The sequence below is a fragment of the Oncorhynchus mykiss genome, chromosome 1 (genome assembly GCF_013265735.2).
Source record: "Oncorhynchus mykiss isolate Arlee chromosome 1, USDA_OmykA_1.1, whole genome shotgun sequence".
Taxonomy (NCBI): domain Eukaryota; kingdom Metazoa; phylum Chordata; class Actinopteri; order Salmoniformes; family Salmonidae; genus Oncorhynchus; species Oncorhynchus mykiss.
The window spans coordinates 8030101-8102189 of record NC_048565.1 but is presented as its reverse complement, the minus strand read 5'-3'; the positions used below and the strand labels follow the sequence as shown (position 1 = coordinate 8102189).

The window sequence follows — 72089 nt, the reverse complement described above, 5'->3', positions numbered from 1 at the left end:
CAATGTGATGAAACAAACGTATGTGTTGTTGATTTTTTTCTGCCACTGTGTGACTGTTGTCACGAGCCTTATTGTATATCACGGTGTATGAACGTGGTGCAGCGGTCTAAGGCACTACATCTCAGTGCTAGAGGTGTCACTACAGTCCCTGGTTTGATTCCAGGCTGTATCACAACCTGCCATGATTGGGAGTCCCATAAGGCGGCGCCCAGTATTATTATTTTTTTACCTTTATTTAACTTGGCAAGTCAGTTAAGAACAAATTCTTATTTTCAATAACGGCCTAGGAACAGTGGGTTAACTGCCTGTTCAGGGGCAGAACGACAGATTTGTACCTTGTCAGCTCGGGGATTCGAACTTGCAACCTTTCGGTTACTAGTCCAACGCTCTCACCACTAGGCTACCCTGCTAAATTAGTTGACAGATTAGTTATTTTGACTGAACAAGTCAAAGTAAATTCCCATCACGACTAGTTTTTCCAGTAATACAGTGGCCTGAAAGTCATAGTTTACAGGCCACATCGGGCCTGCAAAGCACATTCTGCTGATGTGTAATAGTTCCACTCCAACATTTCATATGTTTTATTCACCCGCAAGGTGCATTCATAATTACTGCCAGGATTGGGAAGATTACGATACAAGACTAATTTAAATCTAAACTGGACCAACCATTTCAGTAGCAGATGCAATAAGTCCAAGTAACTGATTGGAATAGTTTAGAAAAATATGTTATATATTTTTTGAGTTGCAGAAGATGAAGGAATCAATCAATGGTACACAGATATTGAAACAAGCAATTAAAAAAAAATCTACCTGCAATAGAGCATGCTGGGAAATATGATGGGCGTGGTTCTGGTTCAACTTTGGTTATTAACACCAACACTGGGGTTCTTTTACACCACTGGGTGTTCAACTCTTTACGGTGTTAATTTAACTCTTTACAGTGTTATTTTAACTCTTTACAGTGTTATATTAACTCTTTACAGTGTTAATTTAACTCTTTACAGTGTTATATTAACTCTTTACAGTGTTAATTTAACTCTTTACAGTGTTATTTTAACTCTTTACAGTGTTAATTTAACTCTTTACAGTGTTATTTTAACTCTTGAATCAATGCTAGAAATGTTACACTGAAAGATCGACGCTAGTTAATACTGGCCATTTTGCTGTGTGCTATGAAAGGGACACATCGGCAAACTTCCAGAACCTTTTAGAATTCTAAAGAACCATAGACGCCATGTCGAGAACTACACGCTTAGCTCAAAGGTTATTTATCAGGCAATAGTTATTTCTAGGAAGCTTAAGAGCTAACCTTTATTTTTTTTCCAGTCTAGCTTCTGGTACACACCTCAAGTCATTCTGATCATTTGCAACTCTTATTCCCAAACATCACCACCCGCTATCCTCCAAGCCTCTGCATTGGGATAGATTGCTGTCTCTTTATCACAGTTGGCCCCACATGTAACCTCCATGGTGTGATGATGAGGACAAATACACCCTGACAGGGGTGGACTGGGACCAGACACTTTTTTGTTTTGGTTTTTTGAGGCCCCCACATCAACCATTTTTTTTTCTCCCTTTGAGGCCTCCATTATGAGCCAGATAATTATCATTTGTTAGACAGGCCCACAGGGCTAAAAATGTATTAGCCCATCTGGCATTTTCCCAATATACCAGATGCCCAGTCCACCCTGCTGTCATCTTCCTATGGTTCCATAAGAGTTTATCCAAGCAGGCACTGGCAGTGTTTGAGTTAAAGCACTCAGAGACCTCTGTCCCTCTATATTTGTCTGCCATGTCGTTGTTAAACAGGGTGTGTCATTGCCAAGCAGGGTGCATTTTAATTTATATAGATGTGAGTCAACCTTTCTAGGAACAGAGACAAAGCATCGCTACACTGAACAATGTATCCCAATGTACTATGAATAGACCTCTTGGGGCCACAGAGGACTGCATTGTAGTGGCTCCTTAATAAATCACCATGGTGCCGAAGTACACAAGGCACAAGGTTTAATCAACTTGTTTGTTTCTGAAGCATGCCCCCCTTTGATGATGGACATTTTGGTGTTTCTTTTTGTCACGATGGCTGGTGCATGTGGCCTTTTGTGTCGCCAGATTCTTGAAGAAAATAAATAGCAGAGGTGCGCTTCAATCATTCCAAAACAACCACAGGTGCTCCTGGAGGCCAATCAGAATTGAAAAGCAGAAGGAAAAATTCTAACTACAAAAAGTGGCATAACAAATCCAAGTCCAGGTGCTCGTTTTGGGTTTGAAAGTGAAAAAAGTATTTAATGTATGGGCTAAGACATAATTAAAATACACCAGGCGTATGCCTTCATCAGGGTGTCTCAATTGTGTTGGAAGATTGTTAGCATTTTTTTTTGCTGGGCCTGAATCGGAAACCGTTCGTGTGGTGACCTCACCTGTGTCACTTTTTATTTTGTTGCCCTTTGGCCTCAACCAGCCCTCTGTTGGTAACTCAACCAGCCCTCTGTTGTAAAAATGTATGAATTGTTGCCTATAGCAAATACATTTTTCCCCCAGAGTAAGGTATTCTACAATATGTAAGTCGTCAGAGCTCAATGTAAACAATGTATTGGTATTTATTTGGAAAGTCAGTGGCCAATGTGTATATAAATAAACAGACAGCTGTGTGTAATTAGTTCATAAAACAGAACGTTTTTGGTACATTTCTAGACCACAGCGTTTTCCAGCAGGTAACCAAACACGGTTTGTATACTTTTGTAGTTGCACTCCGGAGATCTCTGGAAGATGGCTGTCGCTAGCGTCCCAAATCCTAATATTGTTACGTATTTATTATTATTTTATTTTTTTAACTGACGGATCCCATTCAGCTCTGTGTGTCTGCATTCAAGAGGTTATAGTTGCATACTATACAGTTTTCTCCAGCTAGGGGGCAGAAACCTTTAATACGTTCAGGGAGGTAAGGATAGATTCTGCAGTGACAGCAGAGAATGTTTGGTGAAGGTTGACCTGGCTGAAGCTCCTAGGTCTCTGTCAAAGGCTGTAGGTTGTCATCCCAGATGATCCTCTGAGCTGCTGATGATCGCCCTCGATATCAAATTGTATTCTGTCACTTGCGGTGAATACAACAGGTGTAGGTAGACCTTACAGTGAAATGCTTACTTACAAGCCCTTAACCAACAATACAGTTTTAAGAAAATACCAACAACAACAAAAAGGTAAAAGATAAGAATCACAAATGATTAAAGAGCAGCAGTAAATAACAATAGCTGGGCTATATACAGGGTATTACGGTACAGAGTCAATGTGGAGGCTATATACAGGGTATTACGGTACAGAGTCAATGTGGAGGCTATATACAGGGTGTTACGGTACAGAGTCAATGTGGAGGCTATATACAGGGTGTTACGGTACAGAGTCAATGTGGAGGCTATATACAGGGAGTACAGGTACAGAGTCAATGTGGAGGCTATATACAGGGAGTACAGGTACAGAGTCAATGTGGAGGCTATATACAGGGGGTACTGGTACAGAGTCAATGTGGAGGCTATATACAGGGGGTACCGGTACAGAGTCGATGTGGAGGCTATATACAGGAGGTACTGCTACAGAGTCAATGTGGAGGCTATATACAGGGGGTACCGGTACAGAGTCAATGTGCGGTTAGTCAAGGTAATTGGGTAATTGAGGTAATATTATAGATAATAACAGAGAGTAGCAGCAACGTTCCTGGGGGGGGGGGGGGGGTGCAAAGCAAATAGTTGATCAAAATAGTTTGATTAGCTGTTCAGGAGTCTTATGGCTTGGGGGTAGAAGCTGTTCAGGAGCATCTTAACCTAGACTTGGCACTCCGGTACCGCTTGCCATGCGGTACCAAAGAGAACAGTATGACTAGGGGGGCTGGAATCTGACAATTTTTAGGACCGTCCTTTGACACCACCTGGTATAGAGGTCCTGGTTGGCACCAAGCTTGTCCCCGGTGATGTACTGGGTCGTACACAGTACCCTCTGTAGTGCCTTGCGGTCGGAGGCTGAGCAGTTGTCATACCAGGCAGTGATGCAACAACTCAGGATGCTCACGATGGTGCAACTGTAAAACCTTTTGAGGATCTGAGGACCAAATGCCAAATCTTTTCAGTCTCCTGAGGGGGAATAGGTTTTGTCATGCCCTCTTTATTTTAGATTAAAAGCAATCTGGTGTGCTTGAACCATGTTAGTTTGTTGGTGTTGTGGAAACCAAGGAACTTGAAGCTCTCAACCTGCTCCACTATAGCCTCGTCGATGAGAATGGGGGCGTGCTCAGTCCTCCTTTTCCTGTAGTGCACAATCATCTCCTTTGTCTTGATCACGTTGAGGGAGAGGTTGTTGTCCTGTTGTTCACATGGCCAGGTATCTGACTTCCCCCCTATAGGATGTCTCGTCGTTGTCGGTGATCAGGCCTACCACTGTTGTGTCATCAGCAAATTTAATGATGGCGTTGGAGTCGTGCCTGGCCGTGCAGTCATGAGTGAACGATATGCTGTCACGGGGAGAGAAAGGCCCCTTAATCCCGGTCCTTGGAGAAAGTGTAGATGCCAACTTTGTATCTAATCCCTCACTGAGGCACGAACAGTTGACATGGTTGACATGGTTTTTTTTTGGTGGTGGGGGTGGGGGGGGTGAAGGTTGGGGCGGCTAGATAAAGAATTAAAGTAATCTGAAGTAATCCTCCAGATTAGAGCCTCAATTCTGCTCGGACAATCCTACCGATATCATATCTTAATTAGAGCAGTTTCTCACAGCCCGAAAATGAGTCTGCAGCAACAGGAAATGTGAATTATTATGTGGATCGTAATTAATGGATTTTTGTAGGGGTTGATAGATTTTTCATTAGGGAAAATAATGCCTGAAATATTAAAGTGCAAGCCTTTTTAAACCTCGAATACACTGCAGTTATCAAATTAAGATAGGAGATCTGTACGTCAGGACCTGCATAAGGACAGTTATTTGATTGAAGGGCAGCGTAATTAAGACAACTCTCACATGGGGAAGGCTGTCATTGTAATTTGTATTTTATTACGGATCCCCATTAACTGCTGCCAAGGCAGTTAAATACAATAAAACAGTACACGACTCATTATCACGACTCATTAACACAACTGATTAACACAACACATTAACACTAATCATTAACACAACTCATAGTAATGATGTGAATTTGAAGAATAATCTGTATTTTACGCTCCCGGCAGAAGACTGCCGTTATTATAAATTTGTCTGTGTCAAGGAGAAGATGTATTGGTGCCTGCACATAAAAAACCAGTGAAGATTATTATTTTATTCCTGGTCTTCATCTTTTAGTCCTTGTTTTGACCATTTTAACTCTTTGCCATTTTGAAACCTGCTTTTATTTATATACACGACTGGTCAAAAGTTTTAGAACACCTAATCATTCAAGGGTTTTTCTTAATTTTTTACTTTTTTCGACATCGTATAATAATAGTGAAGACATCTAAACTATGAAATAACACATGTCGTAGACTGTTGGAAAAGCATTCCTCATGAAGCTGGTTGAGAGAATGCCAAGAGTGTGCAAAGCTGTCATCAAGGCAAAGTGCGGCTACTTTGAAGAATCTAAAATCTAAAATATATTTTGATTTGTTTAACACTTTTTTTGATTCCATATGTGTTATTTCATAGTTTCAATGTCTTCACTAATATTCTGCTATGTAGAAAATAGTAAAAATAAAGAAAAACTGGGGACAGCAAGGAGTCATCATGTCAGGTAGTCTTGAAGCATGGTCCTTAGGGCTCAGGTCCTCCGAGAGAGAGAAAGAGAGAAAGAGAGAATTAGAGAGAGCACACTTAAATTCACACAGGACACCGAATAGGACAGGAGAAGTACTCCAGATATAACAAACTGACCCTAGCCCCCCGACACATAAACTACTGCAGCATAAATACTGGAGGCTGAGACAGGAGGGGTCAGGAGACACTGTGGCCCCATCCGAGGACACCCCCGGACAGGGCCAAACAGGAAGGATATAACCCCACCCACTTTGCCAAAGCACAGCCCCCACACCACTAGAGGGATATCTTCAACCACCAACTTACCATCCTGAGACAAGGCTGAGTATAGCCCACAAAGATCTCCGCCACGGCACAACCCAAGGGGGGGGGGGGCGCCAACCCAGACAGGATGACCACATCAGTGAATCAACCCACTCTCAGGTGACGCACCCCCTCCAGGGACGGTATGAGAGAGCCAGACTACACTCAATCATATGACCCACTGAAGAGATGAGTCTTCAGTAAGGACTTAAAGGTTGAGACCGAGTTTGCGTCTCTGACATGGGTAGGCAGACCGTTCCATAAAAATGGAGCTCTATAGGAGAAAGCCCTGCCTCCAGCTGTTTGCTTAGAAATTCTAGAGACAATTAGGAGGCCTGCGTCTTGTGACCGTAGCGTACGTGTAGGTATGTACGGCAGGACCAAATCAGAGAGATAGGTAGGAGCAAGCCCATGTAATGCTTTGTAGGTTAGCAGTAAAACCTTGAAATCAGCCCTTGCTTTGACAGGAAGCCAGTGTAGGGAGGCTAGCACTGGAGTAATATGATCCATTTTTTTTATTCTAGTCAGGATTCTAGCAGCCGTATTTAGCACTAACTGAAGTTAATTCTGCAGAGAGCGAGCTGGTGGGGCTGACGCTCGTCGTCTGGCTGTGAGGAGCTGTCTGCCGGGGGACAATGTAGTTGTTTTGCTCAACGTGCCTCGCGAGAGGTGCATGTCATCACTACCATATCATCAAATGGCAAGAGTTGTAATTGTGTGGCCTGTTTGTTACAGGCTAAGAGTGGGTTCACATCACTTTTGTCTAGCTAGGAAGAAGGGAATGATGTGTGATGCCAGTTTGTCTAGCTAGGAAGAAGGGAATGATGTGTGATGCCAGTTTGTCTAGCTAAGAAGAAGGGAATGATGTGTGATGCCAGTTTGTCTAGCTAAGAAGAAGGGAATGATGTGTGATGCCAGTTTGTCTAGCTAAGAAGAAGGGAATGATGTGTGATGCCAGTTTGTCTAGCTAGGAAGAAGGGAATGATGTGTGATGCCAGTTTGTCTAGCTAGGAAGAAGGGAATGATGTGTGATGCCAGTTTGTCTAGCTAGGAAGAAGGGAATGATGTGTGATGCCAGTTTGTCTAGCTAGGAAGAAGGGAATGATGTGTGATGCCAGTTTGTCTAGCTAGGAAGAAGGGAATGATGTGTGATGCCAGTTTGTCTAGCTAAGAAGAAGGGAATGATGTGTGATGCCAGTTTGTCTAGCTAAGAAGAAGGGAATGATGTGTGATGCCAGTTTGTCTAGCTAAGAAGAAGGGAATGATGTGTGATGCCAGTTTGTCTAGCTAAGAAGAAGGGAATGATGTGTGATGCCAGTTTGTCTAGCTAAGAAGAAGGGGATGATGTGTGATGCCAGTTTGTCTAGCTAGGAAGAAGGGAATGATGTGTGATGCCAGTTTGTCTAGCTAGGAAGAAGGGAATGATGTGTGATGCCAGTTTGTCTAGCTAAGAAGAAGGGAATGATGTGTGATGCCAGTTTGTCTAGCTAAGAAGAAGGGAATGATGTGTGATGCCAGTTTGTCTAGCTAGGAAGAAGGGAATGATGTGTGATGCCAGTTTGTCTAGCTAGGAAGAAGGGAATGATGTGTGATGCCAGTTTGTCTAGCTAAGAAGAAGGGAATGATGTGTGATGCCAGTTTGTCTAGCTAAGAAGAAGGGAATGATGTGTGATGCCAGTTTGTCTAGCTAGGAAGAAGGGAATGATGTGTGATGCCAGTTTGTCTAGCTAAGAAGAAGGGAATGATGTGTGATGCCAGTTTGTCTAGCTAGGAAGAAGGGAATGATGTGTGATGCCAGTTTGTCTAGCTAGGAAGAAGGGAATGATGTGTGATGCCAGTTTGTCTAGCTAAGAAGAAGGGAATGATGTGTGATGCCAGTTTGTCTAGCTAGGAAGAAGGGAATGATGTGTGATGCCAGTTTGTCTAGCTAAGAAGAAGGGAATGATGTGTGATGCCAACACAATCCTTTAAACCTACTTATTTATATTGTATTTGTGTTTGTCTTGTACTCCAGGTTCCTGTTTAACGTACGTTATTCCTATCATGCCATAGTTGTGATCACATTTCACCTGAACTAGTTATGTGTGTAGTAATTGAGCGTTTGTGTCTGAATTGGTATTGGCTAAAGAGGTAATTGTAGGCCCCTCTCCCTACTGTAAATGAGATAATGAGCTACACGTGTGTTTGTGGGAGAGTGCCAGTGGGAAGAGCTGCACGTGTGTTTGTGGGAGAGTGCCAGTGGGAAGAGCTGCACGTGTGTTTGTGGGAGAGTGCCAGTGGGAAGAGCTACACGTGTGTTTGTGGGAGAGTGCCAGTGGGAAGAGCTACACTTGTGTTTGTGGGAGAGTGCCAGTGGGAAGAGCTACACGTGTGTTTGTGGGAGAGTGCCAGTGGGAAGAGCTACACGTGTGTTTGTGGGAGAGTGCCAGTGGGAAGAGCTACACGTGTGTTTGTGGGACAGTGCCAGTGGGAAGAGCTACACGTGTGTTTGTGGGAGAGTGCCAGTGGGAAGAGCTACACGTGTGTTTGTGGGAGAGTGCCAGTGGGAAGAGCTACACGTGTGTTTGTGGGAGAGTGCCAGTGAGAAGAGCTACACGTGTGTTCGTGGGAGAGTGCCAGTGGGAAGAGCTACACGTGTGTTTGTGGGAGAGTGCCAGTGGGAAGAGCTACACGTGTGTTTGTGGGAGAGTGCCAGTGGGAAGAGCTACACGTGTGTTTGTGGGAGAGTGCCAGGGGGAAGAGCTACACTTGTGTTTGTGGGAGAGTGCCAGTGGGAAGAGCTACACGTGTGTTTGTGGGAGAGTGCCAGTGGGAAGAGCTACACGTGTGTTTGTGGGAGAGTGCCAGTGGGAAGAGCTACACGTGTGTTTGTGGGAGAGTGCCAGTGGGAAGAGCTACACGTGTGTTTGTGGGAGAGTGCCAGTGGGAAGAGCTACACGTGTGTTTGTGGGAGAGTGCCAGTGGGAAGAGCTACACGTGTGTTTGTGGGAGAGTGCCAGTGGGAAGAGCTACACGTGTGTTTGTGGGAGAGTGCCAGGGGGAAGAGCTACACTTGTGTTTGTGGGAGAGTGCCAGTGGGAAGAGCTACACGTGTGTTTGTGGGAGAGTGCCAGTGGGAAGAGCTACACGTGTGTTTGTGGGAGAGTGCCAGTGGGAAGAGCTACACGTGTGTTTGTGGGAGAGTGCCAGTGGGAAGAGCTACACGTGTGTTTGTGGGAGAGTGCCAGTGGGAAGAGCTACACGTGTGTTTGTGGGAGAGTGCCAGTGGGAAGAGCTACACGTGTGTTTGTGGGAGAGTGCCAGTGGGAAGAGCTACACGTGTGTTTGTGGGAGAGTGCCAGGGGGAAGAGCTACACTTGTGTTTGTGGGAGAGTGCCAGTGGGAAGAGCTACATGTGTGTTTGTGGGAGAGTGCCAGTGGGAAGAGCTACACGTGTGTTTGTGGGAGAGCGCCAGTGGGAAGAGCTACACGTGTGTTTGTGGGAGAGCGCCAGTGGGAAGAGCTACACGTGTGTTTGTGGGAGAGTGTCAGTGGGAAGAGCTACACGTGTGTTTGTGGGAGAGCGCCAGTGGGAAGAGCTACACGTGTGTTTGTGGGAGAGTGCCAGTGGGAAGAGCTACACGTGTGTTTGTGGGAGAGTGCCAGTGGGAAGAGCTACACGTGTGTTTGTGGGAGAGTGCCAGTGGGAAGAGCTACACGTGTGTTTGTGGGAGAGTGCCAGGGGGAAGAGCTACACTTGTGTTTGTGGGAGAGTGCCAGTGGGAAGAGCTACACGTGTGTTTGTGGGAGAGTGCCAGTGGGAAGAGCTACACGTGTGTTTGTGGGAGAGTGCCAGTGGGAAGAGCTACACGTGTGTTTGTGGGAGAATGCCAGTGGGAAGAGCTACACTTGTGTTTGTGGGAGAGTGCCAGTGGGAAGAGAGGTAAGCAGGGACAGACCGGCAAAAATGATTCTTGGTCTTGTTTTTAACTTTTTGCCATCCCGAAACCTGTTTTTGTATTTCAATATTATTGAATATCTCCAAATTTGGAAGAAACTGGTCCAATTGCTTTATGTGAAGGGCATTGGCCTGCCCTCTCACACATTGCCATTACCATTGATGTTACACAAAGGGGGGGGGGGGGGGGGGGGGGGAAAGCCCCATTAGTTTGGTCTGGGAAGAATCGTTGCGTGAAAAAGCAGATAAATTAATGGCATACTGTGTTCACTTCTCATATGGAATCAAGTATTATTTATCCCTAGAATATCAAGTCACTAAGGTCGCTATGTACAATGTACCATTATAAAACGTGTTATGGAAAATTAGGAAACAACGAGTGGTCCTTATCACACATCATTAATTCACTTCACACACTGCATGCAACCCATGTTTTTTTGTTGTCCATCACAAGAGGTTGTTTTTAATGGTGTAGCCAGGAGGGGGGGGGGGCTATCAATGGTGGACTAATCTTCACTCATATGCCGCAAATATCACAGAAAATGTTGGCAAAGCACTTGACTGACCCCTTAATCTTTAACAGCTTACAATATTCAGTATCTATCACAGTGACAACGTGATTGTTCCTCCATGAATAATTTCTCAAATAGAAATCAGAATATCTAAACACTGTAGATGATTATTGTAATACATAATATATGCCATTTAGCAGACACTTCTATCCAAAGTCACTTAGTCATGTGTGCATACGTTTTACATATGGGTGGGTCCCGGGAATCGAATTCACTAGCCTGGCGTTTACAAGTAGCCATGCTACATGCGCCTTGCTCTACCAACTGAGCTTACAAAGGACTACTCTGAGACAAAAATCTGTATCTGCATTGTTCATCAAATTAGAAGTGGAATTGTAATTAGACACAAGAGAAAAGGTTATTCGTAACTGCAAATATTAATGTCATTAGCTAGCTTTCCAGCCAACTGCTGACAGAAAATATGCACATTTTCCATCCAGTGGTGTGTTTTCGCCAAACTGAATTGTTGCGGATAAAATCAGTGTGTGACGAAGTAGTGTACACAAAATGTACTTATTAAAAAAACAAACTTAAACCGAATTCAAATCTAATGTTCAATGTATTTCTATTGCATTTTCAACTCTACCAATCATTTTGTCACGAAAACTGTTGCGTTAAATAGCAAATGTGCCTAGTCTGGTCTCGGCACGTGCTCTCTAGCCAACAGATTGCAAATAGGCTACTTTTATGTCAGTTAAGAACAAATTCTTATTTTCAATGACGGCCTAGGAACAGTGGGTTAACTGCCTGTTCAGGGGCAGAACGGCAGACCTTGTCAGCTCGGGGGCTATGAACTTGCAACCTTCCGGTTACTAGTTCAATGCTCTAACCACTAGGCTACCCTGCCTGTAGCCTGTAGTTACCCTGGCTACAGTGTGGGTAGGCTAGTCTACAATACATGATGAGATTATTCTGGAAAAGAGCGAGAATATGTGTATTTGTCAAGCATCGATCATCATCACGTCACCAGGAAGAAGACCCTCAACATTTATTGGAAAGGAGCATCAAGCTCATATCTCCCCTCCTCTCCCCTGTAACTATTCCCCAGGTCGTTGCTGTAAATTACAATGTGTTCTCAGTCAATTTACCTGGTAGAATAAGGGTTAAATAAAATAAAATATTGTGCGCTTTCACCCCCCTGTGAAGATAATGTTAACTTATTTTATCTGTAGCCTATAACTATTATATCAATATTTGCACATAAAGGTGTTTCCATCGCCATTTCTCTAATACATTTTGTGCTGAAACTTCCTCTTTCCATAACAGCTGTCTTTATATATATATATATATATTTTTTATACGGTACGACTTCACTCTAATAAAATCTGTGGATGGTTAGTTAGTGTTTATTTTCATTAGTGATGATCGAATTGAACTTAATTTGCATTCCACACTCCACAGTTTGACTTCTTGGCAAACATCCCATATTGCAAAACAAACAAACAAACAAACAAACAAACAAACAAACAAAAAAACAAGCCGTCTGTTCTCTGTGCTGCCTTCAACACAATATTCACCACGACATCCTGATATACTAAGGAAGTTTGGGGACATCCCCTATAGGACTGTCGGGGAAAGATGTGTGAAATATGAAAGGTTTTAAAAGCACTGTCTATGGGTTCCCGAAGGTCACATGATATGTTATTCTGGAAAAGTCCTTAAACGTGAAAGACCTCCATCTTTGGAATTTGGTATTAGAACACTGTATGATCGGCATAGTGTGAAATATGATAAGACGGATTTAGAAAATGGTGTAATGTAAAAGAAGCTTTAGTCAACGCTTTGAAAAGTAAATTACTCATTAAATTTCTGCTGGTGTGAACTGAAATTTGCACTCTGACCTTACAAGGGCAGTTATCAATAGGATACAGTTCAGAGAGATGGTTCTCAGGGGGGAACAAGAAGAGGACAGGCTGTAGGGCAAAAAGGGTAGCCTGGGGGGATAAACTATGTACCTTGATCTGACGTTGTGAGAATCAAGTAAAGGTTATTATTGCCGCTTGTGTACTCTGGCTAATATTCTGGCACTAGGCTTGTGGCAGTTGCCACTATCGAGAATGTTGTGTATGTATATTGAATGGACATGTTGCACAAATGTTTTTTCATAGTTATCACCACTGAATGACTAACTGATTTGTTCCTGAAAGGAAACCCGGGATGTCAGGGATTTAGCAGTCTTTGTATACGAATAGAAAACAGGAAGAACCCCCAAGGACAGACCTTCGTTTGGATCGGGTCTACGTGACTGCCAATGTTCAGCCGTCTAAAGTGGTTTGTTGAAATACTATACCTTTTCAGAATACGGCCCACTGTGCGCAAATCGCCTCCACATGTGGCTCCACATAATGTGGCTCCAATGTGACTCCACATAATGTAAAGATTTATTTTTCACTAAAATGTATTAAAGAGTAAATACTTCTCAGTCTCTGAAGATTTTAAAAAAATAACGCGTTGCAAGAATCTGCGTTGGTTTCATTCCAGTGGGCCTGAGTCATCTTTGTCCAACGGGAGAGTAGAAGATGAGATGGTCAAACCCACTATAGATAAAACGTTGTCAGTGAACTATTACATATACTTCAGTATGAAGTCCCAGTGGTTAGTATACCATTGCCTTGACCTCATCAGTCCACCTAAAATAGAAACATGGTGGAAGCTTGAGTCATTGCCACCCCCCCACCCCCCCCCCCAAAAAAACAACAACAAAAAAAACACCATTTGTCTGAAGAAAAGAGGCAACCTTTCTCTGTGCCCTTTAACATTGATTTACAAATTCCCTTTGGGTACAGTTTGGTGCTTGGGTCATAAAAAAAAGCTGAACTATCACTGCTGAGACAAAACAAAAGGCCTTACAGCAGAGATGCATATTTAATTGTCTGTAATTTAGAAATATGGAGAATATTTAGTCATCTGTAAAATAATGGTGTGTGGGTCAAAGCCCTCTTTTTACAGTTTGTCAGGTACAATTAAAATGTCTTTCAAACAAAGTAATTGGAGGAACATTTAGGTGTATTCATTTTATTTCCCAGACAGAAAAATACCATACTTTTAATACTTCTAAAATAAAGTTTTCTTGCTTTATGGTTGGTAATAACCTCTGTCAATTTGCACACTAAAATCCAGTTCACACTTTATTTGTAGACTAGTTTCGACATAACCAAAACAACTATTTAACAAAACTGTGTCAATGCAGGTATCGATTTCACTGACAGTTAACGTAATGATTATTGTTTGACGGGATGTGTTCTCAGAAATTGCTGATGTTACCACTAGATCAACATCACTTACATAATGTATATATAATGCATTCCAACACAGAACTCGTCTTACAAATGTGACATTACATCGTATGAGTTTAGATAATATTTGGCGTAACCTGTTTTGGTAAAGCTTTGCATCTTGGTGAAGCTTTTCCACGACATGTTTCAGTTTTCCGTTACATATTTAATAAGCAAAACAGAAGCACAATGCATATTTCAAGCAAAAATATATATATATATATTTTTTTACCTCATTAAATACCCTATCGAACACAATAACTCAGTACAATGCATGACTTGGACTGAAACAGATTCCGCTACTGATTTTGGAAGCCGGTACTTTTTATATTTAGGTGCAGGCGCTCTACAATACTTTTGAGCTAATATTTTATAAGAGGAACAGGTGCTCAAGCAGTAGAATATTTTAGGTACCGGTAAAAATTCAAGCATTTTTTCAAATGTTTTTTACAAATTTTATTCACCCATTGTTTTCCAATGTACAATATTTCTCTCTTGCAGCTTTATACATATAGCTCTACAGCACAAATCTCCACCTCACTGGAGAGTAGTTCCCCTACCCCCCCCCCCCCCCCCAGAAACTCTTCTGCACTGAAACTATCACACAGGTATACATTTACAAGAAAAAGAAGCAAAGAGATAGAATCATGCAGTTGCATTCAGTCAAAATCTCAAACAGTGAGAGTCTGTACAAGATTGTTGATCAGTTTGTACCCACTGTTGACCAGATGGTCCCTCTCCTTTGGTTTGTGAAAATGTGAAAATGTGATAGTGTGGTCAAAGGGATGAATCCGTTTGTTGGCTGTAACTGCCCGTTTGCCTGTACAGTCCATGTTTTGTCAGAGCAGCGAATTGGAAACGGTCATTTCCTGTGCCTGACACAGGTGTTGTCGCTCGGGCGATGATGGATGAGAACATGAGGTGGTACGACAGCTCCTTGCAGAAGGACTGACAGATTTACACATTCCTGGCTCACACACACCACCTCCAATAGTAGATGGAAACTAGCAGCTGCTGGGATGACAGTTCAATGAGGCCAACCTCGATAAAAGGTTTGTTTGGTGAAATTGCGTTCAGAAGATTTGATGTTTTCCCCACAGGACTTCAGTGCACATCTTCAGAAGGCCAGTTTTTTTCACAGCTCTGCTGAAGCACCCATTCGGCAGTGTACACTCTCCGAAAATCAATACCCGTTTCTTGTCATTTGCTATCCTGTACATCTTATACTGTAAAAATGTATACATTCAGGGGTGGCAGGTAGTGGTTAGAGCCTTGGACTAGTAGCTGAAAGGTTGCAAGATGGAATCCCCGAGCTGACAAGGTAAAAAGTCTATCGTTCTGCACCTGAACAAGGCAGTTAACCCACTGTTCCTAGGCTGTCATTGTAAATAAGAATTTGCTCTTAACTAAGTTAGTTAAATAAAGGTAAATGAATACATGACTTTAGTGGAGTAGTCTACTCCTTAATAGAAAGATTCATTGTTTAGTAACAAAAAACAACATGTGTGCAACGATGGGGCAAAACAGACAGGGTTGGCTTAGATTGTTGACAACGTGTAAACTATATTTTGTCTCCAATATTTAAGTTGCACAATGAGCACTTGTTGGCTCTGAAATACACTGTTACAGTTGTTGGTAAGCTAGCTAGCAATTTTTTTTTTTTTTGCAACGTTAGCATAGAAGTGACATCAGTCAAAACAACTCAAAACAAGACATGGTATCAAGAACAAGATAAAACTAGCTGAAACGACCTACCTACGAGTCCCCACTTTCTTGTCATCTGGCCGTCCAGAATCACAACAACACACTGACTTGACTGGAAAGAAGCGTAATATTAATCTGAAGCTTAAACTCTTAAAGGGATACTTCAGGATTTTGGCAATGAAGCCCTTTATCTATTTCCCCAGAGTCGTGAACTTGTAGATACCTTTTTTATATATATCTGCGTGCAGATTGAAGGAAATTGCTAACTAGCATTAGCGCAACTGCTAATTAGCGTTGGAACAATGACTGGAAGTCTATGGTAACTGCTAGCTTGCTGTACCATAGACTTCCTCTCATTGTGCTAATGCTAGTTATAATTGGCTCGCAAAGCTGCCTCTAACTTCCTTCATACTGGATGCAGAGACATAAACATTGTATCCATGAGTTCGTCTGACTCTGGGAAAGTAGATAAAGGACTTCCTTAGCAAAATACCTTTAAGAGTTATGACTTGGATTTAATAGTTTCAGATAAAGGCAAATCAAAGTCATAAGTCAATGCACTGAGTAAGTCACTCTGGATAAGAGTGTCTGCTTAAATGTCCAAAATGTAAAGGCCAAAATAATACAATTAAATAATTATGATGGTAAAAAAAAAAGTTTAAACAATTAAGTTTGATTTTGGATTTAGCACAAATGCCCTCGGCTGTAAAGATGACCTTTCCCCTTTCACATTATGTCAGTGCTCTTACTTCCTAATGATTCTCCATCGTTTTGGAGGTTCCAGACAGTGTCTCTTTTTCATCAGTTTAGACCAGTGGTATTTAGATCCGATCCAGGAGGTGTGGAGTTCTGCTGGTTTTCTGTTCTACCTGATAATTATGAACCGTTCAGGCTCTCACAAGCCAAGGCTCGTGCAAGGCTATTACTTACTAATTATTAATTGCACCCACCTGGTGTCCCAGGTCTAAATCAGTCCTTGATCAGATTCAAATGCTCCTGGTGTTTTTACATTTGTATTTTTTATGAATACATCGAATTGTTAAATATGTGTTTATCTACTGTGAATCTATACATTGTTTTTGTACATAGTCACGTTCATGTGTGTACGTTTTACATTAGTGAAACAGATCCTCAGAGATCATTCACCAGATTGTTGATGGACACATACAGTGTCTGGGGAAATTTTAAAAGCTATTTTTTTTCTTCAAAAATGCCAATCTGCAGCAGGATACCTCTGTTAATAACGTGACAAACTCTCCTGAATGGAGGCGTCAAGTTCATTAGCAATATCCAACGACTCATGCAATGACATACATTTCTGAAAATATGCAGTTGACGGTGCAGCTACATCTATTTTGAAGCAAAATGTTTTTCTTTTTTTTACTGTAGTCCGGTAACTTTTTTAATACCCAGATATGTATTATTATGCTCAGAAAGCAGGTGTAGATGTTACATTTCACTAACAGGCTACACCTGTTGTATTAGACGCATGTGACAAACGGCATTTGATTTGAAGCTGCTCATCTCATGTTCTATTTAGTACATACTGCAAATCCGTTGCACCATTTTTAAAATCACTCTGTGATTTGAGAACTATATACATTCGTCAAACAACCACGTTGGACATCATCTTTGAAGGAGCTTTTGACAGGGCATCTCGGGCCTGTTTTCAATCGGAGCTGTGAGGAAAATCAGCTTTAAGCCATCTCTTCTTCTTCATCTCTTGAGACTGGACGTTCAAAAGTTTTGTGCTGTTGAACATGAAATGCTAAACAGGAGTGCAAAAGCAGTGATGCAGAATCTACCAGGTCTTCTAGATGAGAACTATCGATTTGTCTGTATCTCCTGAGATATTTTCATTTTCATAGAATTGCTAAAATAATACGTCAAAGCATCAGGTTTAAATTTGTTTTGTTTCCTTGTGTTTAGGGAGTTTAGTGACAGGAGAAGTCTACTGTGGTATGGTGACCAAAGCTTGCAATAACAGACTGGACATCCTTAGATCCTTAAAATCCCTTATAACAATACATCTCAATCATCCCAGAATCATCGTCCATCTGATCAGTTTAGTGTTTTAATTCTCCTCTGCTAGGAAGTCCTTTCAAGGAAAGGCGGTCTCATGCTCCTTGTCTTCGTGTAGGCCCGCAATGCCATTAATGGGCGTGGCCTCACTGAGAATGCTGCGGAGTGTTACCCGGGTAACACTGAGTGACTGCTTCCTGGGCACGGGGTGCCGTGGCCGATGACACATCACTTCCTTGAACATCTCTCGGAAGCGGGTGGACATGAGGTTGTAGAGGATCGGGTTGACGGCCGAGCTGAGGTAGAAGAAGACGCCAGAGACCACGTGGACATACTTGTACACCTCCAGCTGGATGCTGGTCCACTCGTCGATGAAGCTCCACATGAGTCTGTCGGTGTGGAACGGAGCCCAACAGATTCCAAAAACCACCACCAGAACAACTAGAAAGGGAGAGAGAGAGAGGGAGAGAGAGAGAGAGACTTAGTATTTTCATATTCTGTTGACATCAAAAGTATGAAATAACAAATATGGAATCATGTAGTAACCAAACAAGTGTTAAACAAATCAAAATACATTTTAGATTTTAGATTCTTCAAAGTAGCCACCCTTTGTCTTGATGACAGCTTTGCACACTCTTGCCATTATCTAAACCAGCTTCATGAGGTAGTCACCTGGAATGCATTTTAATTAACAGGTGTGCCTTGTTAAAAGTTCATTTGTGGAATTTCTTTCCTTCTTAATGCGTTTGAGCCAATCAGATATGTTGTGACAAGGTAGGGTGGTATACAGAAGATAGCCCTATTTGGTAAAAGACCAAGTCCATATTATGGCAAGAACAGCTCAAATAAGTAGGGAAAAACGACAGTCCATCATTACTTCAAGACATGAAGGTCAGCTAATCTGGAAAATTTTAAGAACTTTGAAAGTCTCTTCAAGTGCAGTTGAAAAAACCATCAAGTGCTATGATGAAACTGGCTCTCATGAGGACCACCGCAGAAAAGGAAGACCCAGAGTTTCCTTTGCTGCAGAGGATAAGTTCATTAGAGTTACCAGCCTCAGAAATTGCAGCCCAAATAAATGCTTCACAGAGTTCAAGTAACAGACACATCTCAACATCAACTGTTCAGAGGAGACTGTGTGAATCAGGCCTTCATGGTCAAATTGCTGCAAAGAAAACACTACTAAAGGACACCAATAATAAGAAGAGACTTTCTTGGGCCAAGAAACACAAGTAATGGACATTAGACCGGTGAAAATCTTTCCTTTGGAAGTCCAAATTTGAGATTTTTGGTTCCAATTGCCGTGTCTTTGTGAGACGCAGAGTAGTTGAACGGACGATCTCTGCATGTGTGGTTCCTACCGTGAAACATGGAGGTGGTGTGATGTTGTGGAGGTGCTTTGCTGGCATACTTAACCAGCATGACTACTTCAGCATTCTGCAGCGATATGCAATCCCATCAGGTTTGTGCTTAGTGGGACTGTAATTTGTTTTTCGACAGAACAATGACCCAAAACACCTCTCCAGGCTGTGTAAGACCTATTTAACCAGGATGGAGAGTGATGTCCTGGCCTCCACAATCACCCGATCTCAACCAAATTGAGATGGTTTGGGATCGCAAAGTGAAGGAAAAGCAGCCAACAAGTGCTCAGCATGTGGGAACTCCTTCAATACTACTGGAAAAGCATTCCTCATGATCCTGGTTGAGAGAATGTCAATAACCTGAGTTTAAAAAAAATACATCTCTGTTTACATACAGCACGAGTCAAGTTTGGACACACCTACTCATTCCAGGGTTTTTCTTTATTTTTTACTCTTTTCTACAATGTAGAATAATAGTGAAGACATCAAAACTATGAAATAACACATACAGTGCCTTGCGAAAGTATTCGGCCCCCTTGAACTTTGCGACCTTTTGCCACATTTCAGGCTTCAAACATAAAGATATAAAACTGTATTTTTTTGTGAAGAATTAACAACAAGTGGGACACAATCATGAAGTGGAATGACATTTATTGGATATTTCAAACTTTTTTAACAAATCAAAAACTGAAAAATTGGGCGTGCAAAATTATTCAGCCCCCTTAAGTTAATACTTTGTAGCGTCACCTTTTGCTGCGATTACAGCTGTAAGTCGCTTGGGGTATGTCTCTATCAGTTTTGCACATCGAGAGACTGACATTTTTTCCCATTCCTCCTTGCAAAACAGCTCGAGCTCAGTGAGGTTGGATGGAGAGCATTTGTGAACAGCAGTTTTCAGTTCTTTCCACAGATTCTCGATTGGATTCAGGTCTGGACTTTGACTTGGCCATTCTAACACCTGGATATGTTTATTTTTTAACCATTCCATTGTAGATTTTGCTTTATGTTTTGGATCATTGTCTTGTTGGAAGACAAATCTCCGTCCCAGTCTCAGGTCTTTTGCAGACTCCATCAGGTTTTCTTCCAGAATGGTCCTGTATTTGGCTCCATCCATCTTCCCATCAATTTTAACCATCTACCCTGTCCCTGCTGAAGAAAAGCAGGCCCAAACCATGATGATGCCACCACCATGTTTGACAGTGGGGATGGTGTGTTCAGCTGTGTTGCTTTTACGCCAAACATAACATTTTGCATAGTTGCCAAAAAGTTCAATTTTGGTTTCATCTGACCAGAGCACCTTCTTCCACATGTTTGGTGTGTCTCCCAGGTGGCTTGTGGCAAACTTTAAACAACACTTTTTATGGATATCTTTAAGAAATGGCTTTCTTCTTGCCACTCTTCCATAAAGGCCAGATTTGTGCAATATACGACTGATTGTTGTCCTATGGACAGAGTCTCCCACCTCAGCTGTAGATCTCTGCAGTTCATCCAGAGTGATCATGGGCCTCTTGGCTGCATCTCTGACCAGTATTCTCCTTGTATGAGCTGAAAGTTTAGAGGGACGGCCAGGTCTTGGTAGATTTGCAGTGGTCTGATACTCCTTCCATTTCAATATTATCGCTTGCACAGTGCTCCTTGGGATGTTTAAAGCTTGGGAAATATTTTTGTATCCAAATCCGGCTTTAAACTTCTTCACAACAGTATCTCGGACCTGCCTGGTGTGTTCCTTGTTCTTCATGATGCTCTCTGCGCTTTTAACGGACCTCTGAGACTATCACAGCGCAGGTGCATTTATACGGAGACTTGATTACACACAGGTGGATTGTATTTATTATCATTAGTCATTTAGGTCAACATTGGATCATTCAGAGATCCTCACTGAACTTCTGGAGAGAGTTTGCTGCACTGAAAGTAAAGGGGCTGAATAATTTTGCACGCCCAATTTTTCAGTTTTTGATTTGTTAAAAAAGTTTGAAATATCCAATAAATGTCGTTCCACTTCATGATTGTGTCCCACTTGTTGTTGATTCTTCACAAAAAAATACAGTTTTATATCTTTATGTTTGAAGCCTGAAATGTGGCAAATGGTCGCAAAGTTCAAGGGGGCCGAATACTTTCGCAAGGCACTGTACTATTCCTGTACTCTCTGTGGCTGTAGTATTGTATGTGTAAGTTAGGGGTGTAAAACTTCATTCCTGGAGGACCAAGTGTCTGCTGGGTTTTTACTACTCCCTTGTGAGTAATTGGTCAATTAAAGTAATTGATGAGTTAGGAACACCTGGTTGTCTCCTAGGTCTTTTTATTTCAATATTTTTTTCATAAATTGTATTTGATCACAAGGTCATACAAAGGTCGCTGAGGTATGCAGAAGAGCTGCATCAAAATAGATATGGAAACAATGTGTAATATCAAGAGAAGTAGTTCGACACTGACTGATTTGTTTTCCAAGATGACTTAGCATACATGAGAGGAAAAGAGTCGTCAGGTAGCCTCGTGATTAGAGCGTTGTGCCAGTAACGGAAAGGACTTGCTAGCACAGAATCTGTTCCAGGATTCCTACGATGGCATTGAGGACTACACCATATCAGTCACTGGCTTCATAAATAAGTGCATCGATGACGTCGTCCCCACGGTGACTGTACCTACAGACCCCAACCAGAAACCATGGATTACAGGCAACATTCGCACTGAGCTAAAGGGTAGAGCTGCCGCGTTCAAGGAGCGGGACACTAACCCAGGCGCTTATAAGAAATCCCGCTACACCCTCAGGCGAACCATCAAACAGGCAAAAGCGCCAATACAGGGCTAAGATTGAGCGCTTCGGCGCTCACCGGATGTGGCAGGGCCTGTAAACTATTACAGACTACAAAAGGGAAGCACAGCCGCGGGCTGCCCAGTGACACGAGCCTACCAGAAAAGCTAAATCACTTCTATGCTCGCTTCGAGGCAAGCAACACTGAGGCATGCATGAGAGAATCAGCTTTTCCCAGACATCTGCCACACTGACCCTCAACACTGGAGCCCCTCAGGGGTGCGTGCTCAGTTCCATCCTGTACTCCCTATTCACCCACGACTGCATGCTCAGGCACGACTCCAACACCATCATTAAGTTTGCAGACGACACAACGGTGGTAGGCCTGATCACTGACAACGACGAGACAGCCTACAGGGAGGAGGTCAGAGACCTGGCCGGGTGGTACCAGAATAAGAACCTATTCCTCAACGTAATCAAGACAAAGGAGATGATTGTGGACTACAGGAAAAGGAGGACCGAGCACGCCCCCATTCTCATCGATGGGGCTGTAGTGGAGCAGGTTGAGAGCTTCAAGTTCCTTGGTGTCCACATCGCCAACAAACTAGAATGGTCCAAACACACCAAGACAGCCGTGAAGAGGGAACAACAAAGCCTATTCCTCCTCAGGAAACTAAAAATATTTGGCTTGGGTCCTCAGATCCTCAAAAGGTTCTACAGCTGCAACATCGAGAGCATCCTGACTGTTTGCATCACTGCCTGGTACGGAAACTGCTCAGCCTCCGACCGCAAGGCACTACAGAGGGTAATGCGTACGGCCCAGTACATTATTACGGCCAAGATCCCTACCTTTCAGGACCTCTATATTAGGCGGTGTGAATAGAAGGCCCAGAAAATCGTCAAAGACCCCAACCACTCAAACCATTGACTATTTGCTCTGCTGCCGCACGGCAAGAGGTACCGGTGTATCAAGTCTGACACCAACAGGCTCTTGAACAGCTTCTATCCCCAAGTAATACGACTGATAAATAGCTAACAAAATAGCTACACAGACCGAGCTTACCTTGTATCTTTATTTACCTTTTATTTCCCTACACACACTGTCACTCCAACACACACACAAACACTCACTGCATAATCTGCTCACTTATTCATAATATGCACATACATTTATACTGACTCCTCACAGCCACACACCCAATCACATACATTTATACTGACTCCTCACAGCCACACACCCAATCACATACATTTATACTGACTCTACACAGCCACACACCCAATCACATACATTTACAGTGGGGCAAAAAAGTATTTAGTCAGCCACCAATTGTGCAAGTTCTCCCACTTAAAAAGATGAGACAGGCCTGCAATTTTCATCATAGGTACACTTCAACTATGACAGACAAAATGAGAAGAAAAAAATCCTGAAAATCACATTGTAGGATTTTATATTAATTTATTTGCAAATTATGGTGGAAAATAAGTATTTGGTCACCTACAAACAAGCAAGATTTCTGGCTCTCACAGACCTGTAACTTCTTCTTTAAGAGGCCCCTCTGTCCTCCACTCGTTACCTGTATTAATGGCACCTGTTTGAACTTGTTATCAGTATAAAAGACACCTGTCCACAACATCAAACAGTCACACTCCAAACTCCACTATGGCCAAGACCAAAGAGCTTTCAAAGGACACCAGAAACAAAATTGTAGACCTGCACCAGGCTGGGAAGACTGAATCTGCAATAGGTAAGCAGCTTGGTTTGATGAAATCAACTGTGGTAGCAAAAATTACAAGACCACTGATAATCTCCCTCGATCTGGGGCTCCACACAAGATCTCACCCCGTGGGGTCAAAATGATCACAAGAACGGTGAGCAAAAATCCCAGAACCACACGGGGGGACCTAGTGAATGACCTGCAGAGAGCTGGGACCAAAGTAACAAATCCTACCATCAGTAACACACTACCCACCAGGGACTTAAATCCTGCAGTGCCAGACGTGTCCCCCTGCTTAAGCCAGTACATGTCCAGGCCCGTCTGAAGTTTGCTAGAGAGCATTTGGATGATCCAGAAGAAGATTGGGAGAATGTCATATGGTCAGATGAAACCAAAATAGAACTTTCTGGTAAAAACTCAACTTGTCGTGTTTGGAGGACAAAGAATGCTGAGTTGCATCCAAAGAACACCATACCTACTGTGAAGCATGGGGGTGGAAACATCATGCTTTGGGGCTGTTTTTCTGCAAAGGGACCAGGACGACTGATCCGTGTAAAGAAAAGAATGAATGGGGCCATGTATCGTGAGATTTTGAGGGAAAACCTCCTTCCATCAGCAAGGGCGTTGAAGATGCCTTTTTGAAGATGCCTTTCAGCATGACAATGATCCCAAACACACCGCCCGGGCAATGAAGGAGTGGCTTCGTAAGAAGCATTTCAAAGTCCTGGAGTGGCCTAGCCAGTCTCCAGATCTCAACCCCATAGAAAATCTTTGGAGGGAGTTGAAAGTCCGTGTTGCCCAGCAACAGCCCCAAAACATCACTGCTCTAGAAAATATCTGCATGGAGGAATGGGCCAAAATACCAGCAACAGTGTGTGAAAACCTTGTGAAGACTTACAGAAAACGTTTGACCTCTGTCATTGCCAACAAAGGGTATATAACAAAGTATTGAGATAAACTTTTGTTATTGACCAAATACTTATTTTCCACCATAATTTGCAAATTCATTAAAATCCTACAAATGTGATTTTCTGCTTGCTTAATTACTTATTTTATTGTGTATTTCATATTTCTTATTCTTATTTCTCGTGTTTTTTTTCTAGTAATACATTGTTATTGATTATTGCATTGTTGGGTTTGCAAGATAGGCATTTCACTGTACACTGTGCATGTGATATAAAAACCTGAAACATTTTCAATGAACAGAAACAACACTTTTTTTAATCTGTTTTATTTACCTGAAAGAAGTTTGTCCTTTGACTAATGAAGTATGTCACTGTGTGACTAATGTGACCAATGAAGTACGTCACAGCTAGCACCAGCTCCAGTGTTAATTAGCCCAACTCCCATGTTCAGCTCGCCTCCTGTGGCTGTGCAGGTAATCTCCGGTTTTCTAGAATTGTTATTCTCACGGTTTTATCCTTCACTGTGTGTGAATGTTAGAACTTTAATACAATATTTGTTTCCTGATGAAGATGTCAATGTTTTTTTCAAATTTTTGTCATTGTGCAGCATTATTTTGCAATTATTTTTGCACTAGCTATGGAAGTACTGTTAGCCACATTTTTCCTGCCAGCTGACTCGCTAGCTAGATAGCTAGTTAAGGTGTAGCAGTTTGTATATGGTTTTTGAGTCACTGTATTGTTATAGCAGGTGATAAATGTTTTTTCTTGATTGTTATCGCTAAATATATGTGCCCAAGTCAACCCTGTTTTCATGATTTCGGGTAGATCATTAAAATCAATCAATAACACCAACTTTTTGGACTCATTCAGAAGTTTTTACCTAGAAGTTCCATTTATATTCCTAAACATAAGTTGAAAATGATGCTATCGCTGCTTCCCGTTGACAATAACTTTTGATGAATATCCCAATGTCAAAACACAGTTTCGAAGTGTCCAAATCAATAATCAATAAGGGAGCGTTTCCATTTCAGTCAAGGGGAGCATTTAGTATTTATTTATTTAGTTCAGGGGAGGGTTTAGTATTTATTTATTTAGTCCAGGGGAGGGTTTAGTATTTATTTATGTAGTCCAGGGGAGGATTTAGTATTTATTTATTTAGTCTAGGGGAGCGTTTAGTATTTATTTATTTAGTTCAGGGGAGGGTTTAGTATTTATTTATTTAGTCCAGGGGAGGGTTTAGTATTTATTTATGTAGTCCAGGGGAGGATTTAGTATTTATTTATTTAGTCTAGGGGAGCGTTTAGTATTTATTTATTTAGTTCAGGGGAGGGTTTAGTATTTATTTATTTAGTCTAGGGGAGCGTTTAGTATTTATTTATTTAGTCCAGGGGAGGATTTAGTATTTATTTATTTAGTCCAGGGGAGTGTCATGTAATTTATAATCGATTAGATGTCATATTGCTCATTGTTTGGGAATTAGTTGCTGATTATATCTCGATGTGTGCCCTACGCTGCCACTCATCCTTGAAGCTCTGCTGGGGGGCGCATCAAGTGCGCCTTTTGTGGTCTCAATCAAATGATCCGTAGACTATGCTATAGGCTATAGACCTAAGCTATACGAAGCGCATGCTCGGAGAAGCACAAGGCAAAGTAATATAGAGTGGGGAGAACAAGTATTAGATACACTGACGATTTTGCAGGTTTTCCTACTTACAAAGCATATAGAGGTCTGTCATTTTTATAATAGGTATACTTCAACTGTGAGAGAAGGAATCTAAAACAAAAATCCAGAAAATCACATTGTATGATTTTTAAGTAATTAATTAGCATTTTATTGCATGACATAAGTATTTGATACATCAGAAAAGCAGAACTTAATATTTGGTACAGAAACCTTTGTTTGCAATTCCAGAGATTATACGTTTCCTGTAGTTCTTGACCAGGTTTGCACACACTGCAGCAGGGATTTTGGCCCACTCCTCCATACAGACCATCTCCAGATCCTTCACCAAGGAACTTGAAGCTCTCAATCTGCTCCACTACAGCCCCGTCGATGAGAATGGGGGCTTGCTCGGTCCTCCTTTTCCTGTAGTCCACAATCATCTCCTCAGTCCTGGCTACGTTGAGGGATAGGTTGTTATTCAGGCACCATCCGGCCAGGTTTCTGACCTCCTCCCTATAGGCTGTCTCGTCGTTGTCTGTGATCAGGCCTACCGCTGTTTTGTTGTCTGCATACGTAATGATGGTGTTGGAGTCATGCCTGGCCATGCAGTCGTGGGTGAACTGGGAGTACAGGAGGGGAATGAGCACTCAACCCTGAGGGGCTCCAGTGTTGAGGATCAGCATGGCAGAAGTGTTGCTACCTACCCTCACCGCCTGGGGGCGGCCTGTCAGGAAGTCCAGGATCCATTTGCAGAGCGAGGTGTTTAGTCCCAGGATCCTTAGCTTAGTGATGAGCTTTGAGGGTACTAGGGTGTTGAACGCTGAGCTGTAGTCAATGAATAGCATTCTCACTTAGGTGTTCCTTTTGTCCAGGTGGGAAAGTGCAGTGTGGAGTGCAATTGAGATTGCATCATCTGTGGATCTGTTTGGGCGGTATGCAAATTGGAGTGGGTCTAGTGTGTCTGGGATAATGGTGTTGATGTGAGCCATTACCAGCCTTTCAATGCACTTCATGGCTACGGATGTGAGTGCTACGGGTCTGTAGTCATTTAGGCAGGTTGCCTTCGTGTTCTTGGGCACAGGGACTATGGTGGTCTGCTTGAAACATGTTGGTATTACAGACTCAATCAGGTACATGTTGAAAATGTCAGTGAAGACACCTGCCAGTTGGTCAGCACGTGCCCGTAGCACACGTCCTTGTCTGGCCAAACGAATGTTGACTTGTATAAAGGTCTTATTCACGTCGGCTACGGAGAGCGTGATCACACAGTCGTCCGGAACAGCTGATGCTCTCATGCATGCATCACTGTTGCTTGTCTCAAAGCGAGCATAGAAGTGATTTAGCTCGTCTGGTCATCCTTTTCCTGTAGTCCACAATCATCTCCTTTGTCTTGATTACGTTGAGGAATAGGTTCTTATTCTGGTACCACCTGGCCAGGTCTCTGACCTCCTCCCTATAGGCTGTCTCGTCGTTGTCAGTGATCAGGCCAACCACCGTTGTGTCGTCTGCAAACTTAATGGTGGTGTTGGAGTCGTGCCTGAGCATGCAGTCGTGGGTGAACAGGGAGTACAGGACGGGACTACTTCTCTGATAGAGTTCAGTGTGTCAAATCGGAGGGCCTGTTGTCCGGGCTTCTGGCAGTCTCTTTGGGGGTGCCACAGGGTTAAATTCTTGGACAGACTCTCTTCTGTATACAACAATGATGTCACTCTTGCTGCTGGTGAAGTCTCTGTTCCACCTCTACGCAGATGACACCATTCTGTATACTTATGGTCCTTCTTTGGACACTGTGTTAACAACCCTCCAGACGAGCTTCAATGCCATACAACTTTCCTTCTGTGGACTCCAATTGCTCTTAAATACAAGTAAAACTAAATGCATGCTCTTCAACCGATCGCTGCCTGCACCTGCCCGCCCGTTCAACATCACTACTCTGGACGGCTCTAACTTAGAATATGTGGACAACTACAAATACCTAGGTGTCTGGTTAGACTGTAAACTCTCCTCCCAGACTCACATAAAACATTTCCAATCCAAAGTTAAATGTAGAATTGGCTTCCTATTTCACAACAAAGCATCCTTCACTCATGCTGCCAAACATACCCTTGTAAAACTGACCATCCTACCGGTCCTCGACTTCGGCGATGTCATTTACAAAATAGCCTCCAATACCTTACTCAATAAATTGGATGCAGTCTATCACAGCTTTGTCACCAAAGCCCCATATACTACCCACCACTGTGACCTGTATGCTCTCGTTAGCTGGCCCTTGCTTCATACTCGTCACCAAACCCAAGTCCTCCCTTATCTCAGCTCGCTGGTCACCATAGCATCACCCACCTGTAGAACGCGCTCCAGCAGGTATATCTCTCTGGTCACCCCCAAAACCAATTATTTATTTGGCTGCCTCTCCTTCCAGTTCTCTGATGCCAATGACTGGAACGAACTACAAAAATCTCTGAAACTGGAAACACTTATCCCTCACTAGCTTTAAGCACCAGCTGTCAGAGCAGCTCACATATTACTGCACCTGTACATAGCTCATTTATAATTTAGCCCAAACAACTACCTCTCCCCCTACTGTATTTATTTATTTATTTTGTTCCTTTGCACCCCATTATTTATATCTCTACTTTGCACATTCTTCCACTGCAAATCAACCATTCCAGTGTTTTACTTGCTATATTGTATTTACTTTGCCAACATGGCCTTTCTTTACCTCCCTGATCTCACCTCATTTGCTCACATTGTATATATTCTTATTTTTCTACTGTATTATTGACTGTATGTTTGTTTTACTCCATGTGTAACTATGTGTTGTTTTATGTGTCGAACTGCTTTGCTTTATCTTGGTCAGGTCGCTACCTGGTTAAATAAAAACATCAAATAAAAAGTTCCTGCCAGGGCAGCAGCTATTCTTCCTGGGTTTTATTATGGATTACCATTAGTTCCTACCAAGGCAGCAGCTATTCTTCCTGGGTTTTATTATGGATGACCATTAGTTCCTACCAAGGCAGCAGCTATTCTTCCTGGGGGTTTATTATGGATGACCATTAGTTCCTACCAAGGCAGCAGCTATTCTTCCTGGGTTTTATTATGGATTACCATTAGTTCCTGCCAAGGCAGCAGCTATTCTTCCTGGGTTTTATTATGGATTACCATTAGTTCCTGCCAAGGCAGCAGCTATTCTTCCTGGGGGTTTATTATGGATTACCATTAGTTCCTACCAAGGCAGCAGCTATTCTTCCTGGGTTTTATTATGGATGACCATTAGTTCCTACCAAGGCAGCAGCTATTCTTCCTGGGTTTTATTATGGATTACCATTAGTTCCTGCCAAGGCAGCAGCTATTCTTCCTGGGTTTTATTATGGATTACCATTAGTTCCTACCAAGGCAGCAGCTATTCTTCCTGGGTTTTATTATGGATTACCATTAGTTCCTGCCAAGGCAGCAGCTATTCTTCCTGGGTTTTATTATGGATTACCATTAGTTCCTACCAAGGCAGCAGCTATTCTTCCTGGGTTTTATTATGGATTACCATTAGTTCCTGCCAAGGCAGCAGCTATTCTTCTGCAAAATTAAGGCAGTTATACAATTTTAAAAACATGACAATACATTCATTACAGAATTCACAACACACACTCAGGCCCATACACCACTACCACATATCTACCACGGTTCCAAACTTAGACTATCCTCTTTTTTAAACAATAGCCTGTATAGAAATCAAAACGTCTGTGGTGCTGCAGCATGCAGCTCATTCATTGTCATACTCTGTTGTGCTATTATAAAATATTCTGCTTGTCACTAGTCAGGTTAAATGACGTAGAATTGAATGAAAAGCGATTATATAAAAATAGTTTTTTTTTTCTCTGACCCGGAATTAAGATGTTAGATTCATGCAGTTATTTTATTATAATGAAGATCTATTCACCCTTGTCCACTCTGGTCTGGGAATCCACAACCTTCTGGCTGTGGTTAGGCTACAAAAATGGGGAACTATTTCTAAAACTGTCTGTCCTAAGAGTGAGGGTAAATGGTAGACATGTTCTCTGCTATCCACTTTGTTTTAATAATTATTTTGGCTATAGGGGAGGGTCACTTGTTTTTATTGATTTATTTCAAGTTTTTAGGGAGGGTCACTTGTTTTTATTAATTTATTTCAAGTTTTTAGGGAGGGTCACTTGTTTTTATTGATTTATTTCAAGTTTTTAGGGAGGGTCACTTGTTTTTATTGATTTATTTCAAGTTTTTAGGGAGGGTCACTTGTTTTTATTGATTTATTTCAAGTTTTTAGGGAGGGTCACTTGTTTTTATTGATTTATTTCAAGTTTTTAGGGAGGGTCACTTGTTTTTATTGATTTATTTCAAGTTTTTAGGGAGGGTCAAAACGAAAAAAGGTTAAACGCAGCACTATTTTGTTAATCACTCATATCAATATCAATTTGAAATCAATTGAGCCGGGGGGGCAAACGTCTGGGGTGTATGCGCTGGTTAAACTAACACAAAGGCCACACTGAATCTGATAATCATTTTCATATCAGTGGTTAGAAGAAGAATTTGCTGAAGACGGTCATCTGAACTTCTGGAACGTCGGGTGGAAGTTTCGTGAGGCTGGCGAAACGTAAAAAGGGAACAAATCAGTTGCATTGTTATTTAACTTCGACGAATCACAACCCGCCATAAGATATCAACAGTGACAAGGGTTGGCTGTTATTTAAGTGGTAGTTTGACTCAAATCCGTATATAGGTGTGAGGCCAGCAACTTCTATACAGAGAGCACTCCAACATTTACAATTTGAAACATACAGATTTATTGAACAATCTCACAGCTAAATATCACACAGAAACCTGAATTCCAATAGAAGAATCCAATAGGTTTTCATTTGATAGAATCCTATAGGATACCAATAGAAGAATCCAATAGGTTTTAATTTGATAGAATCCTATAGGATACCAATATAAGAATCCAATAGGTTTTAATTTGATAGAATCCTATAGGATACCAATATAAGAATCCAATAGGTTTTAATTTGATAGAATCCTATAGGATACCAATATAAGAATCCAATAGGTTTTAATTTGATAGAATCCTATAGGATACCAATATAAGAATCCAATAGGTTGTAATTTGATAGAATCCTATAGGATACCAATATAAGAATCCAATAGGTTTTAATTTGATAGAATCCTATAGGATACCAATATAAGAATCCAATAGGTTTTAATTTGATAGAATCCTATAGGATACCAATATAAGAATCCAATAGGTTTTAATTTGATAGAATCCTATAGGATACCAATATAAGAATCCAATAGGTTTTAATTTGATAGAATCCTATAGGATACCAATAGAAGAATCCAATAGGTTTTAATTTGATAGAATCCTATAGGATACCAATATAAGAATCCAATAGGTTTTAATTTGATAGAATCCTATAGGATACCAATATAAGAATCCAATAGGTTTTAATTTGATAGAATCCTATAGGATACCAATATAAGAATCCAATAGGTTTTAATTTGATAGAATCCTATAGGATACCAATAGAAGAATCCAATAGGTTTTAATTTGATAGAATCCTATAGGATACCAATATAAGAATCCAATAGGTTTTAATTTGATAGAATCCTATAGGATACCAATATAAGAATCCAATAGGAAAATCCTATCAGATTTTGGAACCAGTGCTACTGTAGTCATAAGCCTGGGAAACTCCAGCCTGATTGGTGTCACACTTTTTCTCCTTTTTCTCCTTTTTCTCCTTCCGTACTAAACACACCTGATTTAAAGTAATTGCATTTTAAAATGAAGATCATGGTTAGTTGACTATTGACTATTGGAGTCAGGTGTGTTCGCTGGGGCTGGGACAAAACTGTGACACCAATCAAGCCCCCGAGGACTGGAGTTGCCCAGGCCTGTCCTATAGGATAGGTTCCAAAATCTGATAGGATTTTCAATAGGATTTTTAATTATTGGAATCCTATAGGATTTTTCGGCTAGGGTAAGAGCAGCCAGTAGGTCAGGTTTTTTAACAACACTAGATGACTACACCTGCTCATCGTGACCACACCTTCTCATCGTGACCACACCTACTCATCAAACATCTCATTCCAAAATCATGGGCATTAATATGGAGTTGGTCCACCCTTTGCTGCTATAACAGACTTCTGGGAAAGATTTCCACTAGATGTTGGAACATTGCTGCAGGGGGACTTGCTTCCATTCAGCCACGAGCATTCGTGAGGTCGGACACTGATGTTGGGCGATTAAGCCTGGTTCGCAGTCAGCGTAATGTCGGCTGTGATGTAACAAAATGTGGAAAAAGTCAAGGGGTCTGAAGACTTTCTGAAGGCACTGTATGTTCTCTCCCTTTCTGCATGAAGCGCTCCTCATCTTGAAAGTCATCAAAACGTACAACGAAGGGTCGTGATTTGGAGATCTCTCTGCCTATTGAATTCACGGCCTAGGCGGTGAGCCCGTTCCTCAAAATGTACAACGAAGGGTCGTGATTTGGAGATCTCTCTGCCTATTGAATTCACGGCCTAGGCGGTGAGCCCGTTCCAAGGCCAAAAGAGTGTCAAATAATTTTTTTACCCAGGACCTCCTCGAAAAACAGGTGATAAACTTAACTGGATCCTTCTGGTATATTTGCAATAATCCTTATGTTTGAGTGGTGAGAATAATTATCCACCATGTCCACTCTCTCTTTCAATAGTTTATTTTCTGTTTTTAGAGTTTCATAGCCTTTTTCTAACAATTCGGTCACTGCAACCAGACAAGCCGATCTCCAACTCTGTTACTTTCGTACCTTGCTCCTGTATTGTAGTTTGCATTCCGGCCGGGGTGGTAACGATGGGAGACAAGGCCGCGTCCACGGCATCTTTAACCAGGGTTGTGAGTGTGACTGAAAGATCCGATATCAGTCCACTGGTAGCTCATCGGGTGATAACAATGCACTGTTTAAGATGAGGAGTCTGTAGCTGTTTTGTACTGTGCGTACGCAAAGATGTAAATTGGCTGTGAGATTTCCTCCAAACTTGCGTTTAAGACATCATTCACTAACAACATTTTCCATTAGATTTGTTTAAAAAAAATCCCTATTTGTTCAGAGTTCTTTCTGGAACGTTCCCAGGAGAACCATAACCCCCCCCCCCCCATCTAATTGAATTGAATCCACATTACACACACACACAAATATACAGCACCCTTGGTGCCACTGAAATCTCTGCTCTGTGTTTTTTTTAATAGTAAACACAGAGCAGATAATGGTTGAAAAGATTCCCCGTGTTTGAGGTGTTTTCACATATAGTCCTCTTTAAAAGAAACGATCTCAGTCCTATTTAACGGGAAATTTGGTGTAAAAAATAAATAAAAAGGGCGTAAAATCTCATTTGTCTTTGCATTCATACTGCTTTTGAATGAGGACTCAACTCTCTTTTGCCAGTTCACTTGACCTAGTTTGTGGTCCGAGTCCTCTTTGCATTCACATTGCTATGTTTAGAAAGGAACCAAGATCTTTTTCCTACATGCATTCTGGGTTTTTACAAAATGCAAGACAAGCCAGTAGGGGGCTGAGGGCACACAGTGTGTTGTGAAATCTGTGAATGTATTGTAAATCTTTCAAAATGGTATAAACTGCCTTAATTCTGCTTTGGCAGCAGCTAATGGGGATCCATAATAAATACAAATACAGAACCAATCAGAATGTGTTATCGGACAGCTACTGTAGATATACCTACATCCATTTTAGAAGCTAATAGATTGCATTTAGTTAAAATATGAGACATAAATAATTGTAATCAGAAGATACTATTAACAATTAACTGTTTGATTAACATAATAAATAGCAATTGAATAACGGCAGATTAAATAATGCTGTAATTGAAAATTGTCCACCCAATATAGGCTACTGTCCCTTTAAGAGCTAGAATAGATTTTGTACCCCATGTTGTGATGTTGTCTTCTCACACTATCCAACCCCCACAATCAATACACAGCTGATGAAGCTCTCTTAGCCTATAGTTCACATATTGGAAAGTAGTAGTCTAGTGTGAAGGGTTATATCAGTAGTCTAGTGTGAGGGGTTGTATCAGTAATCTAGTGTGAAGGGTTATGTCAGTAGTCTAGTGTGAGGGGTTATGTCAGTAGTCTAGTGTGAGGGGTTATGTCAGTAGTCTAGTGTGAGGGGTTATGTCAGTAGTCTAGTGTGAGGGGTTATGTCAGTAGTCTAGTGTGAAGGGTTATATCAGTAGTATAGTGTGAAGGGTTATATCAGTAGTCTAGTGTGAGGGGTTATGTCAGTAGTCTAGTGTGAGGGGTTATGTCAGTAGTCTAGTGTGAGGGGTTATGTCAGTAGTCTAGTGTGAGGGGTTATATCAGTAGTCTAGTGTGAGGGGTTATAGCAGTAGTCTAGTGTGAGGGGTTGTGTCAGTAGTCTAGTGTGAGGGGTTATATCAGTAGTCTAGTGTGAGGGGTTATGTCAGTAGTCTAGTGTGAGGGGTTATATCAGTAGTCTAGTGTGAGGGGTTGTGTCAGTAGTCTAGGGGTTATATCAGTAGTCTAGTGTGAAGGGTTATAGCAGTAGTCTAGTGTGAGGGGTTGTGTCAGTAGTCTAGTGTGAAGGGTTGTGTCAGTAGTCTAGGGGTTATATCAGTAGTCTAGTGTGAAGGGTTATAGCAGTAGTCTAGTGTGAGGGGTTATGTCAGTAGTCTAGTGTGAAGGGTTATGTCAGTAGTCTAGTGTGAGGGGTTATGTCAGTAGTCTAGTGTGAAGGGTTATGTCAGTAGTCTAGTGTGAGGGGTTGTGTCAGTAGTCTAGTGTGAGGGGTTATGTCAGTAGTCTAGTGTGAAGGGTTATGGCAGTAGTCTAGTGTGAGGGGTTATAGCAGGGGATACGGTGTTGCAGTAGTCTAGTGTGAGGGGTTATGTCAGTAGTCTAGTGTGAGGGGTTATATCAGTAGTCTAGTGTGAGGGGTTATATCAGTAGTCTAGTGTGAGGGGTTATGTCAGTAGTCTAGTGTGAGGGGTTATAGCAGTAGTCTAGTGTGAAGGGTTATATCAGCAGTCTAGTGTTGTGTCAGTAGTCTAGTATGAGGGGTTATGTCAGTAGTCTAGTGTGAGGGGTTATGTCAGTAGTCTAGTGTGAGGGTTTATATCAGTAGTCTAGTGTGAGGGTTTATATCAGTAGTCTAGTGTGAAGGGTTATATCAGTAGTATAGTGTGAAGGGTTATATCAGTAGTCTAGTGTGAGGGGTTATATCAGTAGTATAGTGTGAGGGGTTATATCAGTAGTCTAGTGTGAGGGGTTATATCAGTAGTCTAGTGTGAAGGGTTATGTCAGTAGTCTAGTGTGAGGGGTTATGTCAGTAGTCTAGTGTGAGGGGTTATATCAGTAGTCTAGTGTGAAGGGTTATGTCAGTAGTCTAGTGTGAGGGGTTATGTCAGTAGTCTAGTGTGAGGGGTTATGTCAGTAGTCTAGTGTGAGGGGTTATGTCAGTAGTCTAGTGTGAGGGGTTATGACAGTGGTCTAGTGTGAGGGGTTATATCAGTAGTCTAGTGTGAGGGGTTATGTCAGTAGTCTAGTGTGAAGGGTTATGTCAGTAGTCTAGTGTGAGGGGTTATGTCAGTAGTCTAGTGTGAGGGGTTATATCAGGGGAAACAGTGTTGCAGTAGTCTAGTGTGAAGGGTTATAGCAGGACAAACAGTGTTACAGTAATCTAGTGTGAAGGGTTATAGCAGGACAAACAGTGTTGCAGTAGTCTGGTGATCCACATCTACGCAGTTGACAACATTCTGGAATAATCTGGCCCTTCTTTGGACACTGTGCTAACAGACCTCCAAACGAGCTTCAATGCCATATAGCACTCCTTCCGTGGCCTCCAACTGCTTTTAAATGCTAGTAAAACTAAGTGCATGCTCTTCAACCGATTGCTGCCCGCACCCTCCCACCCGCCTAGCATCACTACTCTGGACGGTTCTGACCTAGAATATGTGGACCAATACAAATACCTAGGTGTCTGGTTAGACTGTAAACTCTCCTTCCAGACTCACATTGAGCATTTCTAATCCAAAATTAAATCTAGAATCGGCTTCCAATTTCGCAACAAAGCTTCCTTCACTCATGCCGCCAAACATATCTTCGTAAAACTGACTATCCTAACTGACTATCCTACCGATCCTTGACTTTGGCAATGTCATTTACAAAATAGCCCCCAACACTCTACTCAGCAAACTGGATATAGTCTATCACAGTGCCATTCGTTCCAGGTCATCTATAAGTCTTTGCTGGTTAAAGCCCCGCCTTATCTCAGCTCACTGGTCACCATAGCAGCACCCGTAGCACGCGCTCCAGCAGGTATATTGCTCTGGTCACCCCCAAAGCCAACTCCTCCTTTGGCCGCCTTTCCTTCCAGTTCTCTGCTGCCAATGACTGTAACGAATTGCAAAAATCGCTGAACCTGGAGTCTTATATCTCCCTCTCTAACTTTAAGCATCAGCTGTCAGAGCACCTTACCGATCACTGTACCTGTACATAGCCAATCTGTAAATAGCACACCCAACTACCTCATCCCCATATTATTACTTACCCTTTTGTTCTTTTGCACCCCAGTATCTCTACTTGCACATCATCATCTGCACATCTATCATTCCAGTATTAATGCTAAATTGTAATTATTTTCTCCTCTAGGGCCTATTTATTGCCCACCTCCCTACTCTTCTACATTTGCACACACTGTACATAGATTTTTTTTCTATTGCGTTATTATTGACTGTACGTTTGTTTATGTGTAACTCTGTGTTGTTGTTTGTGTCGCACTGCTTCGCTTTATCTTGGCCAGGTCGCAGTTGTAAATGAGAACTTGTTCTCAACTGGCCTACCTGGTTAAATGAAGGTGAAATAAATTAAATTAAATAGCCGCTTTGCGTTCACATTGTCCTACAAAAGGGAACAAAACTGCGGAATTCAAGCGAACCAAACTCACACCACCTCTGGAGATGGTCTCAGTTCGGTTCACTTCAGGGGGACTCTTTGGATGGGTCTGAGTTCCTTTGGAGTGTTCACACTGCACAAAAGAATTCAGCAAACCACACTGAGTTCACATAAATTGGCTGAAAGGGACAACGTTTAGAGCTTTATGGCGTGCATTTACTGTTCACCATACTCATCTTCCTCATCATCCTCCTCCTCCTTATCATCATCATCCTCATCATCCTTCTCCATGTCATCATCATCTTCCTCCTCATCATCCCCCGTATCATCTTCATCATCGTCTTCATCATCTTCATCACCCTCATTATCACATTTTTGTAATATCAACACAGCTGTAAAGTACACTGAACAAATATCTAAATGCAACATGTAACAATTTCAAAGATGTTACTGAGTTACAGTTCATTTTGAGGAAATCAGTCAATTGAAATATATTCATTGGGCCCTAATCTACGGATTTCACATGACTGGGAATACAGATATGCATCTGTTGGTCACAAATACCTTAAAAAATGGGCCTCACAATGGGCCTCAGGATCTCGTCACAGTATTTTTGTGCATCTAAATTGTGTATCAATAAAATTCTATTGTGTTCATTGTCTGTAGCTTATGCCTGCCCCATACCATAACCCCACCATCACCATGGGGCACTCTGTTCACAACGTTGACATCAGCAAACTGCTCGCCCACATAACGCCATACACATGGTCTGCGGTTGTGAGGCAGGTTGGACGTACTACCAAATTCTCTGAAACGACGTTGGAGGCAACTTATGGTAGAGAATTGAACATTCAATTATCCGGCAACAGCTCTAGTGGACATTGCAGTCAGCATGCAGTCAGCATGCCAATTGCATTTGTTGCATTGTACTGGGACAAAAATGCACATTTTAGAGTGGCCTTTCATTGTCCCCCAGCACAAGGTGCACCTGTGTAATGATCATGCTGTTTAATCTGCTTTTTGATAATGTCACACCTGTCAGGTGGATAGATTATCTTTGTCACGTGCGCCGAATACAACAAATTCTATTGTGTTCATTGTCTGTAGCTTATGCCTGCCCCATACCATAACCCCACCACCACCATGGGGCACTCTGTTCACAACGTTGACATCAGCAAACTGCTCGCCCACATAACCTTACAGTGAAATGCTTACTTACAGGCTCTAACCAATAGTGCAGAAAAAAAGGTGTGTGTGTGTGTGTGTGTGTGTGTGTGTGTGTGTGTGTGTGTGTGTGTGTGTGTGTGTGTGTGTGTGTGTGTGTGAAGAAATAAAACAACAGTAAAAAGACATTTGAAACTAAGAGTAACAAGTCTATATACAGACATCGGTTAGTCAGGCTGATTGAGGTAGTATGTACATGTAGGTATGGTTAAAGTGACTATGCATACATGATGAACAGAGAGTAGCAGTAGAGTAAAAAGAGGGGTTGGCGGGTGGCGGGACACAATGCAGATAGCCCGGTTAGCCAATGTGCGGGAGCACTGGTTGGTCGGGCCAATTGAGGTAGTATGGCAAGGGACAAATGCTCACGAACAAGGATGTAAACACATTTGTTCCAAGAATTTGAGAGAAATATGTTTTTTTTGTGCATATGGAACATATCTGGGATCTTTTATTTCAGCTCATGAAACATGGAAACAACACTTTACATGTTGCGTTTATTTTTTGTTGTTTAATGTATGTCATGATTCGACTAAATTTCCACGTAAAAATGTTGTTGGAGAACCTTCTTAACATTACTTTGAATGACAAACGTACTGTCGTAATGATACTACCGTGCTAAATGAATGAATTCATCTATCAGAGCAGTGGTTTCCCCCCCATCTCATCTTCAGTAGATTAGTCTGTTTGAAGAGCATATATTGGATATTGGTTCTTTACTTTAAATACTTCCCAAAGGAAATGATAAGGAATAGTACTGGCTGGATATGATGGGTATTTTCAATGAACAGCTATAAAGATGCTTAATACACATCAGCAAATAGATTACACAGGGCATATTAGTCAGGTCTTTAGTCTTATCTATCTCTGTCTTGCTTTGATCATTTCACAACCATTGTTTATTTTTATTTTTATTTTTTTATTTTTTTGCTGTTCTTTACAATGCCCGAGAGACACAATCACAAATATATTGACGAAGGATATGGTCACTGTCTTTCGACAATTAATTTTTTTATCTTATAAAATGCTCTTGAGGTTTTCAATTACAACAACAACAACAACAAGTGCAACTGGAGTTATCAAACAATAGGGAATGTTTAAACAGTTACTATTTTATTCACTAACTTAGTTGTACGTTCCCTTCAGTCTCAAAAAAAAAAAACAACTTGCTGCATGCATACTTTACATTCAAGTTCCTCAAGCAACTTAACTCAGTCTTGGTCCCAAATCATCCCTGCTTGTCGCTTTTTCACGGGTTTACAAATATATCACAAAAACACCTCACAGGTGCGTAATAAATGACATCCCAAGAAACCCAGGAGTCGCCCTTTGAACTTAACAGTCTACTGGGATGGGTCAAGGGTCAATGAATTCAAGATACATGGCCCTCTGCTATCGTGGATGAGCGTAAATTAAATACGTTTACGTGGATGTTGGGAGGGCCGGGAGAGGGGGGGAGTTAGCAGCAATACTCACACAGCATCTTGGTGACCTGGCGTCGCCGGGCTTTCTGCTGCTGGCTGCGGACGTTGCAGTAGCTGTTGCGGCTTGTCTCAGCCTCCATCACCTGGAGCATCTTCTCACGTTTGAGCTGCAGGCCGATGAGCAGGTAGAGAGCGCTGATGGTCAGCATGGGAAGCATGAAGAAAAGCAGGGTGGTCACTTGGATGGTCAAGTTGTACATCCAGCGGGGCTTGACCAACGTACAGATGGCTGACTCTGGGATTTCCTTCCTGGCGGTGCCCACTTCTGCCGACTGCAGGGTAAAGATGCCGTGCAGGCTGGTGTTGGGCACAGCACATAGCACTGAGATCCCCCACACGGTCATAATGACCCGTTTGGCATGTGTGTGCGTCACCACGTACTTGGCGCGCAGAGGGTGCACCACAGCGATGTAGCGCTCCACGCTGAGCGCTGTCACATTGAGGATGGAGGCGAAGCAGACCGTCTCGAACAGGAAAGTCTTAAAGTAGCAGCCGCCCTTGCCCAGGAGGAATGGGTAGTTCTGCCACATCTCGTAGAGCTCCAGTGGCATGCCCAGCAGCAGCACCAGCAGGTCAGACACTGCGAGGCTGAACAGGTAGTAGTTGGTGGGCGTGCGCATAACCTTGTTGCGAGCGATGACGATGCAGGTTAGCAAGTTGCCAAACGCGCCCACCAGGAAGATGAGCAGGTAGGTGAGGCAGATGGGGAGGAAGACAGAGGAGCGCAGAGGGCCCAGGTACTTCTCTAGATACTCCTCCTGTGTCAGGCATGCATCTACCAGCCCCGCTCTGCCGTTCAGGTCAGAGGTCAGGTTGCCACACATCCCCTCCTGTGGGCAGTCCCAGCTGTCAGCGGAGGAGCAGTTGTACCTGGATGTCATCCTGTTGAGATACGAAGCCTGCAGAGGCAAGACATTTATATTTTATTTATATTATTTATATTTATATATTATTTTCTGTAACATGCTCTTGTAGTGATAATACAAGTTAGAGTCCCTGCACTAAGCAAAAAGTTATTTAGTAAAATATAAAGTGCAGGATCATAAAATATGTTGGTAGTATATGTGGACGTAAATGGCTGCCCTCTGTTGATAGTGTCTGAATGTGTGATTATTAATGTTGAACAGAATAATGTTCCCAGCATTTTGCTACAAGGATTTTCCCGAAACAGACAGGGTGAAAACTGAGAGTGGCTAAACTCTAATTACCGGCTGTTTAAAGCTCAGTGGGGGCGATTTAAAGTTTCTGAGAAACTTGACCTTTGTCCTGTATTGCAGGGTTTCCCAAACTCAGTCCTGGGCCCCCTATGGGTGCACGTTTTGGTTTCCATCAAGCAAAACTTGATGGTGAACTGGTTAATTGAATCAGCTGTGTAGTGCTAGGGCAAAACAAATCGATGTGCACCCGTGGGGCCCCCAGGACCGAGTTTGGGAAACCATGCCCCAATGAACATAAATTACACTGAATTATAATTTTTTGTTGATCTTAAATTTAAAAAAAGACACAGCTAGCACATTTGGTTCCTTGGCAGTTGTGGGAACGTATGTTTTTGGTTTCACATTGGTTGTGGGAACGAAGCCATACACGTCCTGAACGTACGTTTATGGTTTCACATTGGTTGTGGGAACGAAGCCATACACGTCCTGAATGTACGTTTTTGGTTTCACATTGATTGTGGGAACGAAGCCATACACGTCCTGAACGTACGTTTTTGTAGATGTTTTGGGAACAGATGTGAACATTTTCCCTGTTCTGGGGACATTTATTTTTAGGTTGCAGGGATATTCTGAGAACGTTTTACTCTGGTTACTTGAAATTTTTCATTAATGCACTGAGAACAGAAATTCTTGATGATTTGGAAGTTTCCTTAAAACTTTCACAGAATGTTTTCAATAAGACTTTTAATGACACTGCTAGCTTAATGTCTTCTTTTTTTATTACTCTAAGCACATACAGGACACATGGAAATTAATTTACTTTATTAAGCAGTAACCATGAAAACACATTTATTTTTTATATAGCGCTTGTTTGATTATGTGTTTGCCATCAATACTTGTCCACACTCCAAAAAATGCTGGGTTAGAAACAACCCAAATTGGGAAAATATGTGACAGAACACACGTTGAGATATTTGATCTCAGCCATTTGGGTCACAAACAAACCCACTGTTTTCTTTAAGTTGGGTTGTTGATGCTGGTTTATTGAGTTATGATCCAACCGGTCAGATCAGAACACTGGAGATGTGGCTTAGTAGGGAAGTGGCTTTCAGATAATAATTTTTGGCACCCCGTGAATGTAATTCCTATTAATCTGTTCTGTTGTATTGTCAAAACATGTTAAGGTTGAGCACTGACACTTTTGTAGCTTTAATAAGGCTTGCACAAGTGTATGAGTTCCTTAAGTGCATATGCATATCACAATGTTGGGAGAGTGCCCACGTTGTTATAATATAAAAAAATATATAAATTTAGTTTAAAATGTGGGGTTTGGCTTTCAGATAGGTATATTTGTCCACCTGTGAGAGTAAATGTCTTTCCTGTTCATGTTATGTTTGTACACTGCACATTGAACTCTCACGGGTGGCCAAAAATAACTATCTGAAAACCACGGCCGTACTAAGCCACACTAGTCTTCTGATCTGACCCGACGGATCATAGCACAATAACCCAACTAAGTGACCCAACTGGCTGGGTCAAATATAACCCAGTGTTTGTTCTGTCCACTATTTACCCAGTGATGGGTTGTTTTTAACCCATGATGTTTTCAGACTGCAAGGATAACAAGGTGCTTTGATCCAAACCAGGCCTGGCATTAAAGTATATTAGTCAGTAATTGCACTACATTACTACATGTGAGTTCATTGAATACAAATGAGCTGTAAGTGTTCGGGTGGTCGGGCCAACTACTCACAATCAACTGCTTGGACAACAACAGCTATCCAAGTCTCATCTGTGTCAATACATGTGGGTTTGATGAAAGCCCAACGGAGCGTGACTGTGATCCCTGCACCATGCACCTGACACTCACCCCAGGTTTTTCCACTACTCTTCCTTGGTATATTGGTTTTGAATGGCTTGCCAGATGAGCACAAACCACCAAAGTTAACGTCACTCAGGGGTGTCTCTGAACGTCATCTGATGGTAATGTGAAGGCCTTTGAGGTCAGCGCCAGGCAATAGATGTCATATGACATTCTAGAGAGGATCATAGAGACGTGCTCCATCTAGGAGCCAGCCAATCTACAGTATATAATGTATACCATACAATATAATATACACTTGTTAATAGCTTGTCTATATTGACAAGTCAGAGCAAGGAGCAAAACAAACAAACGATCCCCCTGCAGTGACTCATATCTGATCAAGGAAAGTCCATCATCAAGCCACTTTGAAATGACAACCCAAAGGAAGTTAACCCAATGCGTTTGAGGACGACATCAAAGAGAGGGAGGAGATGGGTATATATATATATATATATATAAACAGAGGAAGGTTAAGTACATGGTGAATAGACGTCAAAGAGAGAGTCCACATGTCCACGATCCCATTAAATAATCAGTTAACATCCGATTAGACATGAATGATTTGGTTCCACATGTCCACGATCCCATTAAATAATCAGTTAACATCCGATTAGACATGAATGATTTGGTTCCACATGTCCACGATCCCATTAAATAATCAATTAACATCCGATTAGACATGAATGATTTGGTTCCACATGTCCACGATCCCATTAAATAATCAGTTAACATCCGATTAGACATGAATGATTTGGTTCCACATGTCCACGATCCCATTAAATAATCAGTTAACATCCGATTAGACATGAATGATTTGGTTCCACATGTCCACGATCCCATTAAATAATCAGTTAACATCCGATTAGACATGAATGATTTGGTTTTAGGTGTTTGAAAACAAATCATGTAAATCAAATCAAATTTTATTTGTCACATACACATGGTTAAGCAGATGTTAATGCGAGTGTAGCGAAATGCTTGTGCTTCTAGTTCCGACAATGCAGTAATAACCAATGAGTAATCTAACCTATCAATTTCACAACTACTACCTTATACACACACAAGTGTAAAGGGATGAAGGATATGTACATAAAAATACATGAATGAGTGATGGAACAGAACGGCATAGGCAAGATGCAGTAGATGGTATCGAGTACTGTATATACATATGAGATGAGTAATGTAGGGTACGTAAACATATAAAAGTGGCATTGTTTAAAGTGGCTAGTGATACATTTTTCCATACATTTTCCATTATTAAAGTGGCTGGAGGTGAGTCAGTATGTTTGCAGCAGCCACTCAGTGTTAGTGGTGGTTGTTTAACAGTCTGATGGCCTTGAGATAGAAGCTGTTTAACAGTCTCTCGGTCCCTGCTTTGATGCACCTGTACTGACCTCGCCTTCTGGATGATAGCGGGGTGAACAGGCAGTGACTCGGGTGGTTGATGTCCTTGATGATCTTTATGGCCTTCCTGTGACATCGGGTGGTGTAGGTGTCCTGGAGGGCAGGTAGTTTGCCCCCGGTGATGCGTTGTGCAGACCTCACTACCCTCTGGAGAGCCTTACGGTTGTGGACAGGATGCTCTCGATTGTGGATGTGTAAAAGTTTCTGAGTGCTTTTGGTGCCAAGCCAAATTTCTTCAGCCTCCTGAGGTTGAAGAGGCGCTGCTGCGCCTTCTTCACCACGCTGTCTGTGTGGGTGGACCAATTCAGTTTGTCTGTGATGTGTATGCCGAGGAACTTAAAACTCTCCACCCTCTCCACTCCTGTCCCGTCAATGTGGATAGGGGGGTGCTCCCTCTGCTGTTTCCTGAAGTCCACGATCATCTCCTTTGTTTTGTTGACGTGGAGTGTGAGGTTATTTTCCTGACACCACACTCCGAGGGCCCTCACCTCCTCCCTGTAGGCCGTCTCATCATTGTTGGTAATCAAGCCTACCACTGTAGTGTCGTCTGCAAACTTGATGATTGAGTTGGAGGCGTGCATGGCCAAGCACTCTTGGGTGAACAGGGAGTACAGGAGAGGGCTCAGAACGCACCCTTGTGGGGCCCCAGTGTTGAGGATCAGCAGAGTGGAGATGTTGTTACCTACCCTCACCACCTGGGGGCGGCCCGTCAGGAAGTCCAGTACCTAGTTGCACAGGGTGGGGTCGAGACCCAGGGTCTCGAGCTTGATGACGAGTTTGGAGGGTACTATGGTGTTAAATGCTGAGCTGTAGTCGATGAACAGCATTCTCACATAGGTATTCCTCTTGTCCAGATGGGTTAGGGCAGTGTGCAGAGTGGTTGCGATTGCTTCGTCTGTGGACCTATTGGGGTGGTAAGAAAATTGGAGTGGGTCTAGGGTGTCAGGTAGGGTGGAGGTGATATGGTCCTTGACTAGTCTCTCAAAGCACTTCATGATGACGGAAGTGGGTGCTACGGGGCGGTAGTCGTTTGGCTCAGTTACCTTAGCTTTCTTGGGAACAGGAAAAATGGTGGCCCTCTTGAAGCATAAGAGGATTGATTGAATATGTCCGTAAACACACCAGCAAGCTGGTCTGCGCATGCTCTGAGGACGTGGCTGGGGATGCCGTCTGGGCCTGCAGCCATGCGAGGGTTAACACGTTCAAATGTTTTACTCACATCGGCTGCAGTGAAGGAGAGTCTGCAGGTTTTGGTAGTGGGCCATGTCAGTGGCACTGTATTGTCCTCGAAGCGAGCAAAGAAGTTGTTTAGTCTGTCTGGGAGCAAGACCTTCTGGATCCGTGATTGACTGTAAGACCCTGCCACATACCTCTTGTGTCTGAGCCGTTGAATTCCGACTCTACTTTGTCTCTATACTGACGCTTAGCTTGTTTGATTACCTTGCGGAAGGAATAGCTACATTGTTTGTATTCGGTCATGTTTCCGGTCACCTTGTCCTGATTAAAAGCAGTGGTTCACGCGAATGCTGCCATCTATCCATGGTTTCTGGTTTGGGAATGTTTAAATAGTTGCTGTGGGTACAACATCGCCGATGCACTTGCTAATAAACTCGCTCACCGAATCAGCATATTCGTCAATGTTGTTGTTTGACACATATCCCAGTCCACGTGATCGAAGCCATCTTGAAGCATGGAATCAGATTGGTCGGACCAGCGTTGAACAGGGGGGGGTTGAGCGCAGGAGCTTCCTGTTTTAGTCTCTGTCTATAGGCTGGAAGCAACAAAATGGAGTCGTGGTCAGCTTTTCCGAAGGGAGGGCGGGGGAGGGCCTTATATGTGTCGTGGAAGTTAGAATAACAATGATCCAGGATTTTACCAGCCTTGGTTGCACAATCGATATGCTGATAGAATTTAGGGAGTCTTGTTTTCAGATTGGCCTTGTTTAAATCCCCAGCTACAATGAATGCAGCCTCAGGATATGTGGTTTTCAGTTTACATAGAGACAAATGAAGTTCGTTCAGGGCCATCGATGTGTCTGCTTGGGGGGGAATATATGCGGCTGTGATTCTAATCGAAGATAATTCTCTTGTTAGATAATGCGGTTGACATTTGATTGTGAGGAATTCTAAGTCAGGTGAACAGAATTTATGTTAATGTTAATGAGTTTCTAGTTTTTAATCTGCAAGAAAATGAAGAAAATAGAAAACTGCTTCAAAAAACAGACTCCTATAGCCTATTACAGACAACGTTTGTTGACTGTAATAGGCTATACATATACATTAGCCAGTTTAATGAGTTTCCCCCTCTCTTGCAGGGAATCATATGCATTCTATCAGCAGCACATTGTGTGGAAAATAAAGTTAGCTGGCTGCCAAATCAAGCCAAACCATGGCCATGTCAATTGTCCTTGGCATTTCAATTATATTACAGCTTTTCCATCATGCCTCTAACAAGCCCTTATTGCTTGCTGCTGCTGTTGACAGACACAAGATTGCCTGGGCGCTACAGAGGAGACAACAGAGGAGACAACAGAGCAGTGTCCATCCGGCTACCAGATGTTTCACTTAGTGTCCGGAGAATCCAGCATCATAAAAGAGTGATGTCTTCATGTTTCATATTTTATACTGTAAATCCGTTGACATTACTGTCTTAGTAGATAAAAAGCTCAGAAGAGAGGCAGGCTCCAACGGCTCAGGACAGACACAAAGCCGTTCGAAACTCCAGCGCAAACAAGATTCTGAGCAATAACATGTTTTCATGAAAATGTACATTATGTTCTGTGGGTTGTATCCTATAGGCTTTTGATGATAAGAGAAGACAAATCTGACCAACACTGTCACATTAATTATTCCATTCAAGTTTCTCGTGCCTTTCATTCACTTTAATATCTACCTACACATCATGACCAAAGTAGGCGGGGTGGACACCTGGTTGTCAAACATCTCATTCCAAAATCATAGGCATTAATACAGAGTTGGTTCCTCCTTTGCTGCTATAACAGCATCCACTCTTCAGGGAAGGCTTTCCACTAGACGTTGGAACACTGTTGCAGGGGACTTGCTTCGATTCAGCCACAAGAGCATTAGTGAGGTCGGGTACTGATGTTGGGTGATTAGGCCTGGCTTTGCAGTCAGTTTCAATTCATCCCAAAGGTTGTTGATGGGTTTGAGGTCAGGGCTCTGTGAAGGCCAGTCAAGTTCTTCCACACCGATCTCTTTTTATACGGACCTCGCTTTGTGCACAGGGGAATTATCATGCTGAAACAGGAAAGGGCCTTCCCCAAACGTCTGCCACAAAGTTGGGAGCAAAGATTTGTCTAGAATGTCATTGTCTGCTGTAGCGTTAAGATTTCCCTTCACTGGAACTAAGTGGCCTCGCCCAAACCATGAAAAACAGCCTCAGACCATTATTCCTCCTCCACCAAACTTTAGAGTTGGCACTATGCATTGGGGCAGGTAGCATTCTCCTGGCATCCACCAAACCCAGATTCGTCAGTCGGCCTGCCAGATGGTCAAGTTTTATAAATCACTCCAGTTTCCACTGCTCCACAGTCCAATGGCGGCGAGCTTTACACCACTCCAGCCGACGCTTGGCATTGCACATGGTGATCTTGTGTGCAGCTGCTCAGTCATGGAAATCCATTTCATGAAGCTTCCAACAAACAGTTATTGTAGTGTCTTTGCTTCCAGAAACAGTTTGGGACTCAGTAGTGAGTGTTGCAACCGGGGACAGATGATTTTTACTCGCTACGTGCTTCAGCACTCGGCGGTTCTGTTCTGTGAGCTTCTGTGGTCTACCACTTCGCAGCTGAGCCGTTGTTGCTCCTAGATGTTTCCACTTCAAAATAGCAGCACTTTTAGTTGCCCGGGGCAGCTTTAGCAGGGCAGAAATTTGACGAACTGACTCGTTGGAAAGGTGGCATCCTATGACGGTGCCACATTGAAAGTCACTGAGCACTTTAGTACGGGCCATCCTACTGCCAATGTTTGTCTATGGAGATTGCATGGCTGTGTGCTCGACTTTATACACCTGTCATAAATGGGTGTGGCTGAAATAGCCCGAAACACATGAGCTGTCGCACACCCAGAGAAAATTATTTTATATAGAGGTGCTGACTAATGTCGAATAAACTATATTTGATTTGTTGTCTTGCCAGGCTTTGTGACCTATTACTTGGTCGACTCATACCAACACCTCTGCACATAGGGATAATCTAAATACAGTGCATTCAGAAAGTATTCAGACCCCTTCACTTTTTCCACATTTTGTTACATTACAGAATTATTCTAAAATTGATTCAAATATTTTTTCTCATCCATCTACACACAATAACGCATAATGACAAAGCAAAAACAGGTTTAGCAATTTTTTCTAATTTATAAACAAAAACTACTGAAACATCTTTACAGAAGTATTCAGACACTTTACTCAGTACTTTGTCATAGCACCTTTGGCAGTGATTACAGCCTCAACTCTTCTGGGGTATGACACTACAAACTTGGCACACCTGTATTTAGGGAGTTTCTCCCATTATTCGCTGCAGATCCTCTCAAGCTATTTTCAGGTCTCTCCAGAGATGTTTGATCGGGTTCAAATCTCGAAGCCACTCCTGCGTTTTCTTGGCTGTGTGCTTAGGGTCATTGTCCTGGTTTCCTCCAGATGTGATACTGAGCATTCAGGACAAAGAGTTCCATCTTGGTTTCATCAGACCAGAGAGTCTTGTAGGTAGCCTAGTGGTTAGAGCATTGGACTACTAACCGAAAGGTTGCAAGATTGAATCCCTGTGCTGACAAGGTGAACATCTGTTGTTCTGCCCATGAACAAGGCAGTTAACCCACTGTTCCTAGGCTGTCATTGAAAATAAGTATTTGTTCTTAACTGACTTGCCTAGTTAAATAGAGGTAAAAAAAGAGAATCTTTTAGGTGCCTTTGGCAAACTCCAAGTGGGCTGTCATGAGCCTTTTACCGAGGAGTAGCTTCTGTCCGGTCACTCAACTATAAAGGCCTGATTGGTGGAGTGCTGCAGAATTGGTTGTCCTTCTGATAGGCTCTCCCATCTCCACAAAGGAACTCTGGAGCTCTTTCAGAGTGACCATCAGGTTCTTGGTCACCTCCCTTACCAAGGCCGTTCTCCCCTGATTGCTCAGTTTAGCCTGGCGGCCATTATTAGGAAAAGTCTTGGTGGTTCCAAACTTCTTCTATTTAAGAATGATGGAGGCAACTGTGTTCTTGGGGACAGTCAATGCTGCAGATATTTTTTGGTACCCTTCCCCAGATCTGTGCCTCGACACAATCCTGTCTCGGAGCTGTACAGATGATCCCTTCGACCTCATGGTTTGGTTTTTGCTCTGACATGTACTGTCAACTGTGGGACCTTACATAGACAGGTGTGTGCTTTTCCAAATCACATCCAATTAATTGAATTTACAACAGATGGACTCCAATCAAGTTGTAGAAACATCTCAAGGATGATCAATGGAAACAGGATGCACCTGAGCTCAATTTAATGTCTCATAGCAAAGGGTCTGAATATTTAAATAAATAAGGTATTCCAGTTTTTTACATTTTTGATAAATCCGCATAAATGTCTAAAACCTTTTCTTTTTGCTTTGCCATTATGGGGTATTGTGTGTAGATTGATGAGGAATTTTTGTTATGTAATCTGTAACAAAAATTCAAGGGGTCTGGATACTTTCCCGAATGCACTGTACATGCAATAGGCCTAATTAAAAGAACAGTGATGGTGGGCAGAGCATTGCCAGTGAAGTTGGAGCAGGAGAGAAAGCTGAACCCCCAAAAAATTATCCTCTCCAAATCCACTCCACATTTTCAATAAAACCCACTCTGCTCACATCCTCTGATTCCAACACAGAAAAGCTGCTTTTTAAAACAGTCAAAGCATTTTTTGGAAGGACAACTATTTCTCTCATACTGTAATGAGTTGGAAGTCACATTTCATAGACATGGAAACACTGAACAGTTACTTTAATCTAGTTTCATTCAAGAGAGTTCTTAGACTTTACATCAATAGGTCAAGGTATTACCCCTTCTGACTTATATATAAACTGTCATGACGATGGCCTGGGGGTAGGTTTATGACAGTCATAAATACCTCTTCTCCCCTTTTCCTCTCTCTACCCTACTGAGGTTACATTTGCAAAACCCTTGGTTTTAACATAGATATTTTGGGAACATCAGAAGGTGGGGGGAAATGAACTCTATTCTGGTAATCCAACCAATTGAACATATGCGGTGGTACTTAATGAATATGATGTCAGTTCGGTTGTCATCTGAGACATTCTCATCAATGATAAGATGACATAAACTCTACAGTGGAAAGTCTATACATCAGAGTTATCAGATTCACATGGAATTGTTGTTCAATTTAAATGTTTGAATGCGAAATTATTTGTGATGGGATGAAATGTGATTTTAGCTTCTAAAATGTGAGATGTGGGTTTTCATAAGATAGGGCTGCTCAATCAGTGGCCCGCCCTGTGAAGGGACATGGGCTATAAAACTTTTCAAACACACCCTCTTCTCCCTTCCTATATAAAGCCTTGACGACAATAGAACTTCCTGTTCCGGGGATGTAGGACGACGGTCCTATGTCAGAATGGTTCAGATAATAACTACAGAACGAAGCCAACATCAGCGTGAGCTTTGGTTGCGAATGGTATGAACTTTGAACTCTTATTCACTACAGAAGTGATACCACAGCTGCAAACGCAGGTTAGGAAGGAACAGACAGAGTATCCCGTCTACCACACAATGACGTTACTACAACGTATTCAATTGACCACCAGAGACATTCTTCAAAGGACAAAGGACTCGGCTTGGCAACACGGCCTTCCATCTACCACCAACCTACTGAAGTGCAGCTCAGAGTAAATATTTATTGCATTTTCCTTTTCCAAATTGGCGGTAATTTAGATTTTTTTTTTTTTTTTTTTTTTTTGAATGAATGCATAAGAATGCATAAGATACTGTATTTACCATAGCCCAGCTTCTTCCCTTTGTTCCTCAGTCTTCCCCCTCTTTCACTCAACCCATCCCCTTTTCTTTTGTGTAACAAGCTGTCCGAGCGCTAGGGACGTTTTCCTTTATGACGTAATTTGTAATCAAGTTATGATTAATTGTGTGTATGTGTAATTCTGTGTGATTAGTTAGGTATTTAGTAAATAAATAATTAAACCCAATTTTGTATTGCTGATTCAACTTGTTAGCCAGGGTTCGTGCAGATAAAATAATTTACAACTTTCAGATGAGACTGAATTAATTATAATTAATTATAATTAATTATAATTGATATTGACTGCTATGGATGTAAAATATTACTAGGTCTTTAAGAGTTTATTCGGAAGATAACAGCTCTATAAATATTATTTTGTGGTGCCTGACTTTCTAATTAATTATATTTACATGATTAGCTCAATCAGGTGATATTAATTACGGATAAATTATTTTATAGAATAGCATGTCATATCAATTTTAATCCGGCATAACCAAAGACACGACAAAACTAACAACAAAAATGAATCTTATATTTGGATGTGGAAATGTATTCCACCCCAGAATCAGTTAGCAGGTTAAACCTACTGAAAAAAATAGTCAATCAATGCTTCCACCACCCAAGGCAAGAATTCGTTTTTTTTTTTGAGTTGATTGCCCATTTCAAAACCAAGGGAAACGTAAAGTGATAGCATACTTTATCTGAACTCCCCTTTTAATCACAGGAAACTGCCAATGACACACATACTCAATAGGAAAGGGTCAATAGGAAAGGGATTCGAAGACAATCTTTCATATGACACTTCATGTGACAGTCCCGTCATCCAATCCCTGTAGTCTGATTTTTTTTGTTCTGCCATTTAAACATAGGAATAGCTCTGCCATCTCTGTCAAAATCAAAATCAAATCAAATCAAATCAAATGTTATTTGTCACATGTGCCGAATACAACAAGTGTAGACCTTACCGTGTAATGCTTTGCTTACCAGCCCTGAAAACCAACAATGCAGTTCAATAAATAGCACTACAGTCAACAAGTGCTACAAAGTGCAGTGTTCAGAGGGACTATCGGTACCTTTTGGCTCCTAAACCAACATAATAGTTTAGACGTCACTGAAAGGTTTGATCATCAGAACCATTGAACTGAAGGCTGAAAATCCAGCTCAGTCTAAGAGTAAGTAAAACCCTGAATTCCGGGACTAAAATAACTGCTGGGAAATGTGACATGGTAACATTAGTAGCTGTACAAATTCTGGATTGCGTTTCAAGACTTTGTGTGAGTGCCAAAGATCAAGTGAATTCACAGACTGCTGACTTGGTTTGGGAAAACATAATTTCACATTTAGCAGTAATAAAACGAGCAGTCGTCTGTCATAGTGAGCTTGACTTAACTGTACTGTACCCTGGGGTGAACGGTTGACTAATTGAAGGTGATAGAGCACTCACAAACCAAATCAGCAAAACCTTTCAGCTTCCGAGTTCAAATCAAGGCAAGGCAATGTGTTTTTTTTTTTTATCCTTGAAGAAACTGTTGTCAGTTTGTAAAGGGCATGAGATCTCGATATGATGTCATCGTGTATTAATTGTAATGCCATGACTGGTTTTTATTAAAGGTCTGATAAAATAACGTAATGAATGTGTCATGTAATGAATAATGTGGTATACAATTAAAGCTATGAACAATGTATGAAATAGATTGTTTGTATCACAGTAAACATTGATATATTTATACTGAATTAATGTACGATTTATACTCTATTAATGTTAATATTAATGTACCATACTTTTGATACAAAAAAATCTCTACAAATGTTATCATGCCGACATCATACTGTAAAAACTCCTAAATACATTTGAAAAAATCTAAGAAAATACATTGATGTAAGTTTCTCAGCAAGAATAGTCTTACCTCCTAATTGTTCTGCTTTTCCCACCTTATATTCCTATGATGTCACACAAGTATCTTCTTAAGTAATGACTCTACAGCTCTTATTCAGTCATTTCCTACAGAGTGAAATCTCGCTGGTCAGTTGGTTTTAAGTCCATGTTTGTGAGCGTTCTTTCAGTAACTGTCCTTTCAGTCTGTCACGCGGTGAATATACTCCCCCTGTGCGCTCTCTCTCTCTCTCTCTCTCTCTCTCTCTCTCTCTCTCTCTCTCTCTCTCTCCTTCCCCTCCATCTCTCTCTCTCTCTCTCTCCTTCCTCTCTCGCTCCTTCCCCTCCATCTCTCTCTCCTTCCTCTCTGTCCTTCCTCTCTCTCTCTCTCTCTCTCTCTCTCCTTACTCTCTCTCCTTCCCCTCCATCTCTCTCTCCTTCCTCTCTGTCCTTACTCTCTCTCTCCTTCTCTCTCTCTCCTTCCTCTCTGTCAATACTCTCTCTCTCCTTCTCTCTCCCTCCTTCCTCTCTGTCCTTCCTCTCTCTCTCTCTCTCTCTCTCTCTCCTTACTCTCTCTCCTTCCCCTCCATCTCTCTCTCCTTCCTCTCTGTCCTTACTCTCTCTCTCCTTCTCTCTCTCTCCTTCCTCTCTGTCAATACTCTCTCTCTCCTTCTCTCTCCCTCCTTCCTCTCTGTCCTTCCTCTCTCTCTCTCATTCTCTCTCTCTCTCCTTACTCTCTCTCCTTCGCCTCCATCTCTCTCTCCTTCCTCTCTGTCCTTCCTCTCTCTCGTTCTCTCTCTCTCCTTACACTCTTGACTCCCCTCCATCTCTCTCTCCTTCCTATTTCTCTTTCTCCTCTCTCCTTCCTCCTTCCACTCTCTCTTTTTCCTCTCTCCTTCCACACCATCTCCCTCTCCTCTCTCCTTCCTCTCTCCCTCTCTCACTCTCCATCCTCTCTCTCTATCTCCTTCCCCCCTCTCTCTCCTTCCTCTCTCTCTCCTTCCTCTTTCTCTCTCTCTCTCAATCTCCTTTCTCCTCTCTATTCTTCTCTCTCTCTTTTCTCCTCTCTATTCTTCTCTCTCCTTTCTCTCTCTCTCTCTCTCACTCTCCTTTCTCCTTTCTATTCTTCTCTCTCTCCTTTCTCCTCTCTATTCTTCTCTCTCTCCTTTCTCTCTCTCTCTCTGCTTCCTCTCATCTCTCCTTCATCTCTCCCTCTCACTCCTTCCTTCCTCTCTCTCCTTCCTTTCTCTCTCCTTCCTCTCCTTCCTTTCTCTCTCTCTCCTTTCCTCTTTCTCTCCTTTCAATTCAATTCAATTCAATTCAATTGGCTTTATTGACATGGCAAGTTCATTACTTTCATTGTCAAAGTATACATATACAAATATACATGTATATATATATATATATATATATATATATAGAGTAGTAATAACAATTAACAGCAACTACAAAAACAGCAACTACAACAACAATATTAATGAGTATAACAATACAATAGTGTAATAGTATAACAATAGTGTAACAATAATATAGTAGTAGACCAGTCTCAACATGACTGAGAAGACATGATATGGTATGAAAGACAAAACAAAGCTAAATGGGAAATATCATTGACATTATGTTGCATTTTTCACTGGCTGTCCCTCAGGTTGTGGCAGGAGGACACATATTTGGCTGCCAAAACTGCACATTTTGGCTTTTCACCCAATAAATATTAGATTTTTCTTCATCTTTTATAGTTTCAAATTCATTGTATTGAATTATAATTTTGGGAAATAAATATTCTCTTAGGTCTGAGTATTTGTCACAGTGTAATAGGAAATGTAGCTCTGTCTCTACCTCTCCCCTGGAGCAGAGTGAGCACAGCCTGTCCTCTCTGGGCAGCCAGGTTTGTCTGTGACGACCGGTCTCTATAGCCATCATATAGTTATCCTCAGTTTTCTATCAATCACGGTTTTCAAATAGTCTGCCACAGAGACAAATAGCATTGAAGTTTACTTAGATTTTTGTGGTGTCTTTCCATACTTTGTGATGATTTGGTTGGGCCAGATTTTCTGAGTGCTGTCCTGAGGCTCTATTGGGTTGGTTTGGGTTGGTGAACTGAGCCTCAGAACCAGCTGGCTGACTGCTGTCCTGAGGCTCTATTGGGTTGGTTTGGGTTGGTGAACTGAGCCTCAGAACCAGCTGGCTGAGGGGACTCTTATCTTGTTTAATCTCTTGACATTGTAGAGCTGTGTGATGGAATGTTTTGGGGTCACTTGTTTTTAGATGGTTGTAAAAATTTGATGGCTCTTTTTTATATTCGAATGAGGAGGGGCTATTGGCTCTTCTTGCTTTGTCTCTCAGCTCCTTCACAGCCATGTGAGAGCTACCTGTGTTGCTGATATTTAGTCCTAGATATGTGTAGTTTTTGGTTTGTTCTAATATAACTGTGTCCAAATATAATTTATATTTGTCATCCTGATTTCCAGACCTTTTTTTTTAATATCATTATATTTGTTTATTTTATGTTAACGGTCAGATCCCAGGTCTGACAGAACCTGAACAGATAATTTAGGTGATGCTGTAACCCCTCTTTAGTGGGAGACAGCAGCACCAGGTCATCTGTCTACAGCAGACCCTCCTTAATGGGAGACAGTAGCATCAGGTCATCTGTCTACAGCAGACCCTCCTAAGTGGGAGACAGCAGCACCAGGTCATCTGTCTACAGCAGACCCTCCTTAGTGGGAGACAGTAGCATCAGGTCATCTGCGTACAGCAGACACTTGATTTCAGTGTTGTGTCGGGTGATACCAGGTGCTGCAGATTCTTCTAATGTTTTTGCCAATTCATTAATGTAGATGTTAAATAGTGTTGGACTTATTGGGCAGCCCTGTTTTCACTCCAACTCCCTGACAGAAGAAGTATGTTTGCTTGTTGCTAGTTTTAACCGCACATTTGTTTTTAGTGTACATTGATTTAATAACATTGTGTGTTTTCCCTCCAATACCACTTTCTATTAGTTTATAAAAAAGACCTTTGTGTCAAATTGAATCTAACGCTTTCTTGAAATCTACAAAACATGAGTAGATTCTGCCTTTGTTTTGGTTTACTTGTTTGTCAATTAGAGTGTGGAGGGTGTACATGTGGTCTGTTGTACGATGTGTTTTTAGAAATCCAATCTGGCTTCTGCTCAGGACGCTGTGTTCATCAAAGAAACGATGTAGTCTGATATTTATAATACTGCAGAGAATTTTCCCCAAGTTGCTGTTAATGCATATAGCTCTGTAATTATTTGAGTCAAATTTGTCTCCATTTTTATAGATTGGTGTGATCAATCCTTGGTTACAAATGTCGGAGAAAATACCTGCAGTGAGGATAATGTTGAAGAATTTGAGTATAGCCAATTTAAATTTGTGGTCTGTATATTTGATCATTTAATTTAAAATACCATCAGCACCACAGGCCTTTTTGGGTTGGAGAGTGCATAGTTTTTCCAATAATTCTTCTTCTGTAATTGGGGTATCCACAGGATTCTGATAGTCTTTGACTGGTGATTCAAGGATTTGTAATTGGTCTTGTATATCTTTTTGTTCTGGGCTCTTTGTTATATTGCTGTAGAGGTTTACAAAGTGATTTCTCCACATATCCCCATTTTGGAAAGCCATTTCCTCCTGATGAGGTTTGTTTAAGTTATTCCAATTCTCCCAGAAGTGGTTTGATTCTATGTATTCCTCAATTCCATCCAGCCGATTTCTAATGTACCGTTCCTTTTTTGTTCTTAGGGTGTGTTTGTATTGCTTCAGTGTTTCCCCATATTGAAGGCGTATATTTTTGTTGTCCGGTGTCTCTGTGTTTTTAATGAGATATATTTCTCAATGACTTTCTTAGATTTCTCCAATTATTATCAAACCATTTTTCATAATCTGTTATTTCTGGTTTGTTTTTATGTTTCTTTAGATTAGCCAAGGAGGCTAATTTGTCAAATAGAAAGTTTCTGTTCCAAACGGCCAAATGTACACCTTCATTGCTGTAGGAGAATGTTAAGGCTAAAAAGTTGTCCAGGAGAGATTGTATTTTTTGGCTACGAGTGTCTGTACTGTTTGCACTCCATCTATAGGCCTGTTTAGTACCATGTCATTTATTGGGCCGTGATGCTTCATGGTTGGGTTCCGCTCTTCTCAGATACACTGTGATTTTACTGTGGCCCGAGAGAGGTGTTAGTGGGCTGACTGTGTAGGCTCTGAGAGACTCTGGGTTTAGGTCGGTGAGGAAGTAGTCTACAGTGCTGCATCCAAGGGATGAGCTATAGGTGTACCGACCAAAAGAGTCCCCTCTCTGCCTACCATTGACTATGTACAGACCCAGTGTTCGAAAGAGATACAGGAGCTGTACTCTGTTTTTGTTTTCACTTTGTCATAGTTGTTTCTGGGGGGGTATGTGTGGAGGGAAAGGTTGTTGCTTCCTAGTAGGTGTTTATCTCCTTGATTGTTAACGAGATAAAGAATTCTCCTGTTTTGATCAATTCGATGGAATTAAATAGTTCAGATTTATACCATATTAGCATTCCCCCTGAGTCTCTGCCCCATCAGATTCCTTTTAATTTATTGGATGGTATGATTATCTCCCTATAACTTAGTGGACAGCCAGTGGAAACATCACCTCCGCACCATGTTTCCTGTAGTACTACAATATCAACATCATCAATTTCTTGACCTTTAAAATGAGACAAACACTCACAATCCAATAACTATTATAATAAAGGATTTATCAATTAACGTAACGTCTTATTATGCAAATGTGATTTGTTTATCATTTAAGATAGCATTTGTGTCATGCCACTTGGGTGGATGTAGTGTGATGATGGTGGAGTTCTTGCGCTCCTCTTACCATGACCCCCGGCCTATCACATGTGAGTATAGTAGACTCAGCATTTGTTTAATGTCACTCATTTGGTTGGTGGGCATAGCTCTGCCTGCTGGGCTGTGGCTCCTCCAGGTGGGGGTCTGGGATGGGGAGGAGGCGGTGGCAGGCCTCGTCTGGGTAGGTCGGAAGCTTGGCTGGGGTGGTCTGTGCTATACTGGCTGTGGTGGGCATTGAGGTTGGTGGTGCTGTGGTCATGGCTGGGGGGGCCAGGGTGCTGGTCCGGTGTGTTTTCTCAGTGATCTCGGAGGGGTGGAGATTGCTCCGCTGTACCTGGATGGAGAGGTCGGGCTGCGGTTTAAAGCAACGTCCGAGAGTTTTGGCAAGGATGGGGACTGTCTCCCTGTACAGGTGAACATGGTCATGGAGATAGTTCAGATCGAGGGTGGGATGGTGGGCCAGGTGTACATTGGGTCGCAGGGCACAGTCCCGGGAGAAGCTGGCGTTTATTTTTTGGATTGTGGTAGGGTGGAAGTTCTTCCTCTGTAGAAGGGTTGACACCATGATCCTTGAGTTGGGGAAGATTGCGGAGGCCTTCTCGATCCCTCCCCGTAGTGAAGTCGCCACCCTCTCCTGCTGAGCACGCAGGTCGTTGCTTCTGGTATGTATGATATGTGGCTTGGCGACCCGAGATGGGCCTTATCAAGCAGCTCCATGGCCCTCTGCGTTGTTGGGCAGTCTGGAAGGAGAGTTTACAGTCTAATCAGACATCTAGGTATTTATAGTTGTCCACATATTCTAGGTCGGAACCGGGCGCGGGCAGCGAACGGTTGAAAAGCATGCATTTGGTTTTACTAGCGTTTAAGAGCAGTTGAAGGCCACGGAAGGAGTGTTGTATGGCATCGAAGCTCATTTGGAGGTTAGTTAGCACAGTGTCCAAGGAAGGGCCAGAAGTATACAGAATGGTGTTATCTGCGTAGAGGTGGATCAGAGAATCGCCCGCAGCAAGAACAACCTCATTGATATATACAGAGAAAGGAGTCGGCCCGAGAATTTAACCCTGTGTTACCCCCATAGAGACTGCCAGAGGTCCGGACAACATGCCCTCCGATTTGACACACTGAACTCTGTCTGCAAAGTAGTTGGGGCACCAGTTGAGGCGGTCATTCGAAAAACCAAGGCTATTGAGTCTGCCGATAAGAATACAATGATTGACAGAGTCGAAAGCCTTGGCCAGGTCAATGAATACGGCTGCACAGTACTGTCTTTTATCGATGGCGGTTATGATATCATTTAGTACCTTGAGAGTGGCTGAGGTGCACCCGTGACCGGCTCGGAAACCGGATTGCACAGCGGAGAGGTACGGTGGGATTCGAAATGGTCAGTGATCTGTTTATTAACTTGGCTTTTGAAGACTTTAGATAGGCAGGGCAGGATGGATATAGGTCTGTAACAGTTTGGCTCTAGGGTGTCACCCCCTTTGAAGATCTCGGACGATACGAAAGAGGGATCTCGGACGATACGAAAGAGTGGATGAACAGACTGGTAATAGGGGTTGCAACAATGGCGGCGGAAAGTTTTAGAAAGAGAGGGTCCAGATTTTCTAGCCCAGCTGATTTGTACGGGTCCAGGTTTTGCAGCTCTTTCAGAACACCTGCTAGCTGGATTTTGGTGAAGGAGAAGCTGGAGAGGCTTGGGCGAGTAGCTGCGGCGAGGCGGAGTTGTTGGCCGGGGTTGGAGTAGCCAGCAGGAAGGCAAGGCCAGCCGTTGAGAAATGCTTATTGAAATTTTCGGTCATCATGGATTTATCGGTGGTGACCGTGTTACCTAGCCTCAGTGCAGTGGGCACCTGGGAGGAGGTGCTCTTGTTCTCCATGTACTTTACAGTGAGGCAGTGATCGCTGAGATCCTGATTGAAAACAGCAGAGGTATATTTGGAGGGCAAGTTGGTCAGGATAATGTCTATGAGGGTGCCCATGTTTACGGATTTAGGGTTGTACCTGGTGGGTTCCTTGGTGATTTGTGTGAGATTGAGGGCATCTAGCTTAATTGTAGGACTGCCGGGGTGTTAAAACCTGTTGAGGCGAGGCGTTCCTCTCAGGGAACTCCACCCCCCCGTTCAGCTGAAAAGGTGGCACAGGGAATGCAAAAATATTATTTAGAAATATTTAACCTCCACACATTAACAAGTCCAATACCTCAAATGAAAGATAAACACCTTGTTCATCTACCCATCATGTCAGATTTGTATGTTGAATGTTTTACAGCGAAAACACAACATACATTTATGTTAGACCACCACCAAACCAAAGAAAAAAACGTAGCCATTTTTTCCAGCCAAAGATAAAATCACAAAAGCAGGATTAGAAATAAAATCAATCACTAACCTCTTGAAAATCTTCATCAGATGACAGTCATATGACATGTTACACAGTACATTTATGTTTTGTTCGATAATATGCATTTTATATCCACAAATCTCGGTTTACATTGACGCCATGTTCAGAAATTCCTCCAAAATATCCGGAGGAATTATAGAAAGCTACACCAGATAACAGAAATACTCATCATAAACTTTGACTAAAAAGATACATGTTCTACATATAATTAAAGATACACTGGTTCTTAATGAAACCGCTGTGTCAGATTTCTTTTTTTAAGTTATGGAAAAAGCCTAACATTGCAATAACCTGAGACGGCGCTCAGACGTAACAATATTTCTCCGCCATGTTGGAGTCAACAGAAATACAAAATTCCAACATAAATATTCCCTTACCTTTTATGATCTTTGATCAGAATGCAGTGCAAGGAGTCCTAGTGTCATGTATTGTCATGTTGTGTCTTGTTTCTGTCCTTTCTCTTCACCCTGTCTCCCCCTGCTGGTCGTTTTAGGTTACCTTTTCTCCCCCGCTTTCCCCCAGCTGTTCCTTGTCTCCTCCTAACTACCTCGTCACCCCTTTTCCCACCTGTTCCCTTTTTCCCTCTGATTAGTCCTCTATATCTCTCTCTGTTTTTGTTCCTGTCCTTGTCGGATTCTTGTTTGTGTTGTTCATGCCTGAACCAGACTATCGTCATGTTTGCTGCAACCCTGTCCTGTCGGAACCTGCCGGTCCATCTGAGCCTACGTTTGTTTTCTTATTAAAGAAGCTCTGTTTACGTTAATTCGCTTTTGGGTCCTCATTCACGCACCGTAACAGAAGAATCCGACCAAGAATGGACCCAGCGACTTCGGATCCTCTCCACTCAGCCGTCGAGATCCAGGGAGCGATGCTAGGCAGACACGAGCAGGAATTGTCTGCTGCTCGACATGCCGTTGAGACCCTGGCCACCCAAGTTTCCAACCTCACAGAACAGGTTCACCATCTCCGCCTCGATCCACCGGCCACTTCCAGGGCTTTCGAATCTCCGGAGCCCAGAATCAATAACCCGCCGTGTTACTCTGGGGAGCCCACTGAATGCCGCTCGTTCCTCACCCAGTGTGATATTGTGTTTTCTCTCCAGCCCAACACTTACTCCAGGAGCACTGCTCGTGTCGCCTACGTCATATCTCTCCTTATTGGACGGGCTCGTGAGTGGGGCACGGCAATCTGGGAGGCAAGGGCTGAGTGTACTAACCAGTATCAGGACTTTAAGGAGGAGATGATACGGGTTTTTGATCGATCTGTTTTTGGGGAGGAGGCTCCCAGGGTTCTGTCTTCCCTATGTCAAGGTAATCGATCCATAACAGACTACTCTATTGAGTTTCGCACTCTTGCTGCCTCCAGTGGCTGGAACGAGCCGGCTTTGCTCGCTCGTTTTCTGGAGGGTCTCCGCGCAGAGGTAAAGGATGAGATTCTCTCCCGGGAGGTTCCTTCCAGCGTGGATTCCTTGATTGAACTCGCTATTCGCATTGAGCGACGGGTTGATCTTCGTCACCGAGCTCGTGGAAAGGAGCTTGCGTTCTCCGTTGCCCCCCTCTCCGCATCACTACCATCTTCCTCTGCCGGCTCGGGTGCTGAGCCTATGCAGCTGGGAGGTATCCGCATCTCGACTAAGGAGAGGGAACGGAGAATCACCAACCGCCTCTGTCTCTATTGCGGTTCTGCTGGTCATTTTGTCACTTCATGTCCAGTAAAAGCCAGAGCTCATCAGTAAGCGGAGGGCTACTGGTGAGCGCTACTACTCCTGTCTCTCCTTCAAGATCCTGCACTACCTTGTCGGTCCATCTACGCTGGACCGGTTCGTCAGCTTCCTGCAGTGCCTTAATAGACTCTGGGGCGGAGGGCTGTTTTATGGACGAGACCTGGGCTCGGGAACATGACATTCCTCTCAGACAGTTAAGGGAGTCCACGGCCTTGTTCGCCCTGGATGGTAGTCCTCTCCCCAGGATTCAGCGTGAGACGCTACCTTTAACCCTCACTGTTTCTGGTAATCATAGCGAAACCGTTTCTTTTTTAATTTTTCGTTCACCTTTTACACCTGTTGTTTTGGGCCATCCCTGGCTAGTTTGTCATAATCCTTCCATTAATTGGTCTAGTAATTCTATCCTCTCCTGGAACGTCTCTTGTCATGTGAAATGTTTAATGTCTGCTATCCCTCCTGTTTCCTCTGTCTCTTCTTCACAGGAGGAGCCTGGTGATTTGACAGGGGTGCCGGAGGAATATCACGATCTGCGCACGGTGTTCAGTCGGTCCAGGGCCACCTCTCTTCCTCCACACCGGTTGTATGATTGTAGTATTGATCTCCTTCCGGGAACCACTCCCCCCCGGGGTAGACTATACTCTCTGTCGGCTCCCGAACGTAAGGCTCTCGAAGATTATTTGTCTGTTGCTCTTGCCGCCGGTACCATAGTCCCCTCCTCCTCTCCCGCCGGAGCGGGGTTTTTTTTTGTTAAGAAGAAGGACGGGTCCCTGCGCCCCTGCATAGATTATCGAGGGCTGAATGACATAACAGTGAAGAATCGTTATTCGCTTCCTCTTATGTCTTCAGCCTTCGAGATCCTGCAGGGAGCCAGGTTTTTCACTAAGTTGGACCTTCGTAACGCTTACCATCTCATGCGCATCAGGGAGGGGGACGAGTGGAAGACGGCGTTTAACACTCCGTTAGGGCACTTTGAATACCGGGTTCTTCCTTTCGGCCTCGCTAACGCTCCAGCTGTCTTTCAGGCATTAGTCAATGATGTCCTGAGAGACATGCTGAACATCTTTGTTTTCGTTTACCTTGACGATATCCTGATTTTTTTCACCGTCACTCCAGATTCATGTTCAGCACGTTCGACGTGTCCTCCAGCGCCTTTTAGAGAATTGTCTTTTTGTGAAGGCTGAGAAGTGCTCTTTTCATGCCTCCTCCGTCACATTTCTCGGTTCTGTTATTTCCGCTGAAGGCATTAAGATGGATCCCGCTAAGGTCCAAGCTGTCATTGATTGGCCCGTCCCTAGGTCACGCGTCGAGCTGCACCGCTTTCTCGGCTTCGCGAACTTCTATCGTCGTTTCATCCGTAATTTCGGTCAGGTGGCAGCCCCTCTCACAGCCCTTACTTCTGTCAAGACGTGCTTTAAGTGGTCCGTTTCCGCCCAGGGAGCTTTTGATCTCCTCAAGAATCGTTTTACATCCGCACCTATCCTTGTTACACCTGACGTCACTAGACAGTTCGTTGTCGAGGTTGACGCGTCAGAGGTGGGCGTGGGAGCCATTCTTTCTCAGCGCTCCCTCTCTGACGACAAGGTCCACCCTTGCGCGTATTTTTCTCATCGCCTGTCGCCGTCGGAACGTAACTATGATGTGGGAAACCGCGAACTGCTCGCCATCCGCTTAGCCCTAGGCGAATGGCGACAGTGGTTGGAGGGGGCGACCGTTCCTTTTGTCGTTTGGACTGACCATAGGAACCTTGAGTACATCCGTTCTGCCAAACGACTTAATGCGCGTCAGGCGCGCTGGGCGCTGTTTTTCGCTCGTTTCGAGTTCGTGATTTCTTATCGTCCGGGCTCTAAGAACACCAAGCCTGATGCTTTATCTCGTCTCTTCAGTTCTTCAGTAGCCTCCACTGACCCCGAGGGGATTCTCCCTGAGGGGCGTGTTGTCGGGTTGACTGTCTGGGGAATTGAGAGGCAGGTAAAGCAAGCACTCACTCAAACTCCGTCGCCGCGCGCTTGTCCTAGGAACCTTCTTTTCGTTCCCGTTCCTACTCGTCTGGCCGTTCTTCAGTGGGCTCACTCTGCCAAGTTAGCCGGCCACCCTGGCGTTCGGGGTACGCTTGCTTCCATTCGCCAGCGTTTTTGGTGGCCCACCCGGGAGCATGACACGCGTCGCTTCGTGGCTGCTTGTTCGGTCTGCGCGCAGACTAAGTCCGGTAACTCCCCTCCTGCCGGCCGTCTCAGGCCGCTTCCCATTCCCTCTCGACCGTGGTCTCACATCGCCTTAGATTTTGTCACCGGACTGCCTTCGTCAGCGGGGAAGACTGTTATTCTTACGGTTGTCGACAGGTTCTCTAAGGCGGCTCATTTTATTCCCCTTGCTAAGCTTCCTTCTGCTAAAGAGACGGCACAAATCATCATCGAGAATGTTTTCAGAATTCATGGCCTTCCGTCAGACATCGTTTCGGACAGAGGTCCGCAATTCACGTCTCAATTTTGGAGGGAGTTTTGCCGTTTGATTGGGGCTTCCGTCAGTCTCTCTTCCGGCTTTCACCCCCAGTCTAACGGTCAAGCAGAACGGGCCAATCAGACTATTGGTCGCATCTTACGCAGTCTTTCTTTTCGCAACCCTGCGTCTTGGTCAGAACAGCTCCCCTGGGCAGAATACGCCCACAACTCGCTTCCTTCGTCTGCGACCGGGCTATCTCCTTTTCAGAGTAGCCTCGGGTACCAGCCTCCACTGTTCTCATCTCAGTTCGCCGAGTCCAGCGTCCCCTCCGCTCAGGCTTTTGTCCAACGTTGCGAGCGCACCTGGAAGAGGGTCAGGTCTGCACTTTGCCGTTATAGGGCGCAGACTGTGAGGGCTGCTAATAAGCGTAGAACTAAGAGTCCTAGATATTGTCGCGGTCAGAGAGTTTGGCTCTCCACTCTGAACCTTCCCCTTAAGACGGCTTCTCGCAAGTTGACTCCGCGGTTCATTGGTCCGTTCCGTATTTCTCAGGTCATTAATCCTGTCGCAGTTCGACTTCTTCTTCCGCGATACCTTCGCCGCGTCCACCCGGTCTTCCATGTCTCCTGTATCAAGCCCGTTCTTCGCGCCCCCGCTCGTCTTCCCCCCCCCCCCCCATCCTTGTCGAGGGCGCACCCATCTACAGGGTCCGTAGGATTTTGGACATGCGTCCTCGGGGCCGTGGTCATCAGTACCTAGTAGATTGGGAGGGGTACGGTCCTGAGGAGAGGAGTTGGGTTCCCTCTCGGGACGTGCTGGACCGTGCGCTGATCGAGGATTTCCTCCGTTGCCGCCAGGTTTCCTCCTCGAGTGCGCCAGGAGGCGCTCGGTGAGTGGGGGGGTACTGTCATGTATTGTCATGTTGTGTCTTGTTTCTGTCCTTTCTCTTCACCCTGTCTCCCCCTGCTGGTCGTTTTAGGTTACCTTTTCTCCCCCGCTTTCCCCCAGCTGTTCCTTGTCTCCTCCTAACTACCTCGTCACCCCTTTTCCCACCTGTTCCCTTTTTCCCTCTGATTAGTCCTCTATATCTCTCTCTGTTTTTGTTCCTGTCCTTGTCGGATTCTTGTTTGTGTTGTTCATGCCTGAACCAGACTATCGTCATGTTTGCTGCAACCTTGTCCTGTCCTGTCGGAACCTGCCGGTCCATCTGAGCCTACGTTTGTTTTCTTATTAAAGAAGCTCTGTTTACGTTAATTCGCTTTTGGGTCCTCATTCACGCACCGTAACACCTAGTTCCACAATAAATCGTTGTTTTGTTCCATAATGTCCAATACTAGTGTCCAAGTAGCAGCATTTGCTATCACTTTCAGCTCACGTGCCCAAAAACTGACTTCTGGTCCAGGATAACTTGCATGAAAACTTCCAAAAGATATATTCCAGGTCGAAAAAACTGGTCAAACTAAGTGCAGAATCAATCTTCAGGATGTTATTATCATATATATATCTAATAACGTTCCAACTGGATCATTCGTTTTCATCTGGGGCTGATTGGAACAGCCGTAGCACTCACAGAGGAATGCGCCACAGCAAAATGGCATTCTCTTGCGACACCGACTATTTTCCCTCTCATTAGGTCAAAGTTCACATCAAATGCTCCATTACACTTTCTAATGAATGAGGACATCTAGTGGAAGGCGTAGGAAGTGTTTCCAGATCCATAAGTTGTTGGGAAGGGAGGGGGCGATGATGTCAAAATTGCCCCAACTTTCAGAATTTCCAAACTTGTTTGGAAGATTGCCTGCCCTATGAGTTCTGTTATACTCACAGACATAATTCAAACAGTTTTAGAAACTTCAGAGTGTTGTCTATCGAATAGTAATAATAATATGCATATATTAGCAATTTAAGACAGAGTTTGATGCAGTTCACTATGGGCACGCAATTCAACCAAAGTGAAAATACTGTCCCCTATCCTCAACAGGCTTTAGCATATCCTAGTTTAGGTCACCTAACAGAACGAACTCTGAAGCTAGATGGGGAGCGATCAATTCACAAATGGTGTCCAGGGCACAGCTGGGAGCGGAGGGGGGCGATAGCAGGCGGCAAGAGTGAGAGACTTATTTCTGGAGGGATTAATTTTTTAAATGATAAGTTCGAACTGTTTGGGTATAGACCTGGAAAGTATGACAGAACTTTGCAGGCTATCTCTGCAGTAGATTGCAACTCCTCCCCCTTTTTGCAGTTCTATCTTGACGGAAAGTGTTATAGTTGGGTATGGAAATCTCAGAATTGTTGGTGGCCTTCCTAAGCCAGGATTCAGACACGGCTAGGACATCAGGGTTGGCATAGTGTGATAATGCAGTGAGTAAAACAAACTTAGGGAGGAGGCTTCTGATGTTGACATGCATGAAACCAAGGCTTTTTCGATCACAGAAGTCAACCAATGAGGGTGCCTGGGGACACGCAGGGCCTGGGTTGTTGCTAGCTCTAATTTAGTTCCACATCACCCGAGGAACAGGGGAGGAGTAGGATGAGGGTACGGCTAAAGGCTATCAAAACTGGTCGCCTAGAGCGTTGGGGACAAAGAATAAAAGGAGCAGATTTCTGGGCGTGGTAGAGTATATTCAGGGCATAATGCGTAGACAGGGGTATGGTGGGGTGCGGGTACAGCAGAGGTAAGCCCAGGCACTGAGTGATGATAAGAGAGGTTGTATGTCTGGACATGCTGGTTATAATGGGTGAGCTCACCGCATGTGTGGGAGGTGGGACAAAGGAGGTATCAGAGGTATAATGAGTGGAACTAGGGGCTCCATTGTAAACTAAAACAAAGATAACTAACCTGAACAACAGTATACAAGGCATATTGACATATGAGAGAGACATACAGCGAGGCATAAAGTAATCACAAGTGTTGATTGGGAGAGCTAGCTAAGACAACAACAACAGCTAATCAGCTAAAACAACAACAGGTAAAATGCCGATGAATGGGCAGAGGGTCGGTTAACTACACACGGAGCCTGAGTTTGCGGCTGGGGCCGACAGAAAAACAAAAAAATAAACAGAATGGAGTACCGTGATTAATGAACTGTCCAGCAGGCATCAACTATGTAGCCAAGTGATCATAGGGTCCAGGGGGCAGCAATTGATGGAACAGGGAAGCCGCGGAGTAGTCGTTACTACTCTAGCACAGCTGATTAGCTGTTGTTGTCTCACCAGTTCGAAGACAGTGTGTCTTCTGGACTGGAGGGGGTAGAGTGGGGGGCTGGGGCTGGGGCTGGTGGGGGGCTGGTGGGTGTGGCTGGTCTGTGCTGGTGCCACTGTCAGTGGGAAGTTGTTCTGTGGGCTGAGGGAGAGGTGAGCAGCAGGCAGGGCTGGGGATGTCTGGCTGGTTGAGGTAGGCTCCTCTGCTATGTGAGGCCAGGTCATTGAGTGGTGATCTAGCTGCTCCTGCAGCCTGTCCTCTGTTCTCTTTCTCTCCTGCAGCCTGTCCTCTGTTCTCTTTCTCTCCTGCAGCCTGTCCTCTGTTCTCTGTCTCTCCTGCAGCCTGTCCTCTGTTCTCTGTCTCTCCTGCAGCCTGTCCTCTGTTCTCTGTTCTCTCCTGCAGCCTGTCCTCTGTTCTCTGTCTCTCCTGCAGCCTGTCCTCTGTTCTCTGTCTCTCCTGCAGCCTGTCCTCTGTTCTCTGTTCTCTCCTGCAGCCTGTCCTCTGTTCTCTTTCTCTCCTGCAGCCTGTCCTCTGTTCTCTTTCTCTCCTGCAGCCTGTCCTCTGTTCTCTGTCTCTCCTGCAGCCTGTCCTCTGTTCTCTGTCTCTCCTGCAGCCTGTCCTCTGTTCTCTGTTCTCTCCTGCAGCCTGTCCTCTGTTCTCTGTCTCTCCTGCAGCCTGTCCTCTGTTCTCTGTCTCTCCTGCAGCCTGTCCTCTGTTCTCTGTCTCTCCTGCAGCCTGTCCTCTGTTCTCTGTCTCTCCTGCAGCCTGTCCTCTGTTCTCTCCTGCAGCCTGTCCTCTGTTCTCTTTCTCTCCTGCAGCCTTTCCTCTGTTCTCTTTCTCTCCTGCAGCCTGTCCTCTGTTCCCTGTCTCTCCTGCAGCCTGTCCTCTGTTCTCTTTCTCTCCTGCAGCCTTTCCTCTGTTCTCTTTCTCTCCTGCAGCCTGTCCTCTGTTCTCTTTCTCTCCTGCAGTCTGTCCTCTGTTCCCTGTCTCTCCTGCAGCCTGTCCTCTGTTCCCTGTCTCTCCTGCAGCCTGTCCTCTGTTCCCTGTCTCTCCTGCAGCCTGTCCTCTGTTCCCTGTCTCTCCTGCAGCCTGTCCTCTGTTCCCTGTCTCTCCTGCAGCCTGTCCTCTGTTCTCTTTCTCTCCTGCAGCCTTTCCTCTGTTCTCTTTCTCTCCTGCAGCCTGTCCTCTGTTCTCTTTCTCTCCTGCAGTCTGTCCTCTGTTCCCTGTCTCTCCTGCAGCCTGTCCTCTGTTCCCTGTCTCTCCTGCAGCCTGTCCTCTGTTCTCTGTCTCTCCTGCAGCCTGTCCTCTGTTCTCTTTCTCTCCTGCAGCCTGTCCTCTGTTCTCTTTCTCTCCTGCAGCCTGTCCTCTGTTCTCTTTCTCTCCTGCAGCCTGTCCTCTGTTCCCTGTCTCTCCTGCAGCCTGTCCTCTGTTCTCTGTCTCTCCTGCAGCCTGTCCTCTGTTCTCTGTCTCTCCTGCAGCCTGTCCTCTGTTCTCTGTCTCTCCTGCAGCCTGTCCTCTGTTCTCTTTCTCTCCTGCAGCCTTTCCTCTGTTCTCTTTCTCTCCTGCAGCCTGTCCTCTGTTCCCTGTCTCTCCTGCAGCCTGTCCTCTGTTCTCTTTCTCTCCTGCAGCCTTTCCTCTGTTCTCTTTCTCTCCTGCAGCCTGTCCTCTGTTCTCTTTCTCTCCTGCAGCCTTTCCTCTGTTCTCTTTCTCTCCTGCAGCCTGTCCTCTGTTCTCTTTCTCTCCTGCAGCCTGTCCTCTGTTCTCTGTCTCTCCTGCAGCCTGTCCTCTGTTCTCTGTCTCTCCTGCAGCCTGTCCTCTGTTCTCTTTCTCTCCTGCAGCCTTTCCTCTGTTCTCTTTCTCTCCTGCAGCCTGTCCTCTGTTCTCTTTCTCTCCTGCAGCCTGTCCTCTGTTCCCTGTCTCTCCTGCAGCCTGTCCTCTGTTCTCTGTCTCTCCTGCAGCCTGTCCTCTGTTCTCTGTCTCTCCTGCAGCCTGTCCTCTGTTCTCTGTCTCTCCTGCAGCCTGTCCTCTGTTCTCTTTCTCTCCTGCAGCCTTTCCTCTGTTCTCTTTCTCTCCTGCAGCCTGTCCTCTGTTCCCTGTCTCTCCTGCAGCCTGTCCTCTGTTCTCTGTCTCTCCTGCAGCCTGTCCTCTGTTCTCTTTCTCTCCTGCAGCCTGTCCTCTGTTCTCTGTCTCTCCTGCAGCCTGTCCTCTGTTCTCTGTCTCTCCTGCAGCCTGTCCTCTGTTCTCTGTCTCTCCTGCAGCCTGTCCTCTGTTCTCTGTCTCTCCTGCAGCCTGTCCTCTGTTCTCTGTCTCTCCTGCAGCCTGTCCTCTGTTCTCTTTCTCTCCTGCAGCCTTTCCTCTGTTCTCTTTCTCTCCTGCAGCCTGTCCTCTGTTCCCTGTCTCTCCTGCAGCCTGTCCTCTGTTCTCTGTCTCTCCTGCAGCCTGTCCTCTGTTCTCTGTCTCTCCTGCAGCCTGTCCTCTGTTTGCCAAAGCAAGTGAAGTAGATTATAACCTAAAGTGAAATAAACAATGGAAATTAACAGTAAACATTACACTCACAGAAGTTCCAAAAGAATAAAGACGTTTCAAATGTCATATTGCGTCTATATACAGTGTTGCAACAATGGGCAAATTAGTTAAAGTTACAAAAGGGAAATAAATAAACATAAATATGGGTTGTATTTACAATGGTGTTTGTTCTTCACTGGTTGCCTTTTTCTTGTGGCAACAGGTTGCTGCTGTGATGGCACACTGTGGAATTTCACCCTGTAGATATGGGAGTTTGTCAAATGTTGGTTTGTTTTTTAATTCTTTGTGAATCTGTTTAATCTGGGGGACATATGTGTCTTTAATACATTTGGATGGAGGTTAGGAAGTGCAGCTCAGTTTCTACCTCATTTTGTGGGCAGCACATAGCCTCTCTTCTCTTGAGAGTCAGGTCTGCCTACAGCGGCCTTTCTCAATAGCAAGGATATGATCACTGAGACTGTACATAGTTAAATATTTCCTTAATTTTGGGTCAGTCACAGTGGTCAGCTATTCTGCCAGTGTGTACTCTCTGTTAAACACCAAATAGCATCCTAGTGTCATGACGTTGGCCTGGGGATAGGTTTATGACAGTCATAAATACCTCTTCCCCCCTTTTTCCTCTCTCTACCCTACTGATGTTACATTTGAAAACCCCTTGGTTAACATAGAGATTATGGGATCATCAGAAGGTGGGGGAAATTAACTATATTCTGGTAATCCGACCAATTGAACATATGCTCAAATACTTAATGAATATGATGTCAATTTGGTTGGTGTCAAAACTTGTTGAGAGTTCCCGCTCCACCCTTCTTGCTCCACTATATAAATCCTTGACGACAATATAACCTCCTGTTCCGATGATGTGAGGACGACGGTCTTGTTTAGATAATAACTACAGAACGAAGCCAACATCAGCGTGAGCTTTGGTTGCGAATGGTATGAACTTTGAACTCTTATTCACTACAGAAGTGATACCTCCTAGCCGTTGAGTTAGCAACAGCAGCTGCAAACGAGGGTTAGGAAGGAACAGACAGAGTATTCTGTCTATCACACAACGACGTTACTACAACATATCCAATTGACCACCAGAGACATTCTTCAAAGAACAAAGGATATTTATTGCATTGTCCTTTTCCAAATGGGCGGTAATTTAGAATGCATAAGATACTGTATTTACGATAGAACAGCTTCTTCCTTTGTCCCTCAGTCTTCCCGCTCTTTCACTCAAACCCAGCCCTTTTCTTTTGTGTAACCAGCTGTTAAATCTGTTCCGCCCGCTAGGGATGTTTTCCTTTATGACGTAATTTGTAATCAAGGTATAATTAATCCTTTGTTCATGTAATTATGTGTGATTAGTTAGTTATCTAGTAAATAAATAATTAACCCCAATTTTGTATTGCTGATTCAACTAGTTAGCCAGGGTTCGTGAAGATAACCAAGAATTTACAACTTTCAGATGAGACTGAATTAAGGTGACGATTAATATTGACTGCAATTTATGTAAAATATGACTAGGTCTTTAAGAGTTTATTCGGAAGATAACAGCTCTATAAATATTATTTAGTGGTGCCCCGACTCTCTAGCTTTTTACATTTACATGATTAGCTCAATCAGTTAATATTAATTATGGATAAATTATTTTATAGAATAGCATGTCATATCACTTAATCGGGCATAGCCAAAGACACGACACTATTTTGCACAGATTTTTTGTTAATGCCGTCCTCAACCAAGGAGGGCCTACAGCAACACCTACATATCCTGTAAAGTTGCTAGACATTGGCAGGAAGTGGAGGTGAAGAGGCCAGAAATGGAGGTTCTGGGCTGGCGTGGTTACCTGTGGTCTGCAGTTTAGACAGGTTGGACGTAGTGCCAAATGAGCTAAACTAACACTGGAGGCGGCTTATGGTAGAGGAATTAATGCTCCCTCAAAACTTGAGACATTTGTGGCATTGTGCTGTGTGACAAAACCGCACATTTTAGAGTGACCTTTTATTGTCCCCAGCAGAAGGTGCACCTGTGTA

The 72089-nt window shown here is 43.3% G+C and overlaps 1 protein-coding gene across 1 annotated transcript; it reads right to left on the bottom strand.

The window, feature by feature from the left end:
- Positions 1-16219: 16219 nt before the first annotated feature.
- nmur1a (neuromedin U receptor 1a) lies at positions 16220-53195 on the bottom strand. Its single transcript, XM_036986300.1, has 3 exons — positions 52969-53195; positions 39617-40523; positions 16220-18025 (listed from the first exon to the last, which is right to left on the bottom strand). Exons 2-3 carry the CDS (start codon positions 40503-40505, stop codon positions 17664-17666), a joined length of 1251 nt encoding a protein of 416 aa, XP_036842195.1. The 5' UTR covers positions 40506-40523; positions 52969-53195; the 3' UTR covers positions 16220-17663.
- Between the last annotated feature and the right edge of the window lie 18894 nt (positions 53196-72089).

Coding starts and splice junctions, on each gene's coding strand:
- nmur1a (XM_036986300.1), bottom strand. CDS start 40,505: ATGACATCCAGGTACAACTGCTCCTCCGCTGACAGCTGGGACTGCCCA. Junction 18,026..39,616: donor CCAGGTCACCAAGATGCTGT/GTGAGTATTGCT, acceptor CTCCCTTTCTAG/TTGTTCTGGTGGTGGTTTTT.